Below are 72,089 nucleotides of genomic sequence, written 5' to 3'. Positions count from 1 at the left end.
CAGCCGGTTTAAAGATGTAAAACTTGCCGATTTATGAGTACCAAAATTGCTGGGTTATAAAAGCTGATACTTCCGGGTCATGATTGTTGCCAACGCCGGTTCATGATTATTGATGACGCCGGGTTGTAGACACAGGGTCATAATGATTGGTGACGCCGGGTCAATCTGGTTTGCTCAAAACAAAGAATTTGAAAATATTTCTCCCTTATATCCATATTACCTGTAGCCCCCAAGGGCCGGTTTAATCAGCATGAATAAGCCGGGACTTATCACCATGGCTTTAAATAAAATCCAGTTGTGTAGCCCCCATGAGTCGGCTATAGTCATAGTAGTGTAGCCGGGTCATCCTAGAATTGTCTTGAATTGTTGCCAGGAGCAATTGGTAGCCCCCAAGGGTCGGCTCATTTAGAATGTGATGAGTCGGGTCTTCAATGAAGTGAGCAAAAAATGACTTTGCATTAGCCCCCAAGTGCCATGGTGCCTGCTGGCAGTGACATGGGACTTGCATATTTGATGTAATCTCAACTTGAATAATGTAGCCCCCAAGTGCCGGGTTGTAAGCCTGCAGCGACTCGGGACTATTCCTTTCATTGTAGAATAAATCATATCCATTGATAAAATAATAGCCATTGCGCCAAAGCGACTTTGAAAACCTCAATCATAATATTAGTTAATGATAACCATAATAAAAATCCAGCCATGCTGGCTATTAAACATTTGAATAACCCGGTTTGAAACCTCAGTCATTCAATATCATAGTGAAAATCCAGCCAAGTTTGGCTATTTAAAGATTCAAATACCTTATCTGTTGACAAGTAAATCCGGAGTTTAAATACCCGGCGACTCTTGGCCGATGGCGATTTATTACGCCTCCATTGTAAGCCAGAAAGTTTATAACCCGGCGGCTTATAGCCTTTGAGAAAACCAAGAATTGACAACCCTTTTGAGACACCAATTTCAATCTTTGATGATGGGCTTGAACTTAACCATTTATGTAAGTCATAGCCCTGTAAATCCTGCACAGAGTTTAAACAACATATGCCCTGGCGACTTAACGTTAAAAGCCAGGGCGGGTAACCACCCAAATGTAATCTTATCCTGCACACAAGTAGATCACAAGATCCCTTGGCGGTTTACCGCAGGGCGGGTCATAATATCTCACATATAACCACTGTGATATTGATTTTGTACTGCCGGTTTATATGACCTGTGCAGTAAGGGCGATAACCCAATCCTTAGAAGCCAATGCTTCCACATAGATGATGATTGTCATAAGCTGGCGATTTACCATTGAAAATCAAGCCGGGTTAAATAACAACCACTCATATACACTTTATATATGAAAAAGAGCTTCAAATAAAATCCAAAAATTGTTTGCAAAAAGAGACTTCAAAATTTTTGAGGCTTCTGATTCGAATACGATTAGAAAACCGTCCCAAAGGGGTTAAGCTAAGATTCGAATACGATCATATAGCCCCCAGTGGCTTTGGCGTTGCCGATCAAGAGGGTATCGACAGCTATGTTCTCTTTGGTTCGAATACGACCTATGTTTGAACAGGAAGCCCCCAAATGACCTTGAGAGTTGTTTAACGACGCTGATTCGAATACGATCCACGTCGGTTCCCAAAGGGGGTTGAGCTATGGTTCAAATATGACCAAGAAACTCCCCAATGAGCTCGGAAGTGTGCCGATCAAAAGGGTATCGACAGCTATGTTCTCTTTGGTTCGAATACGACCTATGTTTGAACAGGAAGCCCCCTAGTGATCATGAGAATATTTAACGACTCTGATTCGAATACGATCAGGGTCACACCAAAAGGGTTAAGCTAAATTCAAATACGATCAGCTCCCAATGGTCATTAAAGCAGGGTACCTATATTTGAGTTGTGCTTTGTAACAGACTCTCTTTGGTCCCTTTAATGTTTCCTGAGAACTCGAACTTTGCGAGAGATAACCTCTTTTTGAACCGGAAATTTGTAAACCGGATATTAAGAGCTTCAAAGCTTTATAAGATATAAATTTACCTTGAGCCGGACGTTTGAACCGGATTTGGGAGCTTCAAAACTTTGCGGGAGAAAGATATCTCTTGAACCGGATTTTAAACCGGAATCTTTATTTGAACCGGCAATTTTCTGACGGCCTTTAAAGTTTCATCAATATGGTAGCAGCCTCCGAAACCGGGTTATCATTCCCTCCAACGACCCGGGGTTCCCGAGTCAGGTCACTGTAGCCCCCGAGTCTCAAGATGACTCGAGGAGTTGGCTTGAGATTCTCCATATTTACCCGTGATATAAACCGGCATAACTTGTATATCATTGGTGTTGATAACACGATGTGAACCCACAGAAGGTTGAAGTGACTGCGGCGGGTTATAAATGATCCCATACGAGCCGTGTCAACAACTCGGTCAATGGCTCCTTCCAACTGGTTGTTCGAAGTTAACCAAACTGTAGTGGCGGCGACTCGTACGCCTGCTCATTGAACCATCCAGTGCAGACGACGGCTGATAATATATGATAATTTGCCTCCAGTTTGTTGGAAGAAAACCGGGCTTCCCAAGTAGTGACTTGCTCATAATCAATAAACAACTCATCCAGACAAGTGTGGCCTGGTGTGTTGATGTAGATCAGGCCGCGAGAGACGAGCGGTAAGGACGACCGCAACATCAGAGGCGGCACAGACAGATGAGTCGGTCGTGGCATTGTAAACCGATGCGGACGGGTGAGTTGTCCTCCTTGTTGTAAGCCGGCGTGGTCGTGAGAGACGGCCATGGCGTGGTAAGCCGGCGCGGTTGCGAGAGATGGCCACGGCGTGGTAAGCTGGCGCGGTCGCGAGAGACGGCCACGGCGTTGTAAGCCGGTGCGAGGGTCCGTTGAATAACGAAGACCACCTGTGCCAAAAGATGTTGGCGTGCCTCCATCTCCGTAGTATAATATCACTTTTTGTCATAAATAATTGCCCTGTATAAGCAATATTGCAGACCAAGGCAAAGATAAACTATTCTTTGACAAAAATAATATGTGCTAAAAATATATTTAAGATGGATATCACCTGATGTGTTTAGGCCGAAAATAATCCGCCATGAAGTTGATGATCACTAGGTGAAACTGGAATCCTTCACGGGTGAATCGGCCGCGGGAGCAGACAGATAAACCGGCCACGGTGTTTGTGAGCCGGTGCGGACGAGCAAGCTGTCCTCCGCGTTGTAAGCCGGCGCGGACGCGTGAACCGGCCGCGAGGGCGGACGGGCCGGCCACGGCGTTGTAAGTCAGCGTGATCAGGTGAGGCAATTGCAGGCACGGTCCCGGTGAGTCAAAGTAGCCCGGGCCGCAGGGGCGGCGTCTTGCGCATGTCCATTGAGTAATTTGACGTAGTGCGGATGTAGACGCGACCTCCAATGACAGCACGCGAGGATCGGATCATACTTTGGCCATGAGTTAATTGACCTGATATATTAAAGGGTAGCCACAACAACGAACACAGGGAACTATAGTAGCAACTTTCCGCTAGCAGATCGACCAGAGGCGGCTCGGACAAGGGCACGAGCCGGGCGGTCGCTCGGATGGCCGCAATAGAGGAGGACGCGACGGCAAATTGCAGTGGCGCTGCAGCCAAGCTTCAATACTTTTTTTTGTCAGTCGTCCAATCAGCTCTCCACCTTTCCTTTCTTCATGCGGCAATCAGCAGGAGAGCATGCCTGGGGGCAGCGGCTCAGAGGCAAAACCATGTATGGGCGACTCGAGGCGCAGTAGCCTAGAGGCGACGGCGACTCGCAGTGGACACCAAGACGGAGGTGGTTGAACAGGCGAGCCAGCTGGCGGCAACCGCGAAGCAGGGCCACGGCCGCGGAGGTGTTCGAGCCGTGCGGACGCAGGCGCACGGGCCACGGCCGTGGAGAGCGGCGGTTGACTTTCCAGCCAGCGAACCCTGGGGGCAGAGCAGTTGATTTTGGCCTCGTGTGATTAGTACACGATCCCATGTGAGTACAGTTCTTCATCCCAAACCTAGGAATCTGTGTCAAGTCACTTTTCCTGTGTGGTATAGAAATAATAACTGATGGGTGCTTTCCACTTGATCTGGTGATAGCTACTTTTTGCCCTCACGTGGATTTTGAACATGGACGGCCTAAAGCACAACAGATGCCTGGCCTCGTCCGAGTAGGAGTCGCTCTCCACCGTACTTGAATCAGTAACAAAGAACTTGTCGGATCACTAGGCCGTGTTAGCGAGTCAATTGTTGACTATGCGTCGTTTAGTCCAGTTTTAGTCCAGTTTTCCCACGCAAGTTGACTTGCCTTCGGTGATTGCGGTACAAATCTGTCTCGGGACCTGCTTTCGCCAGCTGCAACTTGACGGCAGCGGCTCGCGATTTAACTGTAGATGCTTTGCCGGACAAACCACTGCTGCCCTGGCGATTTTTTTTAACCTTGTTGGTTCAGGCTTCTAGCAGCAGAACCCCCGAAACCGATCTGGCTCCTGATCAGCAGATTTCTAGGTCACCTATGGTGGCGCACACATGCAACCCTAATCTCATTCGAACTTAAATCTCATATCCCCAACTTTCAAAACTAACCAACAGAATTAGGAAAACACCCGGCGGAGGAATTTCTGAAGAGCTTGGCAACTGTTCTGGCCCGGGTTATCTTGCGTGATTGTTCTGTGCCCACTTTTCTTCATCTGGAAAATAACGAGCTTCTTGATCCCTTTAGAAAGATCCCTTCAAGAACTCAACACCACCGTGCGCGGCCCCACGGTGGGCGCCAACTGTCGTGGAATTAACACGTCAGATGTCCTGGGTGTAAGGACTTAGTCGTGAGGCCAGCGCATCTATGTAGTAGCTTGAGAGGGGTTGATTGGGATGAGAGACGCAGGGCGGATCAACGCACAACACAAAGGTTTAGACAGCTTTGGGCCCCGGGAAACATCATCCGGTAACAACCCTACATGCTGTTTGAGGCTAGGTCTCATTATGATCACGGGAGAGTCGCCGGCTCCGGCTCTCGGTGTTTAGCCCTAGAGATTATTTCTTGTTGCCTGTCCCTCTTCGGGGAGCCCTGCCCCTCCTTATATAAGTTAGCGGGGCGGATTACATGTGGAGTCCTAGTAGGACTAGGACTAGTCTATCTTCTCTTACAAGTTAATTACAAGTCCGGGTCTTGCTCCCTTGTAAAGGAAATATTCGTCATCCCTTTCTTCTTAAGCCAGCCCACCATCACATGAGCCGGCCATCTGGGCCTTGGGCCTAGTCTTCTATTTGACCCGCCGTCAGGGTCATCCGTGAGTCGTCGGGCTCGTGAGTCGTCTGACAGTGAGCCGCCAGACCCGTGAGTCGCCAGTCCTTCGGCGGGTCACGGTGAAGCGCCAAGTCCGGCCGGGTCATACTTCCGGCCGGGTCATACCGCGGGGTATATCCCCGACACCCATGGTATCTTGAGTGCATAGTGATGTACGCGTGGTGTGAACTTTGCCAGTACAGTAGGTGGGCGGCGGAATCCGAACTGCTATTTCCGTTCTGGGAGTGGTCGAACTTCAGAGGGAAAGTGTTTATGGCCCCTGGTGTTCTGCTGGCGAGCCGATCCGTCGTCTCTATCGCCTGGTGGCCTCCTCCCCTTGTGATCGGCGTTGAGCTTGCCTGCCTTCTTGAGGACCCAACAGTTTCTGTTGGTATGATTAGCTGGCCTATCAGGGTGACCGTGAATCTGACAAGGTCGGTCCAATATCCTGTCAAGGGTGGATGGTCCATCCTGGTTTGCCTTTAGTGGCTTCTTCCGTTGACTGGGCTTCGGATTGTGAAATCCGGCGTTCACCGCTATGTCGCATGTATTACTGCTACTGTTGTGTTCGGTTCGTCGTGGCTTACCGCTGCCATCTCGAATTTCGGAAGTGCCCGGGTCTCTGGCGTTGTTGCTTTTACGAGCGAGCCAGTTGTCTTCTCCCGCACAAAAGTGAGTCATTAGAGCGGTAAGGGCTGTCATGGACTTGGGTCCTTCCTGGCCGAGGTGACGCGCTAGCCATTCATCCCGGACATCGTGTTTGAAGGCTGCGAGGGCTTGTGCGTTCGGACAGTCGACAATTTGGTTCTTTTTGACTAAGAACCTAGTCCAGAGCTCCCTGACCGACTCGCCGGGCTTCTGGACAATATGCCTTAAGTCGTCGGCATCTAGAGGCCGGACATATGTTCCTTGGAAGTTGTCTCGAAAGGCGTCTTCCAAGTCTTCCCAGCTACCAATTGAATTTTCTGGTAAACTGTTTAGCCAGTAGCAAGCTGGCCCCTTAAGCTTGAGAGGTATCTATTTAATGGCATGAAGGTCATCTCCGCGAGCCATGTGAATATGGAGGAGGTAATCCTCAATCCATACCGCGGGATATGTTGTTCCATCGTATGATTCGATGTTAATGGGTTTGAACCCGTCTGGGAATTCATGCTCCATTACCTCGTCGGTGAAGAAAAGAGGGTCTGCGGCTACCCTATGTTGGGCCACACTGTGAAGCACCTCTGGCAGGCTCCGCTTATGAGTTCGGACCGGGCGTGGTCGGCTCTATAGTGTCCGAATGGGTGACCATCATAGTCGGTCGGGGTGTATCTCCGTGATCTATACATCGATCTTGTGCGCCTTGCTCTATCCTCCGGGTCTTGGTTGATGTCGCGAGTGTTCCCTTGAGCTGTTTTGCTCTTGATTTGACGGCCGGATGGGTTGGTATGTTGCTTTGTTTGGGTTGCTGCTTTGTTAGGACCGAACTGTGGCCGGCCGCCGCATTGTTCGATGGTAGTGTGGGCTCCAGCGCCCTGCCGTTGTATTGGGGGAGCCACCTACCCTTTGGGTGGCTTTTGTCTGGGCTATTAAGGTCGTATTCTTCGGCGGCCAAGACCTCGGTCCATCTATCATTGAGCAAATCTTGGCTTGCTTGAAGTTGCAGCTGCTTCTTCCTTAAGCTCCTTGTTGTGGCTATAAGTCGGCGTTTGAAACGCTCCTGCTCGAGAGGTTCCTTAGGCACGATAAAATCCTCGCTGCCGAGGATCTCCTCTTCCTTGGAGGGTGGGAGATAATTGCTGTCCTGTGAGTCTCCATATGTGGCCTGTTCATCAGGGTTGTCTTGCCCGCTTTCCTGTTCCTCCTGTTCGGATTCTACCTCAACAGGGTCTTCATTGCCGGAGTGTTGTCTTTTCTGGTGCTAGCAGTGTTTTCTCTTGGGCGATGTGGCTTGGAGCGGCACCATGGGCGCCGGTGTTCGGACTGTGTACTAGGAGGTTTATTCTCGACTGGATCCTTCTCATCATCGGGTGTGTCTATCATACACACATCATACCAGGAAGCGGCCATCCCGTGTCTAGCGGGTAGTGAGCTCTGGCCCTGCCCCTCATCATCGTCTATACCGGCGATGTCTTCGGAGCGGGGGTCAGGCGTGTTGGTTGGGTCTTCGACGGTGGCTATAAAGTGGCTGGCGGGTGGGAAGCAAAATTCTCCATCATCCGCTGCGAGTTCGAACCGAACATAGTTCGGCGACGAGCCATCTGCCAGGGATAGGTTTTTTAATGAGTTTAGTATGTCGCCCATGGGCGAGTGTTGGAAGACATCTGCGGCGCTGAACTTGAAGATCGATAACCGATCGAGTTCGGTATCTGCGGGCTCGCAGGGTTCGAAACTCGACGCCGGAGAAGAGTCCGGGGTTCCGTTGATGCAGATGCCGTACGTAGTGGAATCTGCGAGCGGCTCCAACGCCGCAGAATCGGTAGCCCCCGCGATGGGGTTAAGCTTCCCATCTTCAGGGGACTTGATCTGCTCCGGATCTAAGGCCAGAGTTGCTGCAAGAGCTCTCTCCTGGATGCGGCCCAATGACAGGTTTAAGCCATGTCCGTCGGGGCAGCGGGGAGCGATTGTCGCGGTCTCGAATCCGTCGAAGATCAAGTCTCCACGGATGTCCGCAACGTTGTTCAAGCTTCCGAATCTGACCTGATGGCCAGGGGCGTAGCTGTCGATCTGCTCCTGATGGCCAAGCGAGTTGGCCCGCAGTATGAAGCCGCCGAAAACGAAGATCTGTCCGGGGAGAAAGGTTTCTCCATGGACAGCGTCATCATCGACGATTGAAGGGGCCATCAAACCTTTTGACGACGGCACAGTGGAACTCTCAATGAAAGCACCAATGTCGGTGACAAAACCGGCGGATCTCGGGTAGGGGGTCTCGAACTGTGCGTCTAGGATCGATGGTAACAGGAGACGGGGGACACGATGTTTACCTAGGTTCGGGCCCTCTCTATGGAGGTAATACCCTACTTCCTGCTTGATTGATCTTGATGAATATGAGTGTTACAAGAGTTGATCTACCACGAGATCGTAATGGCTAAACCCTAGAAGTCTAGCCTATGTGTATATGGTAATGAATGTTTCCTATCCGGACTATGCTCTCCGGTTTATATAGACACCGGAGAGATCTAGGGTTACATGGAGTCGGTTACATAAGAAGGAATCTTCACAGCTGGTCGCCTAGCTTGCCTTTCACGCCAAGGAAAGTGCAATCCGGACACGAGTATGGTCTTCGGTCTTCATGTCTTCACAGCCCATCAGTCCGGCCCATGGATAACAGGCCGGACGCCCGAGGACCCCTTAGTCCAGGACTCCCTCAACGGGGGCGATGCGGGGCCCACCTGGCAGGCCTTCTTCTTCCACCCGCCTGGACGCATCAGGTCGAGCAGGGGAGCTCACCCTGACGAGGCTCACCGGCGATCCCGACCACCATATGGAGCATGCGACCTACTGGAGGGCTCAGCGCGGCGAGGCGGATCCCATCCAGGTGGTAGATGACGCTGGGGACCACCGAACCGAGAGGGACATCGGCCGTGGCGGAGGAGGGCTGCGGGCGGTTCGGCCGATCCGTGGGGTTGCGGCGACACGGGCTTCGGCTGTGAAACGAGGAGGTGGGGAGGACCACTGGAGCTTGGAGAAGACGCAGGTGAGGTCAGAAGGGAAGGGGACGGCCGGTATCGAGCCAATTTAGGCGGAGCCGAACCGCGGCCATGGCGGCAGTGGGAGAGGAGGGGAGCTCCTGTAGGCTAATGGAGGGGCTGGGGAGTGAGCTAGAAGTGCGGGGAGGCTAGTGATGAGCTCGGACGAGGCCGGGGCTGGCTTATATAGGCGGGGTGTCGGTGTCAAAACCGGCGGATCTCGGGTAGGGGGTCCCGAACTGTGCGTCTAAGGTTAATGGTAACAGGAGGCGGAGGACACAATGTTTACCCAGGTTCGGGCCCTCTCTATGGAGGTAATACGCTACTTCCTGCTTGATTGATCTTGATGAATATGAGTGTTACAAGAGTTGATCTACCACGAGAACGTAATGGCTAAACCGTAGAAGTCTAGCCTATGTGAATATGGTAATGAATCTGTCCTATCCGGACTATGCTCTCCGGTTTATGTAGACACCGGAGAGATCTATAGGGTTACATGGAGTCGGTTACATAAGAAGGAATCTTCACAGCTGGTCGCCTAGCTTGCCTTCCACGCCAAGGAAAGTCCAATCCGGACACGAGTATGGTCTTCGGTCTTCATGTCTTCACAGCCCATCAGTCCGGCCCATGGATAACAGGCCGGACGCCCGAGGACCCTTTAGTCCAGGACTCCCTCAGTAGCCCCCGAACCAGGCTTCAATGACGAGGTGTTTGGCGTTGGATTGTTTTCGGCATTGCAAGGCGGGTTCCCTTCTCCAAGTAGCGTATTCGGCCGCTGACTCAATATTGTTCCCCTCGGCTTCTGCACGCTAATAACTTCGTCTTTCACGTGTCAAGCGAATGCGGAGAGTCAGGGTATTTTTGCAAATACCACCCCGTCCATGCGAGGGAGCGCGCCTATTAAAGATATTGGATCTTAGTTCCATGCGACACCACACCGAGAAGATCCCCGAAGACTGCTAGGAGAAACCATTCCAACATGGCTAGCATTCCCAGCTCCTCCTCCCGTTCCAGCCCAAAGAAAAGCGAGCGGGAGAAGTGTTCTGTGTCTCATAGTCAGTTAGCAAAGTTGCAAACGCAGGGATTTCTTCCTCCCGCGGATCTGGTCCCTGTTCGAGCAGGGGTGGCTTCCTTCAATGGCGTGACCCAGGTGGAGGATTCCCTCAATCCATCCGGGGGGAGTGAGTGTGCTTCATCCCCTATCTGATAAGAGGCATCGTATTTCCAATCCATCCGTTCCTCCGAGGGCTTCTGGAATATTATGGCCTCCAGCTGCACAACTTCACTCCTGCTTCTATCCTGCACATCGCAGGTTATGTTGCTTTATGCGAGCTATTTCTGGGTGTTGAAGCCCATTTTGAACTGTGGAGGAAATTGTTCTGTCTTGTCCCGCGTAATCATGAGGGGTCAATATTTGAAGTGGGCGGAGCCGAAGTGTGGCGCATCGCCGATACCGGATACCCGTCCGGCACACCAAGGAAGGCATCTGAAGAATGGCCTTCCGAATGGTTCTACATCGAGGACGTTGCGCTTCCCGACCCAGTTCGAAAGGGTCTCCCTGAATTTGCAAGCGTTTCACTAAAGAAACGCCATAGTTGGCGCCCCAGAGTCTTGAGGAGGATGACAGTGTGGAGGTTCGTCAACTCATGGGCGAGATAAAGACGCTCGCCCAGTCTGGATTAACAATGGTTGAGGTAATGGCGACATCCATAGCGCGAGGAGTTCAGCCGCTTCAATATAGAGGGCTCCCAATGTGGCACTACAACTGGGAGGACGACGCCTCCCGCTGCGGTTGGAAAGGTCCGGGTACCCCCGCCGCTCTGGCCAAAATACTGGCCGAGCTGTTCAAAGCGGAGGTAGAGGAATTTCTTCGCATCAATCGCAGAGAGGGATATTCTATGTATAATCCTCCCAGTTGGGTAAGCCCCAATCCTTCTGCTTTACTCATTCCGCTTCCCGGATTACTTTTGATAAATTTCTAACCCGCTTATAACAGCATTGGCAAAAAATCACCGAGGGGTTTCACAGCCCCGCCCCACAGCCTGAGAACCAAAACCGGGAGCTGGATCCTGGGTTCAAAGAAGACGCGGATATATTCATGGTACTCGTGGAAGGTGTGTTTTACCAGGCGAGCTACGATGGCACGGAAGTGGCCATTACCGCCGATTACCCTGGTCTTCTTCCTGCCTCCCACGTAAGTCGTCAAGAAAAACTCTCACTCAAAAGAGCTTCCTCGCACTGCCTCACCCATCGCACTGTCTTCGTGCTCAGTAGGGGAGGCATTCGGCGCGTCACGCTACTCCGGGGGCGGCTCCAAAGAGAACGGCTCCAGCGCCAAGCAAGGCCTCTAAAAGGAAGGTCGGTGAAGGCACGATCGGTCCCTCGTCAAAGAGGTAAGATTTGAAGGTATACTTTAGTAGTCACATCCAACTGTAACTTGTACGTTTATTTGGTATCAGGAAAAAGGTTCGCCGGACTAAGTCCGACGGTCCGGCCAGCCGTACTCCCAGCGCCCGGGATTTAGACCCCGTTGGAGAGGCGGGAGCCGACGTAGGAACAGTGCCGGACTGTCCTTCGGCCGAGGGTTCGGAGAATATGTCTGTTACCAACTCGGAGGTGGAGAGGGCCATGAATCATCGGTGCTGCCGGGCTGTTTTACGAGACCCTGAGTTCTCGGAAGAGGCATTCAATGCCTTCAGCTCAGCTGATGCGTACATCCGAACTGCTCGAAACGGGCTTAGTAGAGCCACGAAGCAGTATTTATCAGATATGCGGGTAAGTTTCCTTTGTCCGAATGGGATAAGCATATGCCAGTAGCCCCCAGGACTGAAAGCAGTTGGTACAACTGATTTAAGGACCGTTGTATGACCAGGTTCTTACAGAGAAGAACAACCTGCTATCCCAAGAGCTGGAACAATGTCGGACGCAGCTAAATGCTGCTACCGCCGAACTGAAAAAGGCCAAGAAGACGTCGCCTGGTAATATTCCCCTCCAACGAGAAAATATAATTATATGCCTTGAATGCTAACAGTCCTGCCTATACCATGATGCAATTCGTCAGAGGGACTCAAGGAAGTGTTGGAAGTCGCGCAAGCGAATGAGCAGGAAGCCAAAAGGCTACAAGCTACGGGCGATCGTGTGCTGAAGCAGGCCATTATTGAGAGAAACCAGCTCCAGGACTGCAAGACCCAGCTAGGCGAGGAGCTGAAAGATGTGCGGGCCCAGCTAGCCGATTCCGTGAAGGAGAACAAGAAGCTGCGGGGCGGCATATTCAGTATGTGTCCGAACTATTGTTAAAGTAGTTCGGAGATAAATGGAACTGATATAGTTATGATTGCAGGTATATTGATGGGCCGTCCTGAAGAGGAGGTGTCCGGATCAGTTGTTGATCTGCTGCAAAGACTATCGCAGGTGCACGAGCATGCTCGGCTGGCCATGCGGACTGTTGCCAAGGCCTTATGGCCATCCGCCTCCCCTCCAGGAAGTATGGAGGAGCTTGTAGAGCTGTTCACAGGAGCGCGGCGGCGTATCCGATTATGGAAGATATCGGCCTGTCGAGAGGGTGCGCGAGAAGCTTGGGCCATGGTGAAAACTCGGTATACCAAGCTTGATCCTAATCACATGGCTCGGGTTGGACCGCTAGGGTCGAATGGGGAAGAAATTCCCGTTAGTTTAGTGTATGACCAAGTAGAGGTGGCCGCCAAGTATTCCCAACAGGATTGTAAGTTAGACCGCCTGTTGGACGGTATAGAGAAGGAAGTGTTTGAGTCCCAGTGACTATGTACTTTCCTTACCCTATGTAATTCTAGCTGAATTGTATAGCATTTGCCATGGCAGACCTTTTCGCTTCAACCTCCAGACTCGATGGTGCGGAGTGTTTCCGAATACCCTCGCGGCCGAATAGACCGGGGTATGCTTGGAAATCTAGGCGTAGGGTCATAGTTGCTTGAACACACAAGTTGTATCCGGCTAGTTATGTTATATTACATTGAGAATGTAAGAAACATCTTCCAGGGAGAATAGTTCCGTTAAGGGTTCCTTTCCCTGGGTGTGCGTGCATTAGTAGACATGTCTGAATTGTGATGTAAAAATCACAGTGTGTATAGCTTCTGGGGGTTCACAATAGAGTGAGTGCAAAGAGTATTTTTCATCCACCAACCGAATATTCCCTTAAGAATGCTAGCTTTCAGCTTCACCCAGTCTGAGGTACACATCCGGATAACCCGGCAATAACAATCGCAGAGGTGCTCCCTTTACCACCTAGCCGAACAATCGGAATTGTAGGGGTAAACACAGGAGCCAGGCAACCCAGCTTAGCCAAAACTTAAGTCATATCGATGCATATAATGGTGAAGAAAAGACATACGGGGAGAACACGTATGTATGGTGAGCTTGATGCTCGGGAAATAGTATTAACAAGCTTCTGTTAAAGAAGCCCCCAGGTATGATGGGCGTACATATCTAAATATGTGTACGTCAGCAGTGTTCGGTCAAGCCAAATGAGAGCTTTAAAGCGAAAAAAAGGAATTGTGTAAAAGGGAGAAAAAGTAATGGAAACTATAGGGGAGAAGGAGACTAACAAAGAGTTCGGCGCTAGGCATAGAACCTTCGGAGTCTGGCCGCGTTCCAGGGGTTCGGCTCTAGGCGATTGTCTGATGCGTCACGAAGACAGTACGCTCCTCCGGTAAGAAATTTGTCAATTATGAAGGGACCCTCCCATTTGGGCTTGAGTTTGTCCTTTTTCTTCTCCGGCAAGCGTAGAACGAGTTCGCCAACATTGTAAGTCTTGGCCCATACTTCTCTGCTTTGATATCTTCGAGCCTCCTGCTGATAAAATGTTGAACGGGCTTTGGCGGTGTCGCGCTCCTCCTCTAGGGCGTCTAGGCCATCCTGCCGATCCAACTCGGCCTCTTTCTCTTCGTATATACGCACTCGAGGTGAGTCATGTATAATATCGCAGGGCAATACAGCCTCTGTACCGTACACCATGAAGAAAGGTGTGTATCCGGTAGTACGGTTGGGCGTGGTCAGCAGCCCCCAGAGTACGGAGTCAAGCTCCTCGACCCAGTGTTTGTCTGATTCTTTCAAAGACCGCACTAGCCTGGGTTTGATGCCGCTCATAATAAGACCATTAGCTCGCTCGACTTGACCGCTTATTTGTGGGTGGTAGACAGAGGCGTAATCGAGCTTAATGCCAAGATTAGCACACCAGGTTTTCACCTGATCAGCTGTGAAATTGGAACCGTTATCAGTGATGATGATGTGCGGTACACCATATCGGTGCACCACATCGTATATAAATGCGATCACCGGTCCGGACTCAGCCGTTTTGACTGGTCTAGCCTCTATCCACTTGGTGAATTTGTCCACCATGACCAGCAGATATTTTTTCTTATGGCTTCCCCCTTTAAGGGGTCCAACCATGTCCAATCCCCAGACCGCAAAGGGCCATGTAATGGGGATTGTTTGTAGGGCGGTTGGGGGCATATGGCTTTGGTTGGCGAAGAGTTGGCAATCAACGCAGTGCTGGACGAGGTCCTGTGCGTCTGCCCGGGCTGTAGGCCAATAAAATCATGTCCGGAAGGCCTTGCTGACAAGTGCCCGGGCTGCGGCGTGATGCCCGCCGAGACCGGCATGGATTTCTGCCAAAAGCTGCCGCCCCTCCTCCTCGGAGATGCACCTTTGAAGGACTCCGGTAGTACTTTTCTTGTAGAGCTCTCCTTCGTGAACTTTATAGGCCTTCGAATGCCGGACGATGCGGCGGCCTCGTTCTGATCTTCTGGGAGCTCCTTCCTATTAAGGTAGGCTAAGAATGGTTCGGTCCACGGGGCGATGACTGCCATGATGAGGTGGGCCAATGGTGTTATTTTGGTGGCTGAGTCGCCGATGATATCGGCGTGTTCGCCATCTATGTTTGTGTTCGGAACGGGACTGTCGTTGCTGTCTCCCCCTTGCCACACCACGGATGGCTTAAAGAGCCTTTCGAGGAAGATGTTAGGTGGGACGGGGTCGCGCTTAGCACCGATGCGAGCAAGGATGTCTGCCGCCTGATTACTTTCGCGGGCGATGTGATGAAATTCGAGCCCCTCGAACCGAGCCGACATCTTTAAGACGGTGTTGCGATAAGCTGCCATCTTTGGGTCTTTGGCGTCGAAGTCTCCATTAATTTGGGATATTGCGAGGTTTTAATCCCCGCACACCTCCAAGCATTGTATGCCCATTGATACGGCCATCCGAAGGCCATGTAGCAAGGCCTCGTATTCGGCTGCGTTGTTGGAGTCTGTGTATAATATTTGGAGTACGTACTGGACAGTATCTCCCGTGGGGGACGTTAGTACGACGCCCCCTCCCAGCCCTGCCAACATTTTGGAGCCATCAAAATGCATAACCCAGTTGGAATACGCGCCGTACTCTTTAGGGAGTTCGGCCTCTGCCCATTCGGCGACGAAGTCAGCCAGTACTTGGGATTTAATGGCTCGACGTGGTTTGTACGTGATGTCGAATGGGAGGAGCTCAATGGCCCATTTGGCAATCCGGCCAGTGGCATCCCGGTTGTTTATTATATCATTGAGGGGCACTTCAGAGGCCACCGTGATCGAACACTCCTAGAAGTAGTGTCATAACTTTCGAGATGCCATGAAGACTGTGTATGCTATCTTTTGATAGTGAGGGTACCGGAATTTGCATGCTGTGAGGACGGTGGATACGTAGTGTACCGGCTTTTGTAGCGGAACTTTGTGTCCGTCCTGTTCTTGCTCGACGACGAGTACGGCGCTCACCACCTGGTGTGTTGCCGATATGTATAAGAGCATTGGTTCGCCGATGTTTGGCGCTGCCAGGATTGGGTTGCTTGCCAGAAGGGCTTTTATTTCTTCCAGTCCGGCTGTCGCCGCGTCTGTCCACTCGAAGTTATCGGTGCGCCATAGAAGGCGGTAGAGCGGCAGCGCCTTTTCTCCCAACCTAGAGATAAAGCGGCTTAAAGCTGCCACGCACCCAGCAAGCTTTTGGACCTGTTTGAGTTTGGTTGGCGTAGCCAATTGTGACAGAGCTCGGATTTTGGCTGGATTTGCTTCAATTCCTCTGTTGGAAACGACGAAGCCCAGTAGTTTTCCGGCGGGGACACCGAAGACGCACTTTTCCGGGTTGAGCTTGATGTCATATGTGCGGAGGTTGTCGAATGTGAGACGCAAGTCGTCTATTAGTGTTTCGACGTGTCTAGTTTTGATGACGACGTCGTCCACGTAGGCCTCCACTGTTTTGTCGATCTGTTTCTCGAGGCATGTTTGGACCATGCGCTGGTAGGTGGCGCCGGCGTTCTTGAGCCCGAAAGGCATGGTGTTGAAGCAAAATGGCCCGTATGGCGTAATGAATGTTGTTGCGGCTTGATCGGACTCCTTCATTTTGATTTGATGGTATCCGGAATATGCATCAAGGAAGCACAGCGAGTCGTGTCCTGAGGTAGCATCAATGATTTGGTCGATGCGGGGAAGAGGGAAGGGATCCTTAGGGCAAGCCTTGTTAAGGTCTTTGAAATCGACGCATAGGCACCAGGATTTATCCTTCTTTGGTACCATTACCAAGTTTGCCAGCCAGTCCGGATGTTTAATATCTTTGATGAATCCGGCCTCGATGAGTTTGGCAAGCTCCTCCCCCATAGCTTGTCGTTTGGGTTCGGAAAAGCGCCGCAGTGTTTGCTTGACCGGCTTATATCCCTTTAGTATGTTGAGGTTGTGTTTGGCCAATTCGCGCAGGATTCCTGGCATATCAGAGGGGTGCCAGGCGAATATATCCCAGTTTTCGTGCAAGAAGTCTCGTAGTGCGGCGTCTACTGTGGGGCTGAGCTGCGCTCCGATGGAGGCTGTCTTCTTCGGATCTGTTGGATGGACCTGAAATTTGACCGTTTCTTCAGCTGGCTTGAAGGAAGTAGATTTGGGTCGTTTGTCCAGGATAACATCGTCTCTATCCACAGTGGAGCGTAGTGCGGTTAGTTCTTCAGCCACAAGGGCCTCAAATAATGCCTCGAGGGCCAAGGATGCGGTTTTGTTCTCGGCGCGGAGTGCTATGTCCGGATCTCTGATGAGGGTGATTATTCCATTGGGCCCGGGCATTTTTAGCTTCATATACCCATAATGAAGTATGGCTTGAAAGCGCATGAAGGCCTCTCGCCCTAACAGGGCGTGGTATCCACTGTTGAAAGGGGCCACCTGGAAAGTTATTTCTTCGGACCGATAATTCTCCGGCGTGCCGAATACCACATCAAGTGTAATTTTTCCCGCACACCGTGTTTCCCGACTGGGAATGATACCTCGAAAGGTTGTGCTGCTTTTCTTGATGCGGCTCCTGTCTATTTCCATCTTGCGAAGCGTGTCCTCGTAAATGAGGTTTAGTCCGCTGCCGCCATCCATGAGGACTTTTGTAAGTCGAAAGCCGTCCACGATGGGACTGAGGACCAATGCAGCTGGTACTCGGATTGTTCTGTATTTAGGTTCATCACTGGCGTTAATGGTTATGGTCGTGGCGTTCCAGGGGTTAATTGCGGCGACCTGGCAAACTTCGGCGAGGTCGCGCAGGGCCCTTTTACGCTTATTGTTTGAAGCGAATGTCTCGAAGACTGTCAATACTCTATTGCCGTCATTTGCTGGAGGGTGTTGTTCTGGGGTGTCCTTGATAAGGATGCCCTCGCCGCTCTTGGCTACCTGCCGAAGTATCCGACATGCTCTAAGGTTGTGGGTTGCGACGGTATCCGGCGTCATTTGTATTTTGCATGGGCCATTGAGCCATCCCTCCAGAACGGTGCTGTGCATCGTAATGGGTTTATGTTTTTTGGCTGTTCGGCTGGGCGCACCACGAGGGTGCATCCTCTTCGCCTGCAGGATGAGTTGGGTTGTGACCGACGGTCCCCAGTGGGCAGCCTGAGTTTTCCAGGCGCTTTCCATCGCATTGTACTTTTGTACGATAGTTGCTAAGTCAGCGAACTTTAATATGTGGCGGCGATTGATGGAGTTGAGGATACCTTCATCCGCGCAGTTGTTGCGGAATGCCGCTATCACGCCTTCGTCGCGGCAATCTTTTACCTTATTTTTGACAAGGAGGAATCTGGCCCAGAAGTGGTGGACCGTTTCCTGAGGCTTTTGTTTGATGCTCATGAGAGCGTCTATGTCCGGGTGGGCGGGTGGAACGAAATCCGAACCCTGACCCGATTTCAGATCCGGAGTTTGAAGGTCTACCGGACCTGGCAGTTCGGGCTCCGGGATATCGACTGATTTTTTAGGCTCATCGTCCGACTCAATGTTCAGGGGACAGGATATGCCTTCCTGCCGGAGAGTATCCGGCCCTTCAAAATTGGAGATCCGAACATGGTTCGTCTTCAATATAGTAGAAGAGTTGCTCCGCTCCTCGACTACCGCTATCTGATGGGTGATCGGTGGAGTTTTAATCTCTCTCTGGTCAGGTTTAAGCCTGACCCGATCATAGTCTATAGTGACCCCCAAGGCGGCCATGCGATCCAGGAGTTCGTTCAACGATGATAACTCTATTGGATCCATGGGGGCGGAGTATTCGGGATCAACGCGGAGGCGATTTTCGATGACTTGAGAGGTCATCGTCGGCTTAAGGGCCGACCCGGCGGTCATGACGAAGCCGCCCAACCAGAGGGTTTGGCCTGGGACCAGGGCTCCTCCGGAGATGATATTATCCTTGAAAACAAGGCGAGCCTTCAACCCTCTTAGCGATGGCACAGTGGAACTCTCAATGCAAGCACCAATGTCGGTGTCAAAACCGGCGGATCTCGGGTAGGGGGTCCCGAACTGTGTATCTAGGATCGATGGTAACAGGAGACGGGGGACACGATGTTTACCCAGGTTCGGGCCCTCTCTATGGAGGTAATACCCTACTTCCTGCTTGACTGATCTTGATGAATATGAGTGTTACAAGAGTTGATCTACCACGAGATCGTAATGGCTAAACCCTAGAAGTCTAGCCTATGTGAATATTGTAATGAATCTGTCCTATCCGGACTATGCTCTCCGGTTTATATAGACACTGGAGAGATCTAGGGTTACATGGAGTCGGTGACATAAGAAGGAATCTTCACAGCTGGTTGCCTAGCTTGCCTTCCATGCCAAGGAAAGTCCAATCCAGACACGAGTATGGTCTTCGGTCTTCATGTCTTCACAGCCCATCAGTCCGGCCCATGGATAACAGGCCTGACGCCCAAGGACCCCTTAGTCCAGGACTCCCTCACGGGGTGAGGTGGTTCGAGCTCGGGTGCCGCCGCTCGCGCCCGGCTGAGGCCCTGGCGACGGGCAGCGATCACGGGAGGGCGCGGGAAGGCGACGAGGGGGAAGCAGACGAGCTGCAGACGGTCACGGAGACGAGCAGAGCTCGGGGACAAGAGAAGGAAGAGGACACCACGGTGGAAGACGACGGTGCTCATGGGCACGCGCTGTTTCTCGACAGGGACGGGTCGCCGGGGAAGCAAACGGAGGGGCAGATGGCTCCAGGGGAACGGCGACAACTCGGGGAACACGCTGGACAGGGTCACGCGCGCGAAGATGATGAGAGGAGGCGAGGCCGAAGCACAAACGATGTCCTGGACGCGCTCAGTGCATGCCAAGACGATGGTCACCACGCCGACTGGCATGAAGAGGACAAGAGGGTCTGCCTCGAGATGTCTGGTGACAAGTCCATGCACCACTGAGGCTGGGGGAGGTGATGGATCAAAAATTCAGGCTCTGGATCGATGGGATTACTCCATTGAAGTTTGTTGTATCAAATAGAATCAGGTTACAGTGATCAACAGCGAAGAGCTTGGAGCCAGATGAGTTGTTTGGGGTGTTTAGGATAGGAGGGACAAGAATCCAGTGAAGTTTGGAAGGAAATGGACCAATATATAACATATATAGTTGCTTTGCAACTAGCCAAAATGGTCTAGAATAGAGATTATGATGAGGCACTCAAATGAAGAAGGTACTTGAGCTGATATTTGGCATGGCAGTGTTATCTGGCCATATGAAGATGTTATAAAAATTTCATACGAAATGGATAAACCAAAATGGTACTTGCTTCACAAACATCCTCACTGTCCAGAAACTTGCAAAAATTCTAGAGGAATATTGGATTGATGGATTGATTCCAAAATTGGTGGGGATAGGTTAAATGGATAGGAGAAGGTCCTGGAAAAGCTTCAGCCATAATGGAGCAAGATAAAATATACTTGCTTCACAAACTTAAAATTTGGACAGAAACAAAGATTTGACCGTGTGCTCTCATGGATGCATTGCATGAGCTCAAATCTTGATGAGGGTGATGGTATCAGCACATGAAGGAGTGTGCAAAATTTCAACTCATTTGGATAATCCTAGCTAGTACTTCCTTCACCAAGCATTCCCTTAGACAAGAACTTTGAAAAATCACTGAGGAAGTAGGAAAATGAAGTTGAATTTTGACATGTGGCAATGATATGGACATGAAAAGGTGTCCAAAATGTTTGGGGTCAAATGGGCAAAGATAAATAGCACTTGCTTCAAAAAGTGCCATTTAGGGCAGAATAGGAAAAGGAATATTGGTGAATTATTTTTGAACATGGCAAAGAAAAGTTTTCCATTTTTGATGAAGATATGTCCCAAACAATTTATGAGAATTATTTGGGACTTTTAGGAGTGATGGAAATATAGGTTGCTTCACAACCTAGGGCAAATTGGGTTATTCCTTTAATAGAAAAAGGAATATTCCTAAGGAAAAGATTATTGGGGTTGGTCCAAGATGGGAATGGCAAGGTCTAGGAAAGGTCTTGAGGATGACAAGCCACTCTTGTAAGAAAGAAGATGTCATCTCCTTCAGTTTCCATACCACATAGCCAGAGAGAAAGAAAACTCAAGCAAAAAATCTCAGAAAATCAAAAGAAAAAGAAAGGGCCAAAAACCAGGCTGTGACAAACCTTCCCCCCTTAAAGAAATCTCGTCCTCGAGATTTGGTTGCTCAGGGAACAAGTATGAATATACTGACTTAAGGAAACCGTTTCCAACTCGGGTATCCTTTTTCCTTTATTGATTGTTCCCACTGAATTTCATATGACGAGACTGCCTGGCTTTTGGGGTGGTTTGCATCACTGTATCCACATTCTGATAGATCTTACCTTATCGGTTCATGCTTATACTGGCCCCAATTCCTTTCATATCTGCTGACTTAGCTGAGGGTGACAAGTTATCATGACTGAGATATATGCCTGTCTCACAAGTCCGAGAGTGCTTTCCAGCACTGACAATCTTCCATGAAGTTGTGAACAGATTTTTCCTGGTGGACACCCAATCTTTTTAGTCCTTGCATAGGGTTCCTCAAATAACTATAGGTCCTCCAGGTTCAGAACAGTGTTGTGGATCATAACTGTTCTTCTGACTAATACATATTTCTCGCGGAATTTCTGATTCATGTTGACTGGCTCCACTGTCTTGAGTGTCAGATCTGTTCCAAATATTTGACTGTCTCCTGTCGTGACCAGTCATACAGGGGGTATGGCCTTATATGATAGTATCCGCAGACTTGACTGACCGTGGTTCAGATAGAAGAATTTTGTTCATGACAGGATATCCTTTGATGATTCTCATAAGTGAGGGCACATGCTTCAAGACTGTTATTCCCCCTTCTGATTATTCATTTTGTCGGCATTTCCATGGGGTAGTAGGCTGTGCGATGCTTTACCATGGATGCTGGAGTCAGACTGTTGAATGGTCCCTTGGTATGGTTTAACCGACCCAGATATTCGATACTAACAAATCTGAGCATATAATGTTGACTGAGCGGGTTGTCTGGGTATGGGGCCCTTACCAAAATTGAGCAGACCCCTTAGGTGAATATTCATGGTGATCAATGCTGACTCAGACTGTCCGGGGCATCTTCACCATGTGGGTCATGCAACAATTATCAGTATTGCTCCTTCATTACTGTAATCCTTGTCTGGATCCTTTGCTGAAAGAGCTTGGTTATATTGCTTCTTTGTGTGACCATTGGTACTGTCGGGTGAAATATTCTGGCGGGAGCACTTTTATCCTCATCTCCTGATATGGTAGCATCCTTTAAATGGCAGGCTCATCACCTCTCAAGTTTTAACCGTAAGAAAATGATCATCCGAAACCCTTGCAAGAAATCGGCAAATAAATCAGTAGCCACCAGAATGGTCTTTACAACTCGGATCTGGGACATCACTGAAATAATTCAACCACGGCCCAAGACGGCCGAAAATCAGCTCAGAGCATGAGACCGTGTTGATAAGAAGAAAGCGGCAGTTCCCTAAGACGGCCGAAAAACAACTATAGGGCCACTGTCACAAAAAGAAACTCAACAGCTGTACGAGACAGCCGGAAAGCAGCTCGGAACTCGCGACAGTTGTTGAATAGAGAAATATAAAGTCAGCATCCACCCCGTATGGCCAAAAACAGCTCAGATCACAGGCATGGTGCCGGCACTGGAGAAAAGTGGACAACGGCTCATCAGGATCATATTCCAGGTTCATAGGTACTTGTACAGAGCTCACTGTTGTCATCAATCTTCATAGTTCTTTGTCACACTGCGGTGTATAACTGACTTCCTTCTTTTAACAATCCTCATGTGGTTGTCAGATCCTCATTCGAGTGACTTGCAAGACCTTGGCAACATGCTTCACAATATATATGAGAATTTGATTTCCGAGGCAGACTTGTGTTCTGACTGATTCTTGCTTCTGACCAACTGTTGCGGATCTGATTCTTGCACTGCCATCTGCTATCAATTCACAATGTACTATCTTGCACCAGTGTCGTATTGAGGATGATTGGATGGCTTATGCTGGAAACCATCGAGAGTATCTTGCTGAGGAAGACTGGGTATCGTGCTTCAGAAGCTTTCCCCCTTAAAGACTTGCTGGGGAAGGACTCGGTACCTTAGGCTGGAAGCTTTTGTGGTTGCTTACTAAAGAAGACAGAGTACCTTTGACCGATAATCTACTGCCGATCTTGCACACAATTTATCTTCTTGTTGACTTGATCATTTCTGCTATTGAGAGTGCACTCTGAGGGAGACTTGATTATCCGTACTGTTGTGAGGAGTGCCCACTAATGCAAACCTTGATTATCAGCATCACAATCATACATTCCCCATTTCACTGCAGTCGGCTGAGAATCCATTCTGTTTAGCTGAGTTTCCAAATATATGCATTCCTTGCTGATTCTTCGGGTCCAGTGTCGGTTGACGAGCAACTTTAATAAGGGGAAGATATGGCAACAACGAAGGCCCAAAGAAAGAAGCAAAAGAAACGATGAAAACAACAGCACACAAAGCATACAACTAATATTAATAATATAATCAAGCAACATCACATATTACTGCTACTCACAACAATAATATGCATGCACACCTAAGCACACAAATCTCGCGGAAACTCCGGTATTACGGTCTAATATGCTGTGGCGGTGTGCACTGCTACCTCTTGAGCACTGCATTGGTTTTCCGTTGAAGAGCAAAGGGTGATGCAGCAAAGTAGCGTAAGTATTTCCCTCAGTTTTTGACTACCAAGGTATCAATCCAGTAGGGGCTACGCGCGAGTCCCTCGTACCTACACACACAAAAAATCCTCGCAACCAACGCGATAAGGGGTTGTCAATCCCTTCACGGTCACTTACGAGAGTGAGATCTGATAGATATGATAGGATAATATTTTTGGTATTTTTGTCAAAAGATGCAAAGTAAAAATAAAAGCAAAGTAAAAAGCAAAGGAAATAAATAAGTGTTGGAAGATTAATATGATGAAGATAGACCCGGGGGCCATAGGTTTCACTAGTGGCTTCTCTCAAGAGCATAAGTATTTTACGGTGGGTGAACAAATTACTGTTGAGCAATTGACAGAATTGAGCATAGTTATGAGAATATCTAGGTATGATCATGTATATAGGCATCACGTCCGAGACAAGTAGACCGACTCCTGCCTGCATCTACTACTATTACTCCACTCATCGACCGCTATCCAGCATGCATCTAGAGTATTAAGTTCATGAAAATAGAGTAACACCTTAAGCAAGATGACATGATGTAGAGGGATAAATTCATTCAATATGATAAAAAACCCATCTTGTTATCCTTGATGGCAACAATACAATACGTGCCTTGCTGCCCCTACTGTCACTGGGAAAGGACACCGCAAGATTGAACCCAAAGCTAAGCACTTCTCCTATTGCAAGAAAGATCAATCTAGTAGGCCAAACCAAACTGATAATTCGAAGAGACTTGCAAATATAACCAATCATACATAAAAGAATTCAGAGAAGATTCAAATATTGTTCATAGATAATCTTGATCATAAACCCACAATTCATCGGTCTCAACAAACACACCGCAAAAAGAAGATTACATCGAATAGATCTCCACGAGAGAGGGGGAGAACATTGTATTGAGATCCAAAAAGAGAGAGAAAGCCATCTAGCTACTAACTATGGACCCAAAGGTCTGAGGTAAACTACTCACACTTCATCGGAGAGGCTATGGTGTTGATGTAGAAGCCCTCCATGATGGATGCCCCCTCCGGCGGAGCTCCGGAACAGGCCCCAAGATGGGATCTCGTGGGTACAGAAGGTTGCGGCGGTGGAATTAGGTTTTTGGCTCCTTTTCTGATCGTTTGGGGGTACGTAGGTATATATAGGAGGAAGAAGTACGTCGGTGGAGCAACAGGGGGGGCCCACAAGGGTGGAGGGCACGCCCTGGGGGGTAGGCGCGCCCCCCTACCTCGTGGCCTCCTAGAAGCTTCTCTTACGTAGGGTCCAAGTCTCCTGGATCTTGTTCGTTCCAAAAATCACGCTCCCGAAGGTTTCATTCCGTTTGGACTCCGTTTGATATTCTTTTTCGGCGAAACTCTGAAATAGGCAAAAAAAACAGCAATTCTGGGCTGGGCCTCCGGTTAATAGGTTAGTCCCAAAAATAATATAGAAGTGAATAATAAAGCCCAATAATGTACAAAACAGTAGATAATATAGCATGGAGCAATAAAAAATTATAGATACGTTGGAGACGTATTTAGCATCCCCAAGCTTAATTCCTACTCGTCCTTGAGTAGGTAAATGATAAAAACAGAATTTTTGATGCGGAGTGCTACTAGGCATAATTTCAATGTAATTCTTCTTAATTGTGTTATGAATATTCAGATCTGAAAGATTCAAGATAAACGTTCATATTGACATAAAAATAATAATACTTCAAGCATACTAACTAAGCAATTATGTCTTCTCAAAATAACATGGCCAAAGAAAGTTCATCCCTACAAAATCATATAGTTTAGTCATGCTCCATTTTCGTCACACAAGAATGCTCTCATCATGCACAACCCCGATGACAAGCCAAGCAATTGTTTCATACTTTAGTAATCTCAAACTTATAAACCTTCACGCAATATATGAGCGCGAGCCATGGACATAGCACTTTGGGTGGAATAGAATATGATGATGGGGGTTATGTGGAGAAGACAAAAAAGGAGAAAGTCTCAAATCAACGAGGCTAATCAATGAGCTATGGAGATGCCCATCGATTGATGTTAATGCAAGGAGTGGGGATTGCCATGCAACGGATGGACTAGAGCTATAAATGTATGAAAGCTCAACAAAAGAAACTAAGTGGGTGTGCATCCAACTTGCTTGCTCACGAAGACCTAGGGCACTTGAGGGGGCCCATTGTTGGAATATACAAGCCAAGTTCTATAATGAAAAATTCCCACTAGTATATGAAAGTGACAAAACAAGAGACTCTCTATCATGAAGATTATGGTGCTACTTTGAAGCACAAGTGTGGCAAAGGATAGTAACATTGTACCTTCTCTCTTTTTCTCTCATTTTTTGGGCCTTCTCTTTTTTTATGGCCTTTCTATTTTTTTTATTCCTCACTTGGGACAATGCTCTAGAAAATGATGATCATCACACTTCTATTTATTTACAACTCAATCATTACAACTCGATACAAGAACAAAGTATGACACTATATGAATGCCTCCGGCGGTGTACCGGAATATGCAATGAACTAAGAGTGACATGTATGAAGGAATTATGAACAGTGGCTTTGCCACGAATACTATGTCAATTACATGATCATGCTAAGCAATATGACAATGATGAACGTGTCATGATAAACTGGATGGTGGAAAGTTGCATGGCAATACATCTCGGAATGGCTATGGAAATGCCATAATAGGTAGGTATGGTGGCTGTTTTGAGGAAGATATAAGGAGGTTTATGTGTGAAAGAGTGTATCATATCACGGGGTTTGGATGCACCGGCGAAGTTTGCACCAACTCTCAATGTGAGAAAGGGCAATGCACGGTACCGAAGAGGCTAGCAATGATGGAAGGGTGAGAGTGCGTATAATCCATGGACTCAACATTAGTCATAAAGAACTCATATAATTATTGCAAAAATCTACAAGTCATCAAAAACCAAGCACTTAGCGCATGCTCCTAGGGGGATAGATTGGTAGGAAAAGACCATCGCTCGTCCCCGACCGCCACTCATAAGGAGGACAATCAAAGAACACCTCATGTTTCAAATTTGTTACATAACGTTTCTCATACGTGCATGCTACGGGACTTGCAAACTTCAACACAAGCATTTCTCAAATTCACAACTACTCAACTAGCACGACTTTGATATTATTACCTCCATATATCAAAACAATCATCAAGCATCAAACTTCTCTTAGTATTCAACACACTCATAAGAAAGTTTTTACTAATCTTGAATACCTAGCATATTAGGATTATTTAAGAAAATTACCATGCTATTTAAGACTCTCAAAATAATCTAAGTGAAACATGAGAGATCAATAGTTTCTATAAAACAAATCCCCACCGTGCTCTAAAAGATATAAGTGAAGTACTAGAGCAAACTATATAACTCAAAAGATATAAGTGAAGCACATAGAGTATTCTAATAATTTCCAAATCATGTATGGATCTCTCAAAAGGTGTGTACAGCAAGGATGATTGTGGTGAACTAAAAAGCAAAGACTCAAATCATACAAGACGCTCCAAGCAAAACACATATCATGTGGTGAATAAAAAATATAGCTCCAAGTAAAGTTACCAATGGAAGTAGACAAAAGAGGGGATGCCTTCCGGGGCATCCCCATGCTTTGGATTTATGGTGTCCTTAGATTATCTTGGGGGTGCCATGGGCATCCCCAAGATTAGGCTCTTGCCACTCCTTGTTCCATAATCCATCAAATCTTTCACCCAAAACTTGAAAACTTCACAACACAAAACTCAACAGAAAATCTCATGAGCTCCGTTAGCGAAAGAAAACAAAAGACCACTTCAAGGTACTGTGTGAAATAATTCTTTATTTATATTGGTGTTAAACCTACTGTATTCCAACTTCTCTATGGTTTATAAACTATTTTACTAGCCATAGACTCATCAAAATAAGCAAACAAAACACGAAAAACAGAATCTGTCAAAAACAGAACAGTCTGTAGTAATCTGTAACTAACGCAAACTTCTGGAACTCCAACAAATCAGCCAAAATAGGAAGACCTAGAAAATTTGTTTATTGATCAGCAGCAATTGGAATCAGTATTTTATCACGTTCTGGTGATTTTTAACAATTGTTTTCGTGAACAGAAAGTTTCTGGAAATTACAGCAAGATCAAATAACTATCATCCAAGAAGATCCTATAGGTTTAACTTGGTACAAACACTAATTAAAACATAAAAACACATCTAACCAGAGGCTAGATCAAATATTTATTCCTAAACATAAGAAAAAGCAAAAAAAACTAAAAATAAAATTGGGTTGCCTCCCAACAAGCGCTATCGTTTAACGCCCCTAGCTAGGCATAAAAGCAAGGATAGATCTAGGTATTGCCATCTTTAGTTTTAGGGAAAAAGAGAGCAAACTTGTTATCTATGGAATTAATCTTTCTATTTTGACAAAGTACATGGCCATTAATGGTAGAAGAAAGATTAAGTATGTTGCGGAAATTGGCATCTAGGCTAGCCTTTATCTCTTTGATAGATTCGTTTTGGTAAGAAAGCAAAAGAGATGTGATTTCAACTTTCTCGTTAATGGGGTGCCCAAATATGGTTTTCATCTTTTCATAGGTATCTGTGGGGTCCCCTTCAAGAAAACCATCTTCAAAAATAGAATCTAAAACTTGTTTGAACGAAGCGGGCAACCCAACATAAAAGCTCTTTAAGTAAACCTCAATTTGGTATTGAGGTACATAGCTAGCCCGGATCCTTAATAGCCTATCCCAAGCATCTTTCAAAGATTCATCGAGTAAATAACAAAATATTCCATAATCTTCTTCATCAAAATTGCTAAGGTTTTCATTGATAACTCCGGCAGGTTTTCCCATAGTATTTTTATTTATGAGTTTAGATAAGATAGCAGGATTGTCTAAAGTGCTAAAACCTGGGAGAGGGACCCCAACTCTTTTTGGTTCCGACATGGCAAGGGAAAAGTGAACGAAAAGAGGCAACCGAAAAAGAAAGGGCGAATAAAACGGCAAGGGTGAAGTGGGGGAGAGGAAAACGAGAGGCAAATGGCAAATAATGTAATGCGGGAGATAAGGGATTGTGATGGGTACTTGGTATGTTGACTTTTGCGTAGACCTCCCCGGCAACGGCGCCAGAAATCCTTCTTGCTACCTCTTGAGCACTGCGTTGGTTTTCCCTTGAAGAGCAAAAGGTGATGCAGCAAAGTAGCGTAAGTATTTCCCTCAGTTTTTGAGAACCAAGGTATGAATCCAGTAGAAGGCTACGCGCGAGTCCCTCGTACCTACACAAAACAAATAAATCCTCGCAACCAACGCGATAAGGGGTTGTCAATCCCTTCACGGTCACTTATGAGAGTGAGATCTGATAGATATGATAGGATAATATTTTTGGTATTTTTGTGATAAGATGCAAAGTAAAAATAAAAGCAAAGTAAAAAAGCAAAGGAAATAAATAAGTGTTGGATGATTAATATGATGAAGATAGACCCGGGGGCCATAGGTTTCACTAGTGGCTTCTCTCAAGAGCATAAGTATTTTACGGTGGGTGAACAAATTACTATTGAGCAATTGACAGAATTGAGCATAGTTATGAGAATATCTAGGTATGATCATGTATATAGGCATCACGTCCGAGACAAGTAGACCGACTCCTGCCTGCATCTACTACTATTACTCCACTCATCGACCGCTATCCAGCATGCATCTAGAGTATTAAGGTCATGAAAACAGAGTAACACCTTAAGCAAGATGACATGATGTAGAGGGATAAATTCATGCAATATGATAAAAAAAACCCATCTTGTTATCCTCGATGGCAACAATACAATACGTGCCTTGCTGCCCCTACTGTCACTGGGAAAGGACACCGCAAGATTGAACCCAAAGCTAAGCACTTCTCCTATTGCAAGAAAGATCAATCTAGTAGGCCAAACCAAACTAATAATTCGAAGAGACTTGCAAAGATAACCAATCATACATAAAAGAATTCAGAGAAGATTCAAATATTGTTCATAGATAATCTTGATCATAAACCCACAATTCATCGGTCTCAATAAACACACCGCAAAAAGAAGATTACATCAAATAGATCTCCACGAGAGAGAGGGGGAGAACATTGTATTAAGATCCAAAAAGAGAGAGAAAGCCATCTAGCTACTAACTATGGACCCGAAGGTCTGAGGTAAACTACTCACACTTCATCGGAGAGGCTATGGTGTTGATGTAGAAGCCCTCCGTGATGGATGCCCCCTCCGGCGGAGCTCCGGAATAGGCCTCAAGATGGGATCTCGTGGCTACGGAAGGTTGCGGCGGTGGAATTAGGTTTTTGGCTCCTTTTCTGATCGTTTGGGGGTACGTAGGTATATATAGGAGGAAGGAGTACGTCGGTGGAGCAACAGGGGGCCCACGAGGGTGGAGGGCGCGCCCCCTACCTCGTGGCCTCCTGGAAGCTTCTCTTACGTACGGTCCAAGTCTCCTGGATCTTGTTCGTACCAAAAATCACGCTCCCGAAGGTTTCATTCCGTTTGGACTCTGTTTGATATTCTTTTTCTGCGAAACTCTGAAATAGGCAAAAAAAATAGCAATTCTGGGCTGGGCCTCCGGTTAATAGGTTAGTCCCAAAAATAATATAAAATTGAATAATAAAGCCCAATAATGTCCAAAACAGTAGATAATATAGCATGGAGCAATCAAAAATTATAGATACGTTGGAGACCTATCATGCACGAAAATGAATCCACGTGTGGAAGAAGTTGGTGTAAACAAGGCTACACCAAACGCTGGCTGAACACCGGTTGCAATGGATGGATACGGAGGTGAGGACGAACATGGTGATCATGTAGCGAGGCACAAGGTCACGACCACATCATCATCAAGTGTACGAAAGGGAACCATACACGTCCAAAGAACGAGATGACAGGGTAGGATAGTGGTGGAAAGCTGGACTTGCTGGCATTGCCCTTTTCTGATGACAAGGATCAGTAAGGGTTGCCAAAGGAACAAGATGAAGGGCACAATTCGGGATAGAGACAAGTCTATTACCGACTTGATATGGTTGGATGATGGAAAGATATCGAAGCGATATCCGAGCATAACTCCTGCAAATGGTGTCTGGAACACTCAGTACCATGGCATCACTCTGCTGGGACAGAAGTGACGCCAAACACCGAAGAGTGGGTTGATAAACCAAAAGTATAGGGGATCAATTGTAGCCTCTTTGGATAAGTAAGAGTGTCGAACCCAACAAGGAGCTAAAAGGTAGAACAAATATTCCCTCAAGTTCTATCGACCACCGATACAACTCTAGGCACGCTTAACGTTCGCTTTACCTAGAACAAGTATGAAACTAGAAATGTTGTTGGATAGGTTTGCAAGATAATAAAGAGCACGTAAATAAAAGCTAGGGGTTGCTTAGATAAAGACACAACTAAGTTAGTTTTAGTAGAGAGCTTTTTGTCACGAGAAAGTTATTTGTCCCTAGGCAATCGATAACTAGACCGGTAATCACTATTGCAATTTTATTTGAGGGAGAGGCATAAGCTAACATACTTTCTCTTCCTGGATCATATGCACTTATGATTGGAACTCTAGCGAGCATCCACAACTACTAAAGATCATTAAGGTAAAACCCAACCATAGCATTAAAGTATCAAGTCCTCTTTATTCCCATACGCCATGACCCACTTATCCGTGTTTGTGTTTCAGTCACTCACGCAACGCAGACAATAAGCAAACCATGAACATATTACAAACCCTACAGCGGGGATCCCTCACGCTTGCGCGACACGGAGAGCACCATAGGACAGCACCAATAATAAAACATGCAACTCAAACCAATCACGATCATCAATTAACCCAAAGGACAAACCGGATCTACTCAAACATCATAGGATAGCCATACATCATTGGGAAATAATATATAGCGTTGAGCACCATGTTTAAGTAGATATTACAGCGGGTAAAAGAGGTGTTACACCGCTGCCTAGAGGGGGGAGAGTTGGTGATGACGGCGGTGAAGTTGTTGGTGTAGATTGCGGTGACGATGATGGCCCGGGTGGCACTCCGGCGCCACCGGAAGCGAGGGGGAGAGAGCCCCCCTCCTTCTTCTTCTTCCTTGGCCTTCTCCCTAGGTGGGAGAAGGGTTCTCCCTCTGGTCCTTGGTCTCCATGGCGTGGGAGGGGCGAGAGCCCCTCCGAGTTGGATCTGTCTCTCTCTCTCTCTGTTTCTGCGCTCCCTGATTCTGCTCTTTCACCGTTTCTTAAATTCCCGGAGATCTGTAACTCTGATTGGGATGAATTTTGGACACTATCTCTATCCGGATATTAGCTTTCTTGCGGCGAAAGAAGGGCACCAACCGCCTTACGGGGTGGCCACGAGGGCGCGCCTGACCCCCTGGCCCCCCCCCCCGCCTCGTGGCCCCCTCGGGCATCATCTCGCATTGATTCTTCTTCCCAAAAATCATAAATATTCCAAAAAAATCTCCGTCAGTTTTTATCCCGTTTGGACTCCGTTTGATATGGGTTTTCTATGAAACAAAAAATATGCAACAAACAGGAACTAGCACTGGGCACTGGATCAATATGTTAGTCCCAAAAATAGTATAAAAAGTTGCCAAAAGTATATGAAAGTTGTATAATATTGGCATGGAACAATCAAAAATTATAGATACGACGGAGACGTATCAGCATCCCCAAGCTTAATTCCTGCTCGTCCTCGAGTAGGTAAATGATAAAAAGATAATTTTTTATGTGGAATGCTACCTAGCATAATCTTGATCATGTAGTCTAATCATGGCACGAATATTAAGACACGAGTGATTCAAAGCAATAGTCTATCATTTGACATTAAGACAATAATACTTCAAGCATACTAATAAAGCAATCATGTCTTTTCAAAATAACATGGCCAAAGAAAGTTATCCCTACAAAATCACATGGTCTGGCTATGCTCCATCTTCACCACACAAAGTATTAAAATCATGCACAACCCCGGTTTCAGCCAAGCAATTGTTTCGTACTTTAGTATTCTCAAACTTTTTCAACTTTCACGCAATACATGAGCGTGAGCCGTGGACACAGCAGTATAGGTAGAATAGAATATGATGGTGGAGGTTGTGTGGAGAAGACAAAAAGGAAGAAAGTCCCACACCGACGCGGCTAATCAATGGGCTATGGAGATGCCCATCAATTGATGTCAATGTGAGGAGTAGGGATTGCCATGCAACGGATGCACTAGAGCTATAAGTATATGAAAGCTCAAACTGAAAACTAAGTGGGGGTGCATCCAACTTGCATGCTCATGAAGACCTCGGGCATTTGAGGAAGCCCATCATCGGAATATACAAGCCAAGTTCTATAATGAAAATTCCCACTAGTATATGAAAGTGATAACTCAAGAGACTCTCTATATGAAGAACATGGTGCTACTCTGAAGCACAAGTGTGGTAAAAGGATAGTAACATCGTCCCTTCTCTCTTTTTCTCTCATTTTATTGGTGGGCTTCTTTGGCCTCTCTTTTTTTATTTGGGATTCTTTGGCCTCTTTTATTTTTTTGTAAAGTCTGGAGTCTCATCCCGACTTGTGGGGGAATCATAGTCTCCATCATCCTTTCCTCACTGGGGCAATGCTCTAATAATGATGATCATCACACTTTTATTTACTTACAACTCGATACTAGAACAAAGATAGGACTCTATATGAATGCCTCCGGCGGTGTACTGGTATGTGCAATGATCTAGCGTAGCAAAAATAAAAACGGACAAGCCATGAAAACATAATGCTAGCTATCTTACGATCATGCAAAGCAATATGACAATGGATGCTCAAGTCATGTATATGATGATGATGCAAGTTGCATGGCAATATATCTCGGAATGGCTATGGAAATGCCACAATGAAGGAAATATGCCCTAGAGGCAATAATAAAGTTATTATTTATTTCCTTATATCATGATAAATGTTTATTATTCATGCTAGAATTGTATTAACCGGAAACTTGATACATGTGTGAATACATAGACAAACAGAGTGTCACTAGTATGCCTCTACTTGACTATCTCGTTGATCAAAGATGGTTATGTTTCCTAGCCATTGACATGAGTTGTCATTTGATTAATGGGATCACATCATTAGGAGAATGATGTGATTGACTTGACCCATTTCGTTAGCTTAGCACTCGATCGTTTAGTATGTTGCTATTGCTTTCTTCATGACTTATACATGTTCCTATGACTATGAGATTATGCAACTCCCGTTTACCGGAGAACACTTTGTGTGCTACCAAACGTCACAACGTAACTGGGTGATTATAAAGGTGCTCTACAGGTGTCTCCAAAGGTACTTGTTGGGTTGGCGTATTTCGAGATTAGGATTTGTCACTCCGATTATCGGAGAGGTATCTCTGGGCCCACTCGGTAATGCACATCACTATAAGCCTTGCAAGCATTGCAACTAATGAGCTAGTTGCGGGATGATGTATTACGGAACGAGTAAAGAGACTTGCCGGTAATGATATTGAACTAGGTATTGAGATACCGACGATCGAATCTCGGGCAAGTAACATACCGATGACAAAGGGAACAACGTATGTTGTTATGCGGTTTGACCGATAAAGATCTTCGTAGAATATGTGGGAGCCAATGTGAGCATCCAGGTTCCGCTATTGGTTATTGACCGGAGACGTGTCTCGGTCATGTCTACATAGTTCTCGAACCCGTAGGGTCCGCACCATTAAAGTTAGATGACGGTTATATTATGAGTTTATGTGTTTTGATGTACCGAAGGAGTTCGGAGTCCCGGATGAGATCAGGGACTTGACGAGGAGTCTCGAAATGGCCGAGACGTAAAGATCGATATATTCGACGACTATATTCAGACTTCGGAAAGGTTCCGAGTGATTCGGGTATTTTTCGGAGTACCGGAGAGTTACGGGAATTCGTATTGGCCCTTAATGGGCCATACGGGAAAGGAGAGAAAGGCCCCAAAGGGTGGCCGCACCCCTCCCCATGGACTAGTCCGAATTGGACTAGGGAGGGGGGGCGCCCCCTTCCTTCTTTCTGCTTCTCCCTTCCCTTTTCCTACTCCAACAAGGAAAGGAGGAGTCCTACTCCCGGTGGGAGTAGGACTCCCCCTTGGCGCGCCCTCCTCCTAGGCCGGCCGCCTCCCCCCTTGCTCCTTTATATACGGGGGCTGGGGGCACCCCATAGACACAACAATTGATCATTGATCTCTTAGCCATGTGCGGTGCCCCCCTCCACCATATTACACCTCGATAATATCGTAGCGGTGCTTAGGCGAAGCCCTGCGTCGGTAGAACATCATCATCGTCACCACGCCGTCGTGCTGACGAAACTCTCCCTCAACACTCGGCTGGATCGGAGTTCGAGGGACGTCATCGAGCTGAACGTGTTCTGAACTCGGAGGTGCCGTGCGTTCGGTACTTGATCGGTCGGATCGTGAAGACGTACGACTACATCAATTGCGTTGTATTAACGCTTCCGCTTTCGGTCTACGAGGGTACATGGACAACACTCTCCCCTCTCGTTGCTATGCATCACCATGATCTTGCGTGTGCGTAGGAATTTTTTTGAAATTACTACGTTCCCCAACAGTGGCATCCGAGCCTGGTTTTATGCGTTGATGTTATATGCACGAGTAGAACACAAGTGAGTTGTGGGCGATATAAGTCATACTGCTTACCAGCATGTCATACTTTGGTTCGGCGGTATTGTGAGATGAAGCGGCCCGGACCGACATTACGCGTACGCTTGCGCAAGACTGGTTTCACCGTTGTGAGCACTCGTTGCTTAAAGGTGACTGGCGGGTGTCTGTCTCTCTCACTTTAGTTGAACCGAGTGTGGCTACGCCCGGTCCTTGCGAAGGTTAAAACAGCACCAACTTGACAAACTATCGTTGTGGTTTTGATGCGTAGGTAAGAACGGTTCTTGCTCAGCCCGTAGCAGCCACATAAAACTTGCAACAACAAAGTAGAGGACGTCTAACTTGTTTTTGCAGGGCATGTTGTGATGTGATATGGTCAAGACATGATGCTGAATTTTATTGTATGAGATGATCATGTTTTGTAACCGAGTTATCGGCAACTGGCAGGAGCCATATGGTTGTCGCTTTATTGTATGCAATGCAATCGCCCTGTAATGCTTTACTTTATCACTAAGCGGCAGCGATAGTCGTAGAAGCATAAGATTGGCGAGACAACAACGATGCTACGATGGAGATCAAGGTGTCACGCCGGTGACGATGGTGATCATGACGGTGCTTCGGAGATGGAGATCACAAGCACAAGATGATGATGGCCATATCATATCACTTATATTGATTGCATGTGATGTTTATCTTTTATGCATCTTATCTTGCTTTGATTGACGGTAGCATTATAAGATGATCTCTCACTAAATTTCAAGATAAAAGTGTTCTCCCTGAGTATGCACCGTTGCCAAAGTTCGTCGTGCCCAGACACCACGTGATGATCGGGTGTGATAAGCTCTACGTCCATCTACAACGGGTGCAAGCCAGTTTTGCACACGCAGAATACTCAGGTTAAACTTGACGAGCCTAGCATATGCAGATATGGCCTCGAAACACTGAGACCGAAAGGTCGAGCGTGAATCGTATAGTAGATATGATCGACATAGTGATGTTCACCATTGAAAACTACTCCATTTCACGTGATGATCGGTTATGGTTTAGTTGATTTGGATCACGTGATCACTTAGAGGATTAGAGGGATGTCTATCTAAGTGGGAGTTCTTAAGTAATATGATTAATTGAACTTAAATTTATCATGAACTTAGTCCTGATAGTATTTTGCAAATTATGTTGTAGATCAATAGCTCGCGTTGTTGCTTCCCTGTGTTTATTTTTGATATGTTCCTAGAGAAAAATTATGTTGAAAGATGTTAGTAGCAAAGATGCGGATTGGATCCGTGATCTGAGGATTATCCTCATTGTTGCACAGAAGAATTATGTCCTTGATGCACCGCTAGGTGACAGACCTATTACAGGAGCAGATGCAGACGTTATGAACGTTTGGCTAGCTCAATATGATGACTACTTGATAGTTTAGTGCACCATGCTTAACGGCTTAGAATCGGGACTTCAAAGACGTTTTGAACGTCATGGACCATATGAGATCTTCCAGGAGTTGAAGTTAATATTTCAAGAAAATACCCGAGTTGAGAGATATGAAGTCTCCAACAAGTTCTATAGCTAAAAGATGGAGGAGAATAGCTCAAGCAGTGAGCATGTGCTCAGATTGTCTGGGTACTACAATCGCTTGAATCAAGTGGGAGTTAATCTTCCAGATAAAATAGTGATTGACAGAATTCTCTAGTCACCATCACCAAGTTAGTAGAACTTCGTGATGAACTATAGTGTGCAAGGGATGACGAAAGTAATTCCCGAGCTCTTCGTGATGCTGAAATCGACGAAGGTAGAAATCAAGAAAAACATCAAGTGTTGATGGTTGACGAGACCACTAGTTTCAAGAAAAGGGCAAAGGGAAGAAGGGGAACTTTAAGAAGAACGGCAAGCAAGTTGCTGCTCAAGTGAAGAAACCTAAGTCTGGTCCTAAGCCTGAGACTAAGTGCTTCTACTGCAAAGGGACTGGTCACTGGAAGCAGAACTACCCCAACTATTTCATGGATAAGAAGGATGGCAAAGTGAACAAAGGTATATTGGATATACATGTTATTGATGTGTACTTTAGTAGTGTTTATAGCAACCCCTCGGTATTTGATACTGGTTCAGTTGCTAAGAGTAGTAACTCGAAACGGGAGTTGCAGAATAAACAGAGACTAGTAAAAGGCGAGGTGACGATGTGTGTTGGAAGTAGTTCCAAGATTGATATGATCATCATCGCACACTCCCTATACTTTCGGGATTAGTGTTGAAACTAAATAAGTGTTATTTGGTGTTTGCGTTGAGCATGAATATGATTTGATCATGTTTGTTGCAATACGGTTATTCATTTAAATTAGAGAATAATTGTTGTTCTGTTTACATGAATAAAACCTTCTATGGTCATACACCCAATAAAATGGTTTGTTGGATCTCGATCGTAGTGATACACATATTCATAATAATAAAGCCAAAAGATGCAAAGTTAATAATGATAGTGCAACTTATTTGTGGCACTGCCGTTTAGGTCATATTGGTGTAAAGCACATGAAGAAACTCCATACTGATGGGATTTTGGAATCACTTGATTATGAATCATTTGATGCTTGCGAACCGTGCCTCATGGGCAAGATGACTAAAATGTCGTTCTCCGGAACTATGGAGAGAGCAACAGATTTGTTGGAAATCATACATACAGATGTATGTGGTCCGATGAATATTGAGGCTCGTAGCAGGTATCATTATTTTCTGACCTTCACAGATGATTTGAGCAGATATGGGTATATCTACTTAATGAAACAGAAGTCTGAAACATTTGAAAAGTTCATATAATTTCAGAGTGAAGCGGAAAATCATCGTAACAAGAAAATAAAGTTTCTACGATCTGATCATGGAGAAGAGTATTTGAGTTACGAGTTTGGCCTTCAGTTAAAACAATGTGAAATAGTTTCACTACTCACGCCACCTGGAACACCACGGTGTAATGGTGTGTCCGAACATCGTAACCGTACTTTATTAGATATGGTGCGATATATGATGTCTCTTACCGATCTACCACTATTGTTTTGGGGTTATGCATTAGAGACAGCTGCATTCACGTTAAATAGGGTACCATCTAAATCCATTTAGACGACATCTTATGAACTGTGGTTTGGCAAGAAACCAAAGTTGTCGTTTCTTAAAGTTTGAGGTTGCGATGCTTATGTGAAAAAGTTTCATCCTGATAAGCTCAACCCAAATCGGAGAGATGTGTCTTCATAGGATACCCAAAGGAGACAGTTGGGTACATCTTCTATCACAGATCCGAAGGCAAGACATTCGTTGCTAAGAATGGATCCTTTCTAGAGAAGGAGTTTCTCTCGAAAGAAGTGAGTGGGAGGAAAGTAGAACTTGATGAGGTAACTGTACCTCATCGCTTATTGGAAAGTAGTTCATCACAGAAACCGGTTCCTGTGACACCTACACCAATTAGTGAGGAAGTTAATGATGATGATCATGAAACTTCAGATCAAGTTGTTACTGAACCTCGTAGGTCAACCAGAGTAAGATCCGCACCAGAGTGGTACGGTAATCCTGTTCTGGAGGTTATGTTACTAGACCATGATGAACCTACGAACTATGAAGAAGCGATGGTGAGCCCAGATTCCGCAAAATGGCTTGAGGCCATGAAATCCGAGATGGGATCCATGTATGAGAACAAAGTGTGGACTTTGGTTGACTTGCCCGATGATCGGCAAGCCATAGAAAATAAATGGATCTTCAAGAGGAAGACGAACGCTGATAGTAGTGTTACTATCTACAAAGCTAGACTTGTCGGAAAAAGGTTTTTGACAAAGTTCAAAGTGTTGAATACGATGAGATTTTCTCACTCGCAGCGATGCTTAAGTCTGTCCGAATCATGTTAGCAATTGCCGCATTTTATGAAATCTGGCAAATGGATAAACAAAACTGCATTCCTTAATGGATTCATTAAAGAAGAGTTGTAGATGATGCAACCATAAGGTTTTGTCAATCCTAAAGGTGCTAACAAAATATGCAAGCTCTAGCGATCCATCTATGGACTGGTGCAAGCATCTCGGAGTTGGAATATACGCTTTGATAAGTTGATCAAAGCATATAGTTTTATACAGACTTGCGGTGAAGCCTGTATTTACAAGAAAGTGAGTGGGAGCACTACAGCATTTCTGATAAGTATATGTGAATGACATATTGTTGATCGGAAATAATGTAGAATTATTCTGCAAAGCATAAAGGAGTATTTGAAAGGAGTTTTTCAAAGAAAGGACATCGATGAAGCTGCTTACATATTGAGCATCAAGATCTATAGAGATAGATCAAGACGCTTGATAAGTTTTTTCAATAAGTACATACCTTGACAAGATTTTGAAGTAGTTCAAAATGGAACAGTCAAAGAAAGAGTTTCTTGCCTGTGTTACAAGGTGTGAAATTGAGTAAGACTCAAAGCCCGACCACGGCAGAAGATAGAAAAAGAATGAAAGTCATTCCCTATGCCTCGGCCATAGGTTCTATAAAGTATGTCATGCTGTGTACCAGATCTATTGTATACCCTACACTGATTTTGGCAAAGGAGTACAATAGTGATCTAGGAGTAGATCACTGGACAGCGGTCAAAATTATCCTTACTGGAATAAGGATATGTTTCTCGATTATGGAAGTGACAAAAGGTTCGTCGTAAAGGGTTACGTCCATGCAAGTTTTGACACTAATCTAGATGACTCTAAGTCTCGGTCTAGATACATATTGAAAGAGGGAGCAATTAGCTAGAGTAGCTCCGTGCAGAGCATTGTAGACATAGAAATTTGCAAAATACTTACGGATCTGAATGTGACAGACCCGTTGACTAAAATTATCTCACAAGCAAAACATGATCACACCTTAGTACTCATTGGGTGTTAATCACATAGCGATGTGAACTAGATTACTGACTCTAGTAAACCCTTTGGGTGATGGTCACATGACGATGTGAACTATGGATGTTAATCACATGGTGATGTGAACTATTGATGTTAAATCACATGGCGATGTGAACTAGATTATTGACTCTAGTGCAAGTGGGAGACTGAAGGAAATATGCCCTAGAGGCAATAATAAAGTTATTATTTATTTCCTTATATCATGATAAATGTTTATTATTCATGCTAGAATTTTATTAACCGGAAACTTGATACATGTGTGAATACATAGACAAACAGAGTGTCACTAGTATGCCTCTACTTGACTAGCTCGTTGATCAAAGATGGTTATGTTTCCTAGCCATTGACATGAGTTGTCATTTGATTAATGGGATCACATCATTAGGAGAATGATGTGATTGACTTGACCCATTTCGTTAGCTTAGCACTCGATCGTTTAGTATGTTGCTATTGCTTTCTTCATGACTTATACATGTTCCTATGACTATGAGATTATGCAACTCCCGTTTACCGGAGGAACACTTTGTGTGCTACCAAACGTCACAACGTAACTGGGTGATTATAAAGGTGCTCTACAGGTGTCTCCGAAGGTACTTGTTGGGTTGGCGTATTTCGAGATTAGGATTTGTCACTCTGATTGTCGGAGAGGTATCTCTGGGCCCACTCGGTAATGCACATCACTATAAGCCTTGCAAGCATTGCAACTAATGAGCTAGTTGCGGGATGATGTATTACGGAACGAGTAAAGAGACTTGCCGGTAATGATATTGAACTAGGTATTGAGATACCGACGATCGAATCTCGGGCAAGTAACATACCGATGACAAAGGGAACAACGTATGTTGTTATGCGGTTTGACCGATAAAGATCTTCGTAGAATATGTGGGAGCCAATATGAGCATCCAGGTTCCGCTATTGGTTATTGACCGGAGACGTGTCTCGGTCATGTCTACATAGTTCTCGAACCCGTAGGGTCCGCACGCTTAAAGTTAGATGACGGTTATATTACGAGTTTATGTGTTTTGATGTACCGAAGGAGTTCGGAGTCCCGGATGAGATCAGGGACTTGACGAGGAGTCTCGAAATGGCCGAGACGTAAAGATCGATATATTCGACGACTATATTCAGACTTCGGAAAGGTTCCGAGTGATTCGGGTATTTTTCGGAGTACCGGAGAGTTACGGGAATTCGTATTGGGCCTTAATGGGCCATACGGGAAAGGAGAGAAAGGCCCCAAAGGGTGGCCGCACCCCTCCCCATGGACTAGTCCGAATTGGACTAGGGAGGGGGGCGCCCCCTTCCTTCTTTCTGCTTCTCCCTTCCCTTTTCCTACTCCAACAAGGAAAGGAGGAGTCCTACTCCCGGTGGGAGTAGGACTCCCCCCTTGGCGCGCCCTCCTCCTAGGCCGGCCGCCTCCCCCCTTGCTCCTTTATATACGGGGGCAGGGGGGCACCCCATAGACACAACAATTGATCATTGATCTCTTAGCCGTGTGCGGTGCCCCCCCTCCACCATATTACACCTCGATAATATCGTAGCGGTGCTTAGGCGAAGCCCTGCGTCGGTAGAACATCATCATCGTCACCACGCCGTCGTGCTGACGAAACTCTCCCTCAACACTCGGCTGGATCGGAGTTTGAGGGACGTCATCGAGCTGAACGTGTGCTGAACTCGGAGGTGCCGTGCGTTCGGTACTTGATCGGTCGGATCGTGAAGACGTACGACTACATCAACCGCGTTGTATTAACGCTTCCGCTTTCGGTCTACGAGGGTACGTGGACAACACTCTCCCCTCTCGTTGCTATGCATCACCATGATCTTGCGTGTGCGTAGGAAATTTTTTGAAATTACTACATTCCCCAACACATAATAGGTAGGTATGGTGGCTGTTTTGAGGAAGATATAAGGAGGCTTGTGTGTGATAGAGCGTATCGTATCACGGGGTTTGGATGCACCGGCGAAGTTTGCACCAACTCTCGAGGTGAGAAAGGCCAATGCACGGTACCGAAGAGGCTAGCAATAATGGAAGGGTGAGAGTGGGTATAATCCATGGACTCAACATTAGTCATAAAGAACTCACATACTTATTGCAAAAATTTATTAGCCATCGAAACAAAGTACTACACGCATGCTCCTAGGGGAAGGGTTGGTAGGAGTTAACCATCGCACGATCTCGACCTCCACACAAAGGATGACAATCAAAAAATAAATCATGCTACGACTTCATCACATAACGGTTCACCTTATGTGCATGCTTCGGGAATCACAAACCTCAACACAAGTATTTCTACTAATCCACAACTACCCACTAGCACAACTCTAATATCACCACCTTTATATCGCAAAACTATTGCAAGGAATCAAACATATCATATTCAGTGATCTACAAGTTTTATGTAGGATTTTTTGACTAACCATGTGAATGACCAATTCCTGTCATCTCTCTAAATAGATATAAGTGAAGCAAGAGAGTTTAATTCTTTCTACAAAAGATATGCCCACGCGCTAACAAATATAAGTGAAGGAAAAGAGCATTCTACAAATGGCGGTTTTCTATGTGAAGAGAAACAGGCAATCCAAACTTCAAATGATATAAGTGAAGCACATGAAGCATTCTATAAAGCCATACTCAAAAGATATAAGTGAAGTGCAAAGAGCATTCTATAAATCAACCATGTACTATCTCATACCATCATGGTGCATAAAAGAAAAGTGAAAACTAAATGCAAAATACGCTCCAAGATTTGCACATATCACATGAACGGAACGAATCCGAAAACATACCGATACTTGTTGAAGAAAGATGGGATGCCTTCCGGGGCATCCCCAAGCTTAGACGCTTGAGTCTCCTTGAATATTTACTTGGGGTGCCTTGGGCATCCCCAAGGTTGAGCTCTTGCCTCTCCTCCTTCTCCTCACATCGAGACCTCCTCGATCTTCGAACACTTCATCCACACAAAACTCATCAGAAAGCTCGGTAAGATCCGTTAGTATAATAAAACAAATCACTACTCTAAGTACTGTTGCATACCAATTCATATATTTTTTTTTGCATTGTAGCTACTGTAATATAACTTTTCCATGGCTTAATCCATTGATATAAATCGATAGTTTCATCAAAACAAGCAAACTATGCATCAAAAACAGAATCTGTCTTAAACAGGATAGTCTGTAATAATCTGGACATTCACCATACTTCTGGTACTCCAAAAATTCTACCAAAATTAGGAAAAACAAACAATTTGTATAGAAAGACAGTGAAAAAAATTCAGAACCTTTTGACATTCCAGTAAAAAATGTAAAATCGCGCACTACAGCCAAAGTTTCTGTCCTGCACCGCGCAAACCAACAAGCATTGTAAACATCCTAAAGGCAAACCTTGGCACATTATTTTTATTATACAATGGAATTGTACAAGGGGATAATTTTTGTTGAAAAGTTTCTGTAATCAAGATTCACAAAGTTTCCGTGAGCATGAACAAAGTTCAAGGCTAGCTCCCACTTCAACAATGCTCGTCTTTCTCACTTTCGCTTTTCTTTTTGAAAAACTTTTAGGTTCCCCTCTTTATTTTTTTGTTTTTAAACTTTATAAAAGCACACAACAGAAATAAATGACTCTCTAAAACTTCCGGGTTGTCTCCCTCGCAGCGCTTCCTTTAAAGCCATTAAGCTAGGCATATAGTGCTCAAGTAATGGATCCACCCGGATCCCAAGGTATATCAAAGCCAATTTTAATTAACAATGATTTGTGATTTAGTAGTGAGCACAAAGTAACATATATCATGCAACAACAAAGTCTAACTCTCTTCCTATGCATCGGCATGTCATAAAAGAACAATTCATGCACACATAGTAAAGGCCAATGCATAGTATAAACAGTTTCTTACAATTTTATCATCTTGGAAACATGGAGAGGCGGAGATGTAGTTCCTCTCTCATAATAATTGCAAGTAGGAGCAGAAAGCACATGCATATTATATCTATCAAAATCATCATGTGTAGTAGTAAAATGCAACCCATCAATATAATCCTTAATAAGGGCAAACTTCTCCGATATAGTGTAGTCGGGAGAATTCAAAAAGATAATAGGACTATCATATGTGGGTGCAATAGCAACAATTTCATGTTTTACATAAGGAACTATAGCAAGTTCATCTCCATAAGCATAATTCATATTGGCATCTTGGCCACAAGCATAGCAAGCATCAAGTTCATCAAAAAGGGGTATTTCAAAAGAATCAACGGGATCATAACAATCATCATAGCAATCATCCTTCGGTAAGCACGAAGGGAAATTAAACAATGTATGAGTTGAAGAGTTACTCTCATTAGAAGGTGGGCACGGGTAGCTAATCCGCTCTTCCTCCTTTTGTTCTTCGCTCTCCTCATCATCTTTTTCATGCAATGAGCTCACAGTTTCATCAATTTCTTCTTCCATAGACTGCTGCAAAATATTAGTCTCTTCTTGGACAGCGGAGACTTTCTCAATAAATTCATCAATATCATAATTGTATTTATAATTCTCATAGCAATATTTAAGTATAGAAAAATTTTCAGGTCTATAAACTGAATCATCAAAATCTTCACACTCTTTAAACAAAGGTTCAATTTCACATGCACTCTTAAAAGCAACAAATTCTTCTATTCGCTCCACATCATAGTAATCATATATACCACTAGCATAAGAAGCCAAGGTTTCATTATCATTAAATTTGCATGAAAAGGGAAGGTGTGGAGCCTTCATCCTAGAGCAACAACTATAATCATATCTCAAGCATAGTTGCCTAGCATACCAATACAACATACAAATTTGATCCCATAATAGTTTCCCTTTCTGAGTCAAGCGATAATCCCTAAAGTATTCACGTTGATCCAACGTGTCTCCCACAAAATTGAATGGGGTTTTCTCGGGATTATCAAAGTAGTACATAATATCTTTCACATAATGAGCATCGAGGGTTTTAGGAGGTTCCCCATCTCCATGAGTAGCAAGTAAACCTAATTTTTTTTGGTATTTCGTGTTCCATATCCATAACTAAAGATAGAGAACAACTTAGAACAACAAATAAAATCTACTTAGTGATAAAGCAAACAAGCACACACGAGATTATTCACCCCACGCTATAACTCCCCGGCAACGGCGCCAGAAAAAGGTCTTGATAACCCACAAGTATAGGGGATCAATTGTAGCCTCTTTCGATAAGTAAGAGTGTCGAACCCAACGAGGAGCTAAAGGTAGAACAAATATTCCCTCAAGTTCTATCGACCACCGATACAACCCTACGCACGCTTAACGTTCGCTTCACCTAGAACAAGTATGAAACTAGAAGTGTTGTTGGATAGGTTTGCAAGATAATAAAGAGCACATAAATAAAAGCTAGGGGCTGTTTAGATAAAGACACAAATAAGTTAGTTTTAGTAGAGAGCTTTTTGTCACGAGAAAGTTATTTGTCCCTAGGCAATCGATAACTAGACCGGTAATCACTATTGCAATTTTATTTGAGGGAGAGGCATAAGCTAACATTATTTCTCTTCTTGGATCATATGCACTTATGATTGGAACTCTAGCGAGCATCCGCAACTACTAAAGATCATTAAGGTAAAACCCAACCATAGCATTAAAGTATCAAGTCCTCTTTATTCCCATACGCCATGACCCACTTATCCGTGTTTGTGTTTCAGTCACTCACGCAACGCAGACAATAAGCAAACCATGAACATATTACAAACCCTACAACGGGGATCCCTCACGCTTGCGCGACACGGAGAGCACCATAGGACAGCACCAATAATAAAACATGCAACTCAAACCAATCACGATCATCAATTAACCCAAAGGACAAACCGGATCTACTCAAACATCATAGGATAGCCATACATCATTGGGAAATAATATATAGCGTTGAGCACCATGTTTAAGTAGATATTACAGCGGGTAAAAGAGGTGTTACACCGCTGCCTAGAGGGGGGAGAGTTGGTGATGACGGCGGTGAAGTTGTTGGTGTAGATTGCGGTGACGATGATGGCCCGGGTGGCACTCGGCGCCACCGGAAGCGAGGGGGAGAGAGACCCCCTCCTTCTTCTTCTTCCTTGGCCTTCTCCCTAGGTGGGAGAAGGGTTCTCCCTCTGGTCCTTGGTCTCCATGGCGTGGGAGGGGCGAGAGCCCCTCCGAGATTGGATCTGTCTCTCTGTCTCTCTCTGTTTCTGCGCTCCCTGATTCTACCCTTTCACTGTTTCTTAAATTCCCGGAGATCCGTAACTCCGATTGGGATGAATTTTGGACACGGTCTTTATCTGGATATTAGCTTTCTTGTGGAGAAAGAAGGGCACCAACCGCCTTACGGGGTGGCCACAAGGGCCCAGGGCGCGCCTGACCCCCTGGGGCACACCCCCCTGCCTCGTGGCCCCCTCGGGCATCGTCTCGCGTTGATTCTTCTTCCCAAAAATCATAAATATTCCAAAAAAATCTCCATCAGTTTTTATCCCATTTGGACTCCGTTTGATATGGGTTTTCTGCGAAACAAAAAACATGCAACAAACAGGAACTGGCACTGGGCACTGGATCAATATGTTAGTCCCAAAAATAGTATAAAAAGTTGCCAAAAGTATATGAAAGTTGTATAATATTGGCATGGAACAATCAAAAATTATAGATACGACAGAGACCTATCATGGGTATGCAAAGAGGAGGTGCTGGTAGTGGATCGAAACCGATACCACCTACACTCACAAGATCACTATAAGCGACCGGATGAAATCTATATGCATGCTATGCAACAAACAAATGCAGCAATCAAGTGCAACAAACTAACTGGGCTCTATACTACCGCATTCTAACGCTCGCGCGGGCTAGGGCATCCTACAACCAGACCTGCTCTGATACCAAGCGTTGTGGCACCCCGGCTCAGAGAAACCGGAATGCCCCGTATTCCAGCCCAGAGATCAAGGAGAAGTCTTCTGGAATACGACACTGCTTAGCATAGAACAAATCAGCTCTTTATTATAGTCTATATGGGTACAAGGGGATTACATTGGCACGGCAACACTACGCCTGCCACGGTTCCTCCATGCAAGCAGCAGAACAACACGAAGCAGCGGAATAACTCTAGCAGCGGAACAGCGACAACGGTGGTGAACTCCACTCCGCAGGGACTCTGGCTGGAACGCTTATCCTAGCTCGCAAATAAGGAATCCACGACAAACAAGCAATCAAATCCGGCATGACCTGCAAACTAGCGTGACACGCCAGGTCAGTACATTGAATGTACTTGCAAGCTCACAGCAACCAAGAGCAATCAAGACAAACAACAGCATGGCAATTACAGGTTAACAAGGATTAACATGATACTATCAGATCAACATGGCATGTGCAACATGATACAGCTAGAACAATACGAGCATGGCATGAACATATGAACATGATGATACTACATGCAACATGATGACACTATCATGCACCAACTTACTCCGCTCGGGTTACCTCGTAACTAATCACATGCACAAGCTTACCATCACGGACATCACACGATCATCTCAGGATCCAATCAAGCTTGGTATTACAATACCGTAGTAATCATTACATGACCACAAGGAGCTTGATCTTTACCATTGACTCTTGCATAACACCACAAATATCCAACAACTCGGTATCCTCGATACCACGGTGATCTTCTCATGATCACAACCAACTTCTTTCTCATCATCGAACCAGGGTTGTTATTAAGCAAGTTATTATTATTACTGTTGACCCATAGTGTGACCAACTACGAACTGGGCCCTTATCCGCGGGCGCGGCTATTGATAGATTTAACAAACACTCTGCAGAGGTTAGCACACTGTACCCACACCACAGAACCCATGGCCTCGCACTCCCATTCGGTTGGACCAACGGCGTTCCGACAAAACCGATCTACTGCCATGACACTCTCCCGGCCACTCCAACCAACTCCCCTTTGGGCTAAGTCATGGGTGGCCCCGTGCCTACCAAAGGCATCAACGGCCACCGTCGTGGCAAAACAATAAACGGTCCCAAACGGGGACAACCCGGGTACAATACAACAACGGGCACACAAGGCTTATGCCGTCCTACCCGACCAAGGTAGCGCCCGCGCATAACCTTCCCTCGTTGGAGGCACCGGCGAGAGGCATGACAATAGACCCAGTTAGGACCTCCCCATAAAAGGCAAATGTGGTTGCACTGGTCAGCTCGATATGGTGGCACCATGACTCAGCCAACAGTTGTTCAAGTTCGATTAAGTCCGGTTAAACTTGAATGCAATAAGCTGAGCCATAATAAGATAGCATGTTGCAACTAAAATGCATGAGCATGATATCAACATAAGCATGGGGGTGCAACTTAATTCATCAAGCATATCAACAACATTAAATCATTTATCTGAATGAGCATGGCATACTGACGAGCATGAATATCACGAGTATAACACTACATATAAACATATCATGACCACTAGCATCGAGAATAAGTACCATGCAGTAACATAATGATAAAACTACCATGCAAGCATTTAACCAACTGGATGCAAAGGAACATGCATAACAACGGTACTCAGAACAGACGATAGTCATGCACCGAAGACCATCACCAACATCAACATGTACTACTACCAAGCATGGCATAGAAAATTAATACTAGCAAGAAGACATGATAGCCAAGTGTATAAGAACATAGCATGAAGATAAACACAGATCCATAAGCATAACCAAAACAGCAATAATAGTTGCAGGCAAACAAGCACTTATTAAATGTTCAAGTTGAAAACCTTGGCTACTGCATGGCCATCATGCAAGTGGGTGTTGTGGCTTACCTGGGGATGAAGGATACACCGGGAAGAAGTGCGGTGAAGCCGCGGAAAGAATCGCCGAAAGCAGTTCTCTCTCGGAGGGGGCTGTTTACGGGCAAGGGCAAAAATGGTCATTTTCACAGTGGAACCACCTAGTGAAAATGGTACCGAAATATAGAGCTCGACAGGACGAAGAAGTATGCTTTGGGTTCACCTCAATCGGAGTTACGGGCAAAAAGATACGGACGTTTAAAGCTCAGGGACCAATCTGTAGCAAAAATATTCACAAACAGGTCCCTGGCTGATTAAACCGGACATGCCTTTCTCAGAAATACGCTTTCTCGTATGGAAAACGTATTCTGGCCCGAAGAACAATCGACGTGCACTTTAGAGTGGGGAAAACGTACCCTGGCGAATACGCCTCCACTTAAGTGACGTGGCAGTGGCGGGGTCAACGTCGTGCGGCTGACTGGTGGAGTCGGGGGTGATGCGGGGCCCACCTGGCAGGTCTTCTTCTTCCTCCCGCCTGGACGCATCGGGCCGAGCAGGGGAGCTCACCCCGACGAGGCTCGTCGGCGATCCCGACCACCATATGGAGCGTGCGACCTACCGGCGGGCTCAGCGCGGCGAGGAGGATCCCATCCAGGTGGTAGAAGACGCCGGGGAGCACCGAACCGAGAGGGACGTCGGCCGCGGTGGAGGAGGGCTTCGGGCGGTGCGGCCGATCTGTGGGGTCGCGGCCACACAGGCTCCGGTTGTGAAAGAAGGAGGTTGGGAGGACCACTGGAGCTTGGAGAAGACGCAGGTGAGGTCAGAAGGGAAGGGACGGCCGATATCAAGCCAATTTAGGCGGAGCCGAACCACAGCCATGGCGGCAGTGGGTGAGGAGGGGAGCTCCTGGAGGCTAATGGAGGGGCTGGGGAGTGAGCTAGAAGTGCGCGGAGGCCAGTGATGAGCTCGGACGAGGCCGGGGTTGTCTTATATAGGCGGGGTGAGGCGGTTCGAGCTCGGGTGCCGCCGCTCGCGTCCGGCCGAGGCCCAGGCGACGGGCAGCGATCACGGGAGGGCGCGGGAAGGCGACGAGGGGGAAGCAGACGAGCTGCAGACGATCACTGAGACGAGCAGAGCTCAGGGACAAGAGAAGGAAGAGGACACCGCGGTGGAAGACGACGGCGCTCACGGGCGCGCACTGTTTCTCGACGGGGACGGGTCGCCGGGGAAGCAAACGGAGGGGCAAATGGCTCCAGGGGAACGACGACAACTCGGGGAACACGCTGGACAGGGTCACGCGCGCGAAGACGACGAGAGGAGGCGAGGCCAAAGCACAAACGATGTCCTGGACGCGCTCAGTGCATGCCAAGATGATGGTCACCGCGCTGACTGGCATGAAGAGGACAAGAGGGTCTGCCTCGATATGTCTGGTGACAAGTCCATGCATCACTGAGGCTGGGGGAGGTGATGGATCAACAAGGCATGCTCTGGATCGATGGGATTACTCCACTGAAGTTTGCTCTTTCAAATTGAATCAGGTTACAGTGATCAACAGCGAAGAGCTTGGAAAAAATGAGTTGTATGGGGTGTTTAGGATAGGAGGGACAAGAATCATGTAAAGTTTGGAAGGAAATGGACCAATATATAACATAGTTGCTTTGCAACTGGCCAAAATGGTCCAGAATAGAGATTATGATGAGGCACCCAAATGTAGAAGCCACTTGAGCTGATATTTGGCATGGCAGTGTTATCTGGCCATATGAAGATGCTGTAAAAATTTCATACCAAATGGATAAATCAAAATGGTACTTGCTACATAAACATCCTCACTGTCCAGAAACTTGCAAAAATTCTAGAGGAATATTGGATTGATTAATTGATCCAAAATTGGTGGGGGATAGGTTAAATGGATAGGAGAAGGGCCTGGAAAAGTTTCAGCCATAATGGAGCAAGATAAAATATACTTGCTTCACAAACTGAAAATTTGGACAGAAACAAAGATTTGACCCTGTGCTCTCATGGATGCATTGCATGAGCTCAAATCTTGAGGAGGGTAATGATATCAGCACATGAAGGAGTGTGCAAAATTTTAACTCATTTGGATAACCCTAGTTAGTACTTCCTTCACAAAGCATTCTCTCAGTCAGGAACTTTGAAAAATCACTGAAGAAGATTTACTAGGCAAATGAAGTTGAATTTTGATATGTGGCAATGATATGGACATGAAAAGGTGTCCAAAAAGTTTGGGGTCAAATGGGCAAAGATAAATAGCACTTGCTTCAAAAAATGCCATTTAGGGCAGAATAGGAAAAGAAATATTGGTGAATTATTTTTGAACATGACAAAGAAAAGTTTTGCCATATGTGATGAAGATATGTCTCAAACAATTTATGAGAATTATTTGGGAATTTTCTTCACAACCTAGGGCAAATTGGGTTATTCCTTTAATAGAAAAAAGGAATATTCCCAAGAAAAAGATTATTGGGGTTGGTCCAAGATGGGAATGACAAGGTCTAGGAAAGGTCTTGAGAATGACAAGCTACTCTGGAAAAAAAAAGAGGTCATCTCCTTCAATTTTCAAACCACATAGCCACAGAGAAAGAAAACTCAAGCAAAAAATCTCAGAAAATAAAAAAAAAGGCCAAAAACCAGGCTGTGACATTCTGCTCTTCAAGGGTTCTTCAGGCCAACGACGCTGGATACTGCCGCAACGGTGCACTCAATAACGCTGACAACCAAAAGTCGCTGCCACGCTCGAGGATGGCTGGCTGGAGATGGGGCGCATTCCACGGGCACATTGCTACTGCTTCCATTTGGTGATGACAATCCAAAACTAAAAAAAAAAGAAAGGTCCGGACCTTTCATGACTTGACATGTAAGCTGCTTTTCCAAAGATCTTGCAGTTTGCATTGGCCTGTCGCTTTCTGGCCGCTTCTGCAGATTCGATCATTTTGCTCGCAACATCAAAATTCAGTTGCAACTCTCACCATTCGATTTTACAAGATCAATCAAGTACTCGGGTTTTATTCTCTAGTCAAATTTCACTAATATCACACTGGGGTGAATGCTATAAGTTTCGCTTTGTACCGCGGGAGGTCACAAATCAACAACTGTTACTAGCAGTTCAGGAGGAAGAAATTTCAAGAGCGGCTACCAGGAGAAATGGGTCCATGAGACGGCCGATGGATCTTCTCCTCATAACTCTTTGTCGGCACCTCCACTGCTGGTGGGCTCATCAATGTCAGGCCATGTAGTAACCTCGGCGAACGAGAATTGGTCAGCGGCGCCCAAGAAAGATGCCACTCGCATCAGACAGCATTGCGACAGCATGCTTTCTCCCCCAACCGACTCCGGCAATGGAGGCACGCAGCTTGGCAGGCATTCCGCCTTATCGTTGCTCGCTTTGAACAGCGAAAGCGTGGCTCGGCAGAAAATAAACCTGCAAGAAACAACCCAAATGAACTTACTACCAAGGTTTCGGTTGAGTTGTTCCCCAGGACTGGAACTGGAGCGGGGAATAGTAGTATCACAGATTGACAAGCTAGGTAACCTGAGAAGCAGCCGCCGCAGGAGTGGATCGCCTAAAACTTCAACCCAGACAGGGTCAAGTGAAGACGAAGCAACCAAAGTCATGGCCCATTCATTCAATGACAAGGATAGTAGCTCCTCGGCTTTGTTATAATCCTACAGAAAAAAAATCATATCAATTCTCAGACTGCAAAATGTAGTGCCTGGCAGAAATAAGAAATTTGTCACAAAATAAAAACACAAACCTTGTCAATAATGTCCAGCCCATTATTGCCGATCAGAAAGCAGAAAGCTTGCAATGGAGCTGTGAGGAACATAGTAAATTGACTACCACTCTGCCGTGTAGAGTCCCCACTGAATCCTACAGCGCAAGATCGGGAGCTTGGAGAAAGTAACATGGCAGCTGTCTCCCCTTTTTCAGCCCCATGAATTGACTGCAGTGCTTAAATACAACAATTAGCATCGACAAAATCACTGACAGAACAAAAAGGACTAGCATATCACATTATAATAATAAAAAGGACTAAAGAAACAGGATTTTTTACGGGCAAAAGGCAGGTGCTCTGCCTTTTCACTTAAGATTAGAGGGTAAGATTACAAACATGAGCGTCAAACAAAAAAGAAAGAGAACAAGAAAAGGAGGAAAGTGAATTGTAGAATAAGAAAATGCAGAAGGAACTTTGTTCCACAATAAGAGCATAGGGCAAAAGCTCTGTGAATATGAAAATAAGAACTTTAAAATGTTACTCCCTCCGATCCATATTAATTGTCGCTCACTTAGTAGAACTTTGCACTAAAGTTGTACCAAGTGAGTGCCAATTAATATGTATTAGAGGGAGCATTAAAATATAAGCTTGTCTATGTGCATATGAGCGGGCTCAATAATAACCTCTGCATTATCTCAAGGAAGCAATACAATATTCCATATGAAGCATCCACCGATCATGGATACTCCACTTCCACTAAGAATATATATTCAGTATTCACTAGCCAGAATAATAGATATGGCAGCAAAAAAAAGAGAGTAAACAAACCTGCCTTAAATGCATAGCTGATGTTACTGTCAATCACCAAAAAGAGAGGTCTCCTTGTAAACGGGATCAGATCACAAGGGTATATGCAGTTTGAGCCTAGATGTTGAACATGTATCAGAAACAATACACTTCTTTTCAAAAACATATATACATACTCAAGTCTGTATAAAGGCAACTTCAAACAACCCTATGCCATCAAAATCGTTCTGTACTGCATTAGAGATATTGAACATAATCACATGAACTCAGCATTGTGAAACTAGTTATGTATTGCATTAGAGACATCGAACATAGTCGAATGAACTCAGAGTCAAAAAAATACCTTCGCCTTCACGGCAACCTAACCAAAGACATGGTTCGCTATCTTCCTTTGAAGTGCCGGCCCTGGTATTAGATATGTCAAACTGACTAAAGCTGTTCACAACCCTCTCGCTTGTATCGGGACCAAGTCCAGAGGATTGCACCTCATCTGAAAGAAATTATCATATTTGAATGCTAACTAGAATGACTCCCTAACACACAGCTGATAACATTTTAGTTCTACAAGCCTAGGGCACCAACCTGCAGCGGAAAGGTATATCAACATCATAGTGTTCAATGGGAGCTCTTCACATTTGGTGGCAAGGACCTGGATTTCAATCGTAAATGTTGTTATCCAGGCAAATATTTCATTTAGGATAAAATGGTGTAAACATAGGAGTTCATATAACTATATTTTCTTGTGAAGCGAAAGAAAAAAAGAATTTGGATGTTCGGCCGTAAAAGGAGGGCGCGGATGATAGGAGGCCCCAGAGGGCATGCACCAAACATTGCCATTCTATTCAACAGCAATCATCTCTCTATTGCATCATTTGCATAGCATAGCACCCCAGGAATCACTAATACCATTATGCCTCAAATATATTTTGGGTTAGAATTCCTAACTGCTATGGGTGTAAAGGAATGAAGAAAGGACTGTTGGTTATTATGGGCGGATAATGGAGAGGATGGTATTATCGATAATGGAACAAATCAACAAACAGACTCAGTTTAGTTGCATTATCTTCCCTCATCAAGTCATCATCATGCTTCCTCGTCGCGTAGTTCAGATTAGTTAGTAGCATCGTGTACATATCTTGCAGAATTCCCTACTTTTTTCAATTCTCCTACTAGCCGGTTTTTGATCATTCCAAGAAACATACACTGGCTGCCATTTACAAATTACACTTCCACTTCCTAATTTGAAATGTATCTAGAAGAGCTTGGTCCACAGGTTTTCTCTTAGGACCAGACCAGTGCATTGAGTAACAATGAGCAGTGTGTATATTCAGGACGAAGACAATAAATCAAACTTGAGTTGACAAGATGCCAAATGAGAAACTGACCTTCAGGAAATGTGGCACCGAGGGGCGATAGAGAACTGTTTTCAGTGGGTTCGGGGGCAACGCAGCGTCTCTCAGATCTTTCAGGAGATTGGGGTGATTTTGCCCGCCTTCATCATGGGCGCTGTAACCATTGTTTTGTGCAAAGGAACCACATGGTTCCCATTCAAGACACTGAAGCATTCTGAATGTGTCTAGAGTGAGGTCGGTAAATTTGACCTGAAGGGAACACATAGATACATGATGTTCCGCTAGTAAAAAAATTAAAGAGCGTACCATGCATCTGACTGCAAGAAACCGAGGAAGCATTATACCTCGTTATGATAATAGCTGCATAGGATGGCATCGCTTAAGAGCAGACCGCGCTTCTTGACTGTAGGTGGGATGGTCGGAAGAGTTTCCGGGGGAGGATCAAATGCATAGCTGTACCTGAGAGGTCTCTTGTTCATGAAGGGCGAGTCAGCCTTTAGAAACCTCGTGATTTCTTGCACGACATGCTTCCATTCCCTGTAATCAGCTTCCTGCAACATTTCATCTTAATTTGAGCCAGAGAAATGAAGAGCGAGCTCATTGCATCGGGATCGGGAAGCGGGGAAGGAACAAAAGAGAGAAGAATTGAATTGGACCTGGAGGGTCTTCTTGGATTCGTCGAGGAGCGACCGGATGTGGCCGGCGAGGCGGGGCACAGTCTGCGCGCGGCGGGAGAGGATAAGCGCGACGAGGAGGAACCTGGCGAGAAAGCGCAGGTGCTTGGTGGAGGCCCCGAGGTGGTCGTCGAGGAAGTAGGCGCGGTCGAGGACGGCGTGGTAGAAGACGAAGGCCTCGGAGAGGAGGGCGGTGTCGGAGGTGCGCTGGTACTGGGAGTAGTAGAGGTGGGCGATGCGGGCGGCGATCTCGCCGACCTGCCAGCGGCGGAGGCCGGCGTCGAGGAGGCGGTGGCGGTGCTCCTGCTGCATGCGCCACAGCTGGGTGTAGATGCGGAAGGCCTTGCCGTACTCCGCGGGCTCCTGGCGGCCGAAGAGGGGCAGGTCCCGCACCCGGGCGAACCGCCGGTCCGCCTTGTCCAGCAGCGACCAGAACTGCTCCGCCGGGCAGACGCCGCCGCCGCCGCCGCCGCCGCCGCCTTGGGCCTGGCCTTGGCCTTGCTGCGGCGACGACGCCATGGTAGCTCCGCCGGATGCGTTTCGTTCCCCTCCCCCGGAGTTGCCTTGGACAGTTGTGCTGGAGACTGGAGTCATCGCCGTCTTCTTTCCTTTCTCCGTTCCGTTCTGTTCCGTTAGCTTGGAGCCCAGCCCAAGCCCAAAAGCTGATATGGCCGACCTAGCACACGTCAGGCAACACTGTTCAGCGTCAGCCCAAGGCTCCCCGATTTTTTTATATAGTTTGCTTCGGTGGGCTTTCTTGAAAGGTAGTCCCTCCATTCCCGGAAATCCCTTTTGAGCTCGGCCTCCAGTGAGGCCTCCAAATTCAAAATTAAAATTTCATCGAAATTCATATTTTTATAGTTCAAAAAAATCTGAAAAAATACAGATGTGCGTAAATTTTTAGTTCAAAATACATTGAAATGAGGGCTGTGAAAAAAGACAAATCTGGGGTTGTTTAACACATGATACTATTTATCCTTCCAGGCCATGAATTTGTCTTTTTTGTACAGGTCGCAACTCAAGGTATTTCATCATGAATTTTTACACACATGTTGTTAACATCCTTATATACACGCATATTTTTCAGAATTTTTTAAATCATAAAAGTTTGAATTTATTTTTTTTCAAAAATAAAGGCCTCCATGGAGCTCGGCCTCCAAAACGCCTCTCTCCTCCATTCCTAAATATAAGGCTGCGTTCGGATTGGAGAGGAGCAAAATAAGGATGTGTTTGGTTGAGGAACCAAATGTAATGGAATGGTTCCATTTCACGGGAATGGGTCGGTTCCATTCCTATTCCTATGTCTGGTTGGAGCTAAAAAATAGAACGAAACGGAAAGTGAAGTTGGATGTACAGTACAAACCACAGGTCTTCAGAGCATAGGAATAAAAAAAATGAGGTGTGTTCAGGTTACAGGAAAGTGTCTAGCCGTTGTCTTGCATTAGTACTAGCACATCTGGCGGGACACGGGATGTGGGATGGGGCGGGGGAGCGATGAAGTGAGGGAAGGAGATTTTGACCACACATTTCCTTTGATTGGAGTAGATTTTATTTTTCCCATGAAATGTACAGGTCTGTGACGCTTTCCTATGGAACACAAGAAGCTGGTTCCTCTGGAGCGAACGGTCTTACGGGAATTAATTCCGGTGAAAATTTGGCCTGCAAAATTCCTGCGCCGAACGCAGCCTAAGTCTTTTAATAGATTTCACTATAAACTACATACGCGGCAAAATAAGTGAATCTATATAGTCTAAAAGGCGTTTATATACATCCGAATATAGTCCCTATAGTGAAATCTCTAAAAAGACTTATATTTAGGAACGGAGGGAGTACATCTTTAAGCTTGAGATGGTTACTGGAACACGCCCAGCGCATGGCCTTCCTGGTTATGCACCGATCACGGGTCAGCGACGACACCGCCGCTTGGTATGCAAAAAGTCATGTTGCTGGTATCCGGGCTGGAAGGGGACGAGGAGTAGCCGCAGTATGCAGGGACAGGGAAGGCTCTTTACTAGGGAGCTTGACCCTTGTCATTAGCGGGGTGTGTGATCCAACAACGGTTGAAGCAATTGCATGTAGGGAGGCGATAACCCTTGCAGAAAACCTTCACATCCAACAGTTTATCATCTCATCTGACTAAAAACAAGTTGTTGGAGACATCATCAGTCATGGCCGAGGCGACTACGAGGCTATCATTAGCGAGATCACTTCTACAGCGTCTTTGTTTCAATGTAATTTTATTTTTGAAGGTCATGATGTTAATTATGAAGCACCTAGTCTAGCCAAGTTTGCAATAACTTCAGACCCAGGACGCCACGTTTGGTTTGGCCAGTCTCATGATCAAAACCGTATCGCACTCCATGAGGGGTTTGATGAATAAAACTTGGTTCCTCCCTAAAAAAGTTGAATCACGAACTTAGCGTAGCTTAGATGGTTAGATTCCTTGTGGTGGAGAGTTCAAGTCCTTGACTTGTCACTAGAGCTCGTATTTTTATGAATTTACTATTTCAGGCTTTCCGACGACATTTGTTCAGTGTGAGGTTCAAAAAGTTACTTAGTTGAATGGTTTTTGTTCCTCAAAAAAGTTATATTGTTTTTAATTACTTAGTTGAATTGTTGATATGATGTATGTGAAGCAAAATGTGATCTTAATACCCATCCAATCGTTGGTTCCTAAAAAAAGTATCCAATGGTTGATTGGATGGTTTTTTATTATGCTATGCATGCCATTTGATTCTTGCAAAAAGAGAAACACGTCATTTGGAGAAGACAAAGAAGCATTGTATACAATGGATTGTCATTTAGTGTTATCTAATAATCAATATATGCATGCTCCTAAAATGGTGGGATAGTTAATACCAAACTAGAAAAATATAGGTAACTAATCCTACATCCTACATTCTTAACAAGTTCATCCCCACTACAAGGCATTCTCTCAACATGCAGATTGTCCACATCAGTATTGCCATATCACCACTTTAGTTACAATAATCTCACCATGACAACGACCTCTCCCTCACTATTTCTCTCTTTCACGAGCCGATTATGGCCCACTACATGCATGCTCCCAGACCATTAGTACTATTTTAACCGAGTAACATCACTTTCTCTACTTAAGTTCGGTGAACCTTACATTCTTAAGAAGTTCATCCACACTACAGGGCATTCTCTCAACATGTAGATTGTCCACGTCGGCATTGCCATATCACCACTTCAGTTACAATAATCTCACCATGACAACTAACTCTCCCTCACTATTTCTCTCTTTCACCAGCCAATTGTGGCCCCCTATATGCATGCTCCCAGGCCATTAGTACTATTTTGACCGAGTAACATCACTTTGTCTACTTAAATTCGGTGAACCAACTAGCAGCGCATACGTAGATAACATCGCATTGACTCGCTGCTGATAGTCTTATGTTCCGCCACTAACGACCATGTTTTCCCCATCACAATTACAACAACAAATGCACCTAAAATTGATTGAGGCATTCGCCCATCTCTTTCCATCGATTGGTTTCCCTTCTGTTTCATCTTTTCAGTTTCCTACGTTAAGTATCTGTTTGGTGCACTTCTGACATGGCCCACTACAAGGATCCTCTCGCCTCCTGCATCAATGGCCTTATTACATCTACTCTCGTCGCCCCATCTGTGTCGGCAACGTCAGACCATGTTCCTAGATTGCGCCAAACCGTGCGGTCTCTGCATATGTTCCGGCACAACGGCAACCTGCGCGTTGACGGCGCCGGGCCAGCCGAGGAGATCCGCACCATGTTGTCACGCGCGCTGGTGGAGTACCCCGCGTTCTTCGGTCGCTTCGTCAACTCAGTGGTGGCTGGTGAGACCTGTGTTGCATGCACTGGTGACGTCGGATGGTTGTTCAGGCTGCCATCGACTTAATATTCTAGATGCATGCTGGATAGCGGTCGATGTGTGGAGTAACAATACTAGATGCAGGCAGGAGTCGGTCTACCTGTCTCGGATGTGATGCCTATATACATGATAATTGCCTTGGATATCATCATAACTATGCGCTTTTCTATCAATTGTCCAACAGTAATTTGTTTACACACCGTATGTTTTTTTGTTCGAGAGAGAAGCCCCTAGTGAAAACTATGGCCTTCGGGTCTATCTTTATCATATATTAAAAACCAAAAATACCTTGCTGCAATTTATTTACCGTTATTTTATTTTGTGTTTTTGTTTATCTATCTACCATTATCAGACTTGATCCCTCAATCCAGGAAGCCAACCTACTCCTCCTCTTAATGTGTCTTCTGGCATGTTCCCTCAATGCCATGAAAATATCCAGCAAGGTTGTACCCTTCGATCTGATCTAGCAATTGCAGGTACCAAGATTTTTGTGACGCTTCTTGGAAGAAAAAGAACGTACCAGGTTGGGGGGATTCGATGGCGACTGGAATTGGTGTGCACATTAACATTCCCGGAGACCGTTCAGATTCACTGATTATGATCCAAGCTTCTGTTGACTCTGCTGCCTCGCCTCTCGTCGCTGAAGCTCTTGCGCTTCACTTTGCTGCAAAGGTTGCTTCTAGGCTTCAACTTCAGCGGATTACTTTCCTTACAATCTTTCTTTAGCCAAGATGGTAGCATACAGAGATATCAACAGCCCGATCATCACTTGGAGATGCAGACAACCAATTAGCGAGTTCTTTCATGACACTTCACAACTCCCTTTTGCTGTTTACCATATCTCTAGGAATACTAATGGAATTGCTCATAATTGTGCTCATCAGGTTCTCAACTCAAGAGTAGAACTTGTTTTCAATTGTACTCATTCTACTCATACCAATGGCTCTTGCCCTGTTTTGCTCTCCTTTCTCAATTTCCAAATGCAGGGATATGTCATACGTGTTGTACATTGCCTATGAGTTGAAATTTGGCGCTTGTTGGCGCCTTCCTTGTGTTAAAAAAGAGACTTGATGCAATTAAACGCCGAGGGGATTGACAACCCCCTTGATCACGTTGGGTGCAAGTATTTGTTCTTTTGTGTGTAGGTGTCATGTCTACTATTGTGATGCCCCCGATTCAATCGTACACGAATCATACACGCAAACGTGTACGATCAAGATCAGGGACTCACGGGAAGATATCACAACACAACTCTAAAATAAAAATAAGTCATACAAGCATCATAATACAAGCCAGGGGCCTCGAGGGCTCGAATACAAGTGCTCGATCATAGATGAGTCAACGGAAGCAACAATATCTGAGTACAGACATAAGTTAAACAAGTTGACATAAGATGGCTAGCACAAACTGGGATACAGATCGAAAGAGGCGCAGGCCTCCTGCCTGGGATCCTCCTAAACTACTCCTGGTCGTCGGCGGCGGCCTGCACGTAGTAGTAGGCACCCTCGGTGTAGTAGGAGTCGTCGAAGGTGGCGTCTGACTCCTGGGCTCCAGCAGCTGGTTGCGACAACCGAGAAGAATGGAAAGGGGGAAAAGAGGGAGAAAAGCAACCGTGAGTACTCATCCAAAGTACTGCAAGCAAGGATCTACACTACATATGCATGGGTATCTGTGTGAAGGGGCAATATCGGAGGACTGAACTGCAGAATGCCAGAATAAGAGGGGGATAGCTAGTCCTGTCAAAGACTACGCTTCTGGCAGCCTCCATCTTGCAGCATGTAGAAGAGAGTAGATGGTAAGTTCACCAAGTATCATCGCATAGCATAATCCTACGCGGCGATCCCCTCCTCGTCGCCCTGTTAGAGAGCGATCACCGGGTTGTATCTGGCACTTGAAAGGGTGTGTTTTATTAATTATCCGGTTCTAGTTGTCATAAGGTCAAGGTACAACTCCGGGTCGTCCTGTTACCGAGGATCACGGCTATTCGAATAGATAAACTTCCCTGCAGGGTTGCACCACATTACCCAACACGCTCGATCCCCTTTGGCCGGACACACTTTCCTGGGTCATGTCCGGCCTCGGAAGATCAACACATCGCAGCCCCACCTAGGCACAACAGAGAGGTCAGCACGCCGGTCTAAATCCTATGCACGCAGGGGTCTGGGCCCATCGCCCATTGCACACCTGCACAATGCGAACACGACCGGTGAGCAGACCTAGCCTCCCTTATACAAGAGCAGGCGTTCTAGTCCAACCCGGCGCGCGCCGCTCAGTCGCTGACGTCAAGAAGGCTTCGGCTGATACCACGACGTCGAGTGCCCATAACTGTTCCCGCGTAGTTGGTTAGTGCATATAGGCCAGTGGCCAGACTCAGATCAAATACCAAGATCTCGTTAAGCGTGTTATTTTAAAGTAACCGCGGACGCCGACCAGTGCTAGGCCCACCTCTCTCCTAGGTGGTCTCAACCTGCCCTGTCGCTCCGCCACAAAGTAACAGTCGGGGGCCATCAGGAACTCAGGCTCACCACTACCTGGATGGTGCCACCTGTCCTTTCAGCCCCCACATCGAAATCACTTGCGGGTACTCTACGAGCCGACCCGACTTTAGTCACCACCTGTATAGTATGTATGTACATATGTATATACCCGTGACCACCTCCCAAGTGATCACGGCCCGATAGTATAGCATGGCAGACGGACAAGAATGTAGGACCACTGATGGAATACTAGCATCCTATACTAAGCATTTAGGATTGCAAGTAAGGGTAACAACTGTAGCAACAATGACAGGCTATGCAGCAGAATAGGATTAACCGAAAGCAGTAACATGTTACACTACTCTAATGCAAGCAGTAGAGAGAAGGAAAATAGGCGATATCTGGTGATCAAGGGGGGGGGGCTTGCCTGGTTGCTCTGGCAAGAAGGAGGGGTCGTCAACACCGTAGTCGAACTCAGTGGCATCAACAGCGGTCTCGGGGTCTATCAGAGAAGAAGAGGGGGAAGAAACAATAAATATAAAGCAAACAGTTGCATAACAAGTTATCACGCAGAGCTAGGGCGTTCTAACGTGGTGCTACACGATACCGGCGAAGGGGGATAACATCCGAGAAAGTATTCCCGGTGTTTCACGTTTTCGGACAGATGAACCGAAGGGGGAAAGTTGCGTGTTTGCTATGCTAGGGATGTGTGGCGGACGAATGGGCTGCGTATCGGGATTCGTCTCGTCGTTCTGAGCAACTTTCATATACAAAGTTTTTCCATCTGAGCTACGGTTTATTTTATATTAATTTTAAAAAGATTTTATCTTTTTCTAGAATTAATAGGATTAATTTAATTAGAGAAGGTAATTATGACATCAGCATGAAGTCAGCATGACGTCAGCAGTCAATGTTGATCGTTGACCTGGTCAACCTGACATGTGGGTCCCGCATGTCATAGGCTGTTTAGTTAGCATGTTAATTAATTACAGAGTTAATTAATTAACCTAATGATTAGGTTAGTCTAAACAGAATTAATTAAGTTAATTAATTAATTAATAATAATAATATTTTTTATTTTCTTTTAAAAAAATTCTGGGGCTGGGCCCCGTTTGGCAGCGGCCCAAGGCCATAGCAGGTCGGGCGTACGGGTGTACGGGTGCGGGTGCTCGCGCCCGAGGCCACGAGAGGCGAGGACGAGCGCGCCCGGGGCCTCGGTGGCCGGCGACGGCGGAAGCAGCGCCGGGCGCAAGGAGCTGCGGGGCACGCACGCCGGCTAGACGAGTCGTGGCGGCCATCGGCAGGCGGGGCGAGGCGTGGGGTTGCGCTGTCGGGGGTCGCCTGGGGTGGCTGGTAGCGACGAGCGTGGCACAACGGCGAGGCAGCGTGTGGGCGCGCGCGCAGGAGGGTCAGGCGAACCACGGGCGGAGCACAGCGGCTGGACCGCGGCGAGGAGCAGCGGCAGGCGCAGGGCGAGTGCCACGACGCGGCACCGGCGGCTGTGAAGGTGCGCGGGCGGCAGCGGATGCGGTGAGCGCGAGGCGGCGGGCGCGAGGTGGCGGGCGCGCGTGGCCAGCAGGATTTGGGCGCACCCCGGCGTGTGTGGGCGGCTGCAGAGAAGCGCGGGGATCGGCGTGCACGGGTGGGCGTGATGGCTGTGGGAGGAGGCGGCCGGAGAGGGCGAGGGGAGCACAACGCAGGCATGAGCTGGGTGGTGTTGGGCGCGAGCGGGGCTGTGCACGTGCACCGCGAGGAGGCCGGGGCACGGGGGACCATGGCGAGGCGCAGGGCCGAGCGCGGTCGGCGCGTGGTGGACGACGCCGGCGACAGAGAACAAGGGGAGAGAGGAAGGGAGGCCGGAGCCTCACCGGCGTTCGTGGGGAAAATGGCAGCGGGCTCGAGCTCGAGGAGGAGGACGGGGACGACGGGCTGTCAAGGAGGCAGACGGACGGGGAGCTCCAAGCGGCGGCGTCGGAGGTGATGGTGGCGACGGCGTCCGGCGTTGTGGTCCTCCAGGCGGCGACGTCGGCGGTTCGCTTCCATGATCCAGATCTGGATCGGGGAGGGGGCGAACGTGGGAGCGAGGGGGGGAGTGGTGCGGTCAGGGGTTAGGGTTTCGCGTAGTGGGGGTTAAGGGGAAGTGGGTGGGCCGGCCGGCTGGGCCAAGGCCCAGTTGGGTCGAGGGGGTTTCTTTTCCTTTTATTTCTATTTTTGTTTTTGTCTTTTCTTTTTATCTATTTTCTCTTTTTTTTTGTTTTCTATTTTAGTTTCATTTATTTTAGTTTTATAAAATACCAGGTTAGCACCTAAATTAGTATCATTAATATAGGCCACTGCCAAACCTGGTTTGGACCCAAAATAAGTTAGTTTAATATTTTTACAATTTAAAAATCAATTAAAATTGTTATTTCAGCCACTGTTTTTATTTAGTTTAGGGCATTTAAACATTTTGAAAAAGGTTGGTCCAACACCAAAATTAGTTAGGGATTATTTCCCACATGATGAGCATTTTAGTTTTCATGTTTGAGATGTTTAGAATTTCATTTGTTATCTGAATTTGAATGGGACTTGATTCACCGTGAGATTAACAACAGTAACCATGGTGACGTGGCATCACTAGAAGAGGGTTACTGTAGCTTAACTATCCGGGCGTCACAATTCTCCTCCACTACAAGAAATCTCGTCCCGAGATTTAAGAGGTAGAGTAAGGGGGAAAGATCTGGTTACGAAATTCTAACGAATCTTCTCAGACTTAATTGCTCTTCTCGAAGAGGTCGATCCACCACGTTGATGTCTTCATTTCTCCACTTCAGGTCATCCTGATCAAGTCGTCATCCTTTCTTCGGGAACTCCATCGTACTGACGAAAAGGATAAGGGGTAGCTCTGAAAGAACGGAACTCTACAAGGTGGCTATCTGGTTTATAACTCGGGGAATGTGATTGATATTAACTCTCGAGTTGAAACTTAAGATAATATCGAGAGCAAAGTAAGAAGGTAAATAAGAAGTTTCAAGTGGCCAGGCAATCGTTCGATGCCTAATCAGAAGGTGAAAGGGTTTTAGGGTAACGAGAATAAGTATTACGTCTGATACCCGAATAGATCACTAGGAAGGTGGCTCGCGAATTACATACGAAACCAAGCGCAATGGGTAATTTTGAAACATGGATGTACAGGAGAGTCAGGTTTCGATCCTGTGGAACTGTGGGTTATGGGCCCACCATGTGGGTTAAAAGTAGAAGGAGCGGAGACATCTTGCACGGTTATGATAGCAAGGCACGTCAGAGAATAACCTATCAGTTATGTCGACAACCACATCGGTACCAAGGGCGAGGGATGAAGAGAACCATTTTCCTGCTCGTTAAAACAAGGCGGACCAATAGGCAAAGTTCTCGTCCACCGGTGGTTACTGTAATGTCATCAACAATAGTAATAGGGTCTTACTGACAGAGTGGCACAACGAGGTGCTTACCTAAGCAGGGAGTTATCACTGCTCAGTTAAGTCAGATTACAAGAAAGCTCGATTATCAGATTAAATAGAACAGTGGAAAGGAAAATGTGTTTAACACATTTTTCAGGAGTATATCCTTCCCAAGGATAAGCAGAGCATGATATCCAAGACAGGATAGAAAGTACAAAACCATTTAGGTAAGGGGAGAGGAATTTCATGACGTTACCCCAAACAACGGTGTTTTGATAATTGATAAAGAAAATTTAGCATTTTGCTTCAAATGTCCTTATTGAAGATCGGAGTACCACAAACATGCTTCGAGATAGCATTGACATGGTCTTCAAGCAAAGGTCGGACTTTGGATACTCAAGGGATTCATCAGGAACAACTTATAGAATAAGTCTTACCATTTCCTCATGGAAGAATAGATAACCTTGCTAAAAGGAAACTATAACAATAGGTCCTCCAGCCAGGTGTGCTAGGCATGACATCACCATACCGGGTCATATAGGGACCAATGTTATAACTCTTGAAAATATGTTCCAACCATCATATCTGGCCGAGATTCAGATCTGACTGGTGTCAGGATACCTTAGACTCAGGATGCCTGAGAAGAAAGGTGCAACACAAATTGTCGGCGTGACATTGTAAGATTCTCGGGAATTAAACCATGGAAGCGAGTTCCGAAACAAGAGTACATCATTAAATTAAGGAGAGGTGAGGAGGTGACTGATTGACTCAGCGACAATCCATTAAGATTTCCAAAAAGATGGATTTCCACATCTATGTGAACAAGGAGATAACATTAGCTAGATCAAATGACTTAATGATGTATGCTGGAGGAAAACATACACAATTAAACATTGGTTGAAAGGTGCACCCGAAATATGGGATGGGTTGCACGACCAACGTCGGAATGGTGATTGAGCAACGAACACACTAAATTGGAATTATTGTGCAATAAATCTGAAGCAATAGGGTTGCTAGAGATATTAAATTTGCACAACAGAGTTCACTCAACACGGGGACCAAGAAAAGAATGGTGATGGCAAGAAGCATCACTGTATCACGAATTCTTAAGAGGTGGTGAAATTCTCACAACATTGATGACATAAGAGATGGTAATACTCCAAGGTAAAGAAGAACAAATGCTGGATAACAAGGAACTCAAGGTATAACACAGAACACGAACAAGTTTGTGTTGGGGGGAAGGCAAGAATGTTGTCTATGATAACACAAATCATCGAGGGGCAAGGATAGTATTTCTCATCATGAATTCGATAGATATCTCGGAAGAACCCAGAATGTTGATGATGATCACGACACCTTTGTCGAGAGATTTCATGAAGATGTAATCGATCGGCGATGACATCAAGTTAAAGGAATGATGAAGCGAAAGGTTATTGGAACCATGGGTGCGAGACAAACTCGAAATCAAGTTTTCTGTTCAAGGAGAAATGATATGACGAGGAAGATCGATGTAAGGTTAGCTCACCGTCTAAATTTGTGCTCCGGGAAGAAGGACCAGGTAGCACAATCAAAATTAGCAAGATCATGAAGTAACCGATCGGGCTAGGAGTGACGTGATGGAGTATTAAACGTATCAACAACAAAGTACTAGGAGTATTGAATCACAGTGTTGATTCGATTCACTAATCGGTGTTCTCGGTTGACGACAACACAGAACTTGTGGAGTGACTATGATAGGGAAAGGTATTACTCCAGCACAAATTTGTCGGTGTGGAACGACACCTATGGGATCACAAGAATCCCTACTACGGTTGCCGGGGCGCGGGGTTGCAAGAAGAGCAGGATCAGTACACAGCACAAGGATCGTTTACCCAGGTTCGGGCCGCGAGGATGCGTAAAACCCTAGTCCTGCTTTGGTGGGTGTATTTCAGAGAGTTCTTGAGCTCTCGAACTAGCTGTGGTGAGTGCGTGGTTCGAAAGAGCCGAATCCTTCTCCAGTATGCCATGGGCCTCCTTTTATAGTTGGAAGGGGCTGCCACAGTGGCACACAGGAGGTGGAAAGGCGTACAGTGCCCTGAGCTTATCGCTCGTATTACAGGACAAGACGCATTTAATGCGTAGCTTAGGTGTCCCCTTGCTTTATCGGGGACGGGGGCGAGGCCCGTCCCGTCCGTCGCCGCACCTCCTCGCTTTGACACGCGCCTTGGCCAGCGATGCGCGCGGCGCCATGTAGATAGGCAGGCAGCTGAGGTGGCGCGGTGGTGGAGCCTTCATGAAGATCTGCATGCCGCCACGCAGGCACTCGATGAGTTGGCCTGGGGGCTGCATGCTGCCACGCAGGTGCCCGCCCAGCTGGTTGGGCTGGCAGCTGCATGTGAGCGGCGGTGGAAGCTTGGTTGGCGTGGACCTGGCGGTGGCCCTGCTGGCGTCCTTGGTGAGGGCCTTGCCGGGTGGTCCGGCAAGGGTCTTGCCATGTGGCCCGGCAAGGGTCTTGCCGTGGCGCGCTGTCGTCCCCGGCAAGGGCCTTGCCGGGGGTGTGGTGGCCTTCCTCGGCAAGGATCTTGCAGAGGATCGTCGTCTTCTAATCCTCATCTGATCTTGAATATGTCTTCACAAAGATCTGCATGCCACCACAGAGGTGCCTTCCCGAGCCCTGGCCCCACGTGGATGATGGCGTTGGGGACCGTGGGCTCAAGGGTGGCTCGCTCTGTTGGTGTGGGGCGAGCTGCCCCGGCAAGGGTCTTGCCGGGGGAACCTGCTTCGTCCCTCTGCTCTTTGTGGTCTTGGCCTTGGCGTTGCTCTTATTATCTTGGGCTTCGGTCTTACCTTGGCTCACCTCCCCTGCTCTGCTTGGCGTGACCGTAGGCGCGGCTCCGACTGCCCGTGCACAGGTATAGGGGTACAAAAACGCACCCCTCTTTTTGTACACCGACAGGAGCCCCGGGCATGGGCCACACATAAGCGCGACACGTTGTTGGGCCAGGCCCAAAACGGTGCGCGGGCAGGCGGGGCGGTTTTTACCGCGGTAAAACTTTTCACTCACGCGCTTCCCATGACCCGCGCGCGTGGCGCGACGTGGAGGGGTGTGCGTGACGTGGGCGCCATGCGTGGGGCGGTTTCCACATGCATGCATCACATCGCAGTAAAGAGGCGGCTCACGCCTTCCCCGTAAAAAGAGGGAGGCGTGGAGGCGCGGCTCATTTACTGAATGGGGCCGGGCCGCGGTCTTCAAGGCGTCCACTCCCCACGATCACGGGGTGGGGAGATGTTGCTTCACCTGTCCCCTCAGTTCTGCACGTCCGCCACGCGTCCTTCATGCGCCTGGGGTGGCAAGCGGTGGAGGCGGGAAACCGGGCCGTCGCTGGTTGGGGCAGCGGGTCGGTCCTGATTCCCTGCGCCTCCGGTGGCTGGATTGGTCGAGTGGGGCGGCCGAGCCCCGACCCCAGCCCTTTATAAAGAGGGGGAAGGGGGAATGGCATCCCACATTCTTGTGTCATCTATCTCCTCTTGCTTCTGCTTCTTCCTTTCACTCGCCATGGAGAAAGGGAACCCGAGACCCTCGACGGTGGCGGCGAGGGTCGCCGCTCGACAGCGCGTCCCTCCTCCTGCTGAGCCCGTGGCGGTGGAACCGGCCGCGAGGGGAAGGGGGAGGGGGCGAGGCCGTGGGCGAGGCCGTGGCAGAGGTCGTAGTGCTCGGGGAAGAGGAGGACGGGGTGGTGCGCCGGCTTCGCCTCCGCCAATGGTGCCTTTCCCGATGGAAGGCGATGTCGGAGACCAGCCCCGCGAGTTCTTCATTAGGCTGCGCCGGCCTCCGCGTCGCCGTCTCTGTCTTCCCACCCCGTTTGCTCGGGAGATGGAACGTGACCGGCCCCAATCCCTCAGATTGCACATGAGGGGTTGTGGGAATGGGGGCACGCGGGTCGCACTACAAAAAAAATACACTTCCGTGATGATATGTGTTTGTCACAGTAGGTCGCGTTTTTTGTCATGCATGTACATCCATGACAAATTTATGACAGAATCAAGATAGTCATACCTGTGCTGTCGTAGAAGTGTTCCATGAGATTACCAAAATTATCATCACGGAAGTGTCCACTTCCATGACGATAAATCGCGCGTTACAGAAGTGCTTTCGTCAAGGGTGGCCGACACGTGGCATCCACCGTAATGGAACGCCGTTAAGCTATCAGGTCGGGTTTTGGATCCGATAACCCGTTAACAGCCCCGACCAATGGGAAATTTCCACGTGTAAAATTCTTATTGGCCGGACGAAACACGTGTCAGCTCGTCAGTGGGTCAGATAGGTGCCTATGATATGTCGACACGTGCCACGGCCCACCACTGGCCCATTTATCTTACAAAGCCGGCCCGTTTGACTTGGTCAAAAGTTAACGGGCTGGCCCATGAAAAGCCTGTTAATGGTCTCTTCGCAAATAGCCCATTTTACGGCCCGTTAACTCACGGCCCGTTAGGCCCTAAAGGAAATCGGCCCAACAACGTCATGTGGGCCGTCGAATATAACACCAGCCCATTTCACTTTCGGCCCATGTATGGCCCATGACGTCTTTCGGCCCATATGAGGCCTTCGTATCTTTCGGCCCTTTACAGGCCCACGGTGACTCTAGCCCATAATGAACAATAATTTTCTTTATACCCGTTAACGGCCCGTGATTTACATGGGCCGTTTCCAGCCCGTGTTAGCTTTCGGCCTATTGACGACCCATACGTTCTTGGGCTCCTTTTCGGCCCTCGATTACTTCCGGCCCGTTACTGGCCTGTTCCCCTAATGGGCCAAATTCGGCCCATGGCAAGAGTCGGCCCGTTACTAGCCTGTTCCCCTAATGGGCCAAATTCGGCCCATGGCAAGAGTCGGCCCGTTACTGGCGTGTTACCCTAATGGGCCAAATTCGGCCCATGGCAAGAGTCGGCCCGTTTCTGGCCTGTTAATCCGTTGCGCCGTTTCCAGCCCGTCCTATATTCTGGCCCATTAACGACCCGTTATGCCTGTGACAGAATTAAGCCTTTGTTGTCCTACGGCCTGTTACCGTGCTAGGCCGATACCAATTACGCCCGATTACGGCCCATGTAGACCCATTTATCCGACGGCCCGAGGCCCACCGATTACAGGCCCATTTATCGACGGCCCGTAGGAGACCCATGGATCCTACGGCCCGTATATGGCCCATGGTAGTTGCGGCCACTAGCAAACCAGGGAAAAAGAAGACTAGGAAATAAATAAGGCCGAAACTAACGCTAGGCTATTAAGGCGATTGCACAGATTACATCCACTTGGCATCAAAGATCGCCACCAGTGCAAATATAGGGAACACCCTACACTATACAAAAATGGCTTGCTGTTTTCTTCAGCCGGTGGCTGCACGTTAAGAATAAATTTTGTATCGCACCAAAACAAATTACAACTATATAACAAAAGGAAGGTTGGCATAAAACTTAACAGTCTAGGAGATAAATGCACCACCAGAAGTTCAGAAGCTCAGTTCATTTGACCTGACTGTTACGTTTTCATGTTGTATTGTCTGATGGAGCACCATAACCCTCGCCTTCATTTCCCCTAGGCTCCTGAAAAACATAACAAATGTCTGATAGTCTGGTGTCAAAACCATGCATATCTTGACGACATTGAGCAATGTTTCTCCTTGTTTCACAAAGGGTCTCTGTTAGGGAATGGACTTGTGTCTGGAGCGCAGATACAACATTGCTTTGAGCTTGCATATCTTGATCATGAGGCAGTTTGGACGATATTGCCTTAACAACGGACCCAGTATTATGCAGGAACGTGCTTTTGGCACTGTTAGTGGACAGGTACTGACCCACTGTAGCAAGAGCTGACATTGCGGTTGTAGTTGCCTCGCCACCTTCAGAAGGTGGCGGTTCCACCATTTTTTCCATAGCTCGGTGAAAAGTTGAGGTTTTACATTAGTAGTACCAGAACAGAAGATATTAAGGAGGCAGCAAAACCAAACAAAATAGCTTTGGTCTATATACAGAACTTATTCTGGTGAACCCATGTAAAATATTAGTTGTATTTTATTGCAAAGTACATAATAAAACCAGGTTCCAAACATATGACCATGTACCATCGCTAATGTATTGTCTATTTCTTCACATTGTATTGAGGGCTAAGGATAAAGAGACGAAGTTTATAATACGGTAAGCATAGTATGACATCATTCATATCACAAAACAACTGAGAACAGACAAACAGGCAATTGTAACGTTGTGTGGGCAAGTCCAGCACGGAACTAGATTACGGGTCAAGATCAAAGGAACATCACTCCTCTCTTTTAAACCTTGTAAGGTGCAATGATACGCTAAGACAATTGTGTATAAAATTGAAAAGAGTAATAGACATTGGCTGCAAACCATGCAGTTCAAGGCACAAGTCAGAGTAAGTAGTAGTTAAAAGGCATGAGGATTAAGGACTTACAACAGCGGCTTTGACTGGTGTAGTCATGCCCTTCTTCTTGCTGGTGTGATAGTCCTTGAAGATTTCCACAGCATTTGGTTCAGGTACTTTTTGGTCCTTGCGGGCTTTCCTCTGCATTTCGAACAAGTCAATATAGATCTGATAATATGGTACAGCGAAAAGAGTGAAACAGCAGCTAATTACAAGAGCCTCGCAGTGTGCAATATAGCTACGAGATCCTGTCGTCTGTTGGAATTTCACTTTCGTACGGTTGGCCGTTCTTTGAACAGTTCACCTACAAGAAGATAGATTTGTGTGGCACATGCGTAAATAGGACTTCAACATGTGATCTGATCACATATATATAATGTACCTGATACTTCGGATCAGACCAGTGTTTAACAAGGCCCCTCCAGTCTTCATCTGATATATTTTCCACTGGAGATGTTTGGGAAAGTTCACTGTTAGCCTTGCCTTCAAAGTGAGTTTTCCTCAAGTTATACCGATACTGTCGCAGAGCAGACT

The 72,089-nt window shown here is 46.5% G+C and overlaps 1 protein-coding gene across 2 annotated transcripts; it reads right to left on the bottom strand.

The window, feature by feature from the left end:
- Positions 1-51,685: 51,685 nt before the first annotated feature.
- Positions 51,686-55,989, bottom strand: LOC109745113 (uncharacterized). 2 transcript variants are annotated; one of them, XR_002228445.4, is made up of 9 exons: positions 55,351-55,961; positions 55,039-55,245; positions 54,728-54,943; positions 53,925-53,991; positions 53,686-53,832; positions 53,364-53,459; positions 52,575-52,763; positions 52,352-52,485; positions 51,686-52,240 (listed from the first exon to the last, which is right to left on the bottom strand). XR_002228445.4 is itself a non-coding variant. In XM_020304248.4 (9 exons), exons 1-9 carry the CDS (start codon positions 55,960-55,962, stop codon positions 51,997-51,999), a joined length of 1,908 nt encoding a protein of 635 aa, XP_020159837.3. In that variant the 5' UTR covers positions 55,963-55,989; the 3' UTR covers positions 51,686-51,996. The 2 variants fall into 2 exon arrangements, 1 of the variants encoding a protein (XP_020159837.3); XM_020304248.4 differs by having other exon boundaries at positions 53,368-53,459; positions 55,351-55,989.
- Positions 55,990-72,089: the final 16,100 nt, after the last annotated feature.

This window comes from Aegilops tauschii, chromosome 5 (genome assembly GCF_002575655.3).
Source record: "Aegilops tauschii subsp. strangulata cultivar AL8/78 chromosome 5, Aet v6.0, whole genome shotgun sequence".
NCBI classification, from domain to species: Eukaryota; Viridiplantae; Streptophyta; class Magnoliopsida; order Poales; family Poaceae; genus Aegilops; species Aegilops tauschii.
The sequence above is the reverse complement of the archived record's forward strand: the minus strand, read 5'-3'. Positions and strand labels throughout refer to the sequence as shown.

What these genes read in the sequence shown, in the direction of transcription:
- LOC109745113 (XM_020304248.4), bottom strand. Translation starts at nt 55,962, where the DNA reads ATGACTCCAGTCTCCAGCACAACTGTCCAAGGCAACTCCGGGGGAGGG. An exon ending in AATCCAAGAAGACCCTCCAG is followed by an intron (nt 55,246 to 55,350) that starts GTCCAATTCAAT and finishes GAAATGTTGCAG; the next exon opens with GAAGCTGATTACAGGGAATG. An exon ending in ACATCAGCTATGCATTTAAG is followed by an intron (nt 52,764 to 53,367) that starts GCAGGTTTGTTT and finishes TAAGCACTGCAG; the next exon opens with TCAATTCATGGGGCTGAAAA.